The sequence below is a fragment of the Nicotiana tabacum genome, chromosome 6, assembly GCF_000715075.1.
Source record: "Nicotiana tabacum cultivar K326 chromosome 6, ASM71507v2, whole genome shotgun sequence".
In the NCBI taxonomy this organism is placed as follows: Eukaryota; Viridiplantae; Streptophyta; class Magnoliopsida; order Solanales; family Solanaceae; genus Nicotiana; species Nicotiana tabacum.
In genome coordinates, this window is record NC_134085.1 from 133,398,141 (window position 1) to 133,470,229 (window position 72,089).

Below are 72,089 nucleotides of genomic sequence, written 5' to 3' on the forward strand. Positions count from 1 at the left end.
AACTAGAGTTTTCAGAAAATAACTGAGATGAAGAGAATCGGTCAAAAAACTCATGGATTCATACTTAAAAGCAAGAGGAAATCCATACTTACAAACGAAAGTGGCCTAAGACAGGCCAGTAAATAACTTTTAGGCTAGAACAAGGTTGAATTTCCATGAGATTCTTCTAAGGACTCATGAAATCAAAGAGCCAGAGAGTATAGGAGACCAGTGGTGGTCGGAGAAGGCACGGAAACACCATAGAAGGGAGGTCTTCGCCGGTGACGGCGATTAGGGTTAGGGTGAGTTGAGAGAGAACTGGAAGGGTGAGGGAAATGGGTGACGACGGTCGAAGACAAATGAAGAGGAGGGGTTAGGCTTAGGTGAATTAAAATGGTAAGTTTAATTGTGGACCGTTGATCAAAGGGATTTACTGCCACGATTAAACGGGGTTATTGGGCCGGGTGTATAGAGATTGGGCTTAAGGGGTTTGGGCTGGTACATTCAAGGATTTGGGCTAATATTAAATGGGTTTGGGCCGGTATTAAAAGAGGTTAGGTCTGAAATAAAAAGGCTATTTGTTAAATACACATATAATTGAAAATAATAATTAACATATTATAAAAATAATTTTCATGCGTAGAAATATTTTTAAAATAATTACTCAATATTTTAAAATACAACAAGCTATTTTCTGGTAAAATAATGTAATAATGCATGCATGGGCCATAATTGTAAAGCCATTGCAATTGTAACCCAAAAATATAAATATGGCTATTTATGAAATAATTTAAGCTTTATACAAATATAAATAGCAATATTAAGCCATGAAATTGTTATAATGTCATTTGTGATGCAATTCGCAATTATTTATACAAATAAAATATTGGGATAAATTAATTAAAAATCCCTAAAAATATAGAAATTATGGAAAAATATCAATTGATACTAATGCATAGTTTTGAAGGTATATATGCACTTAAAAAGTATTATAGAGAAAAATTAGATATCAACATTAGGCTGTGGAAAGGAGTCTTTAGGGCATGCCTTGTTTAAATTCTTATAATCTACGCACATTCTAAGTTTGTTCCCCTTTTTAGGGACTACAACTACGTTGGCTAATCATTCGAGGTATTTTACCTCTCGAATAGACCCTATTTTAAGAAGTTTTGTTACCTCATTCTTTATGAATACATGCTTCACCTTGGACTGGGGTCTTATCTTTTGCTTTACCGGTTTGAATCTGGGGTTGAGGCTTAGCCGGTGTGTTGTTATTTCCAGTGGGATCCCTGTCATGTCTAAATGGAACCAAGCAAAACAATCCATGGTATCGATAAGAAATTTAATGAGTTTTTTCTTGAGTTCAGGGGTTAACCCCGTTCCCAGGTTTCTCTCGGGCATATACTCGATCAGTATGACCTGTTCCGGCTTCTCGACCGTTGACTTGGTTGCATCTGACTCTTCGGGAACAACGAAAGTTCGGGGAGTAAGGAAATCCTCTTTTTCTTCTTCGATTACTTGTTTCTCCGATTCAGTCAAGGCTGGTGACGGTGATTGCTGGTATCGGTGTCACCTCATCGATTGCAAATATTTTCTTTACAGCGTGTTGTTCCTCGTAAATTATTTTCACACCATCCACTATTGGGAATTTCATCATCTGGTGAAGGGTCGACGGTACTGCCCTCATGTTGTGGATCCATAGCCTCCCGAGTAGTGCATTATATCTCATGTCGCCTTCAATGATATGGAATTTTATATCTTGGATGGTCTCGGCCACGTGTACTTGTAGGATTATCTCCCCCTTCGTTGTTTCACTTTCCATGTTGAAGCCATTTAGGACCCAAGATGCACGCACAATTTGGTCTGTAGGCCGAGCTGCTTTACAACCCTTTATCTTATTATGTTTGCTGAGCTACCTAGATCCACTAGAACACATTTAACTTGAATTTTATTTAACAAAATAGAAATTACCAGGGCGTCATTGTGCGGCTGGGAAATGCCTTTCGTTTTCTCGTCATTGAACGATAGGATTCCCTCGGGGACATAACTCCGGTTCCGTTTTTCTCTGGTAATTGACACCTTGGTACATTTGAATATAGTCCTTGTGGAATATCGACACTGCCAACGATCATATGAATTACATGTTTCAGTTCTTCCTACTCATTTTTTCTGTTTGCGTCTTTTTCTCTGAAGTGATTTTTAGCTCGATCACTGAGAAACTCTTGAAGATGACCCTCGTTGAACAATCGAGCTACCTCTTCCCTTAGTGCCTGCAGTTTTCAGTCCTATGGCCATGTGTGCCATGGTATTTACACATCAAGTTTGGATTTCTTTGAGAATAATCGGTTTGTATATGTTTGGGCCACCTGGTGTCTTTGATCCTTCCAAAAGCCGATACGATCCCCGATGCATTGACACTGAAATAATACTCTGATAATCGAGGTTCTTCACGAGTTCGGTATGTTTATCAAAACCATTCGTATTCATAAGTCCTCGAGAATTCTATCCTTGATCGTTTCTTTGATCATTCCGAGAAGGATTGCGCCCCGAACCGTTGTTTCTTCGATCTGCGACATATGGCTGATATTGTTCCCTATTTGATCTTGGTTCCCTGTTTGTATCCCTCGGGGCCTTAACTGCCAGTCTATTTGGATGAACTGAACCCGAGGGGGCTCCCAACTAGTCGTCCTCGACCCTGATCTTTGATTGGTAACGATTATGTACATCTGCCCAAGTCACAGCTGGATACTCAATCAGATTTTGCTTCAACTGTCGTGACGCGATCGAACTCCCCTAGTTCAACCCCTGTGTAAAAGCTTGCATGGACCCAATCATCCGGTACTGGTGGTAATTCCATTCGCTCAATTTGAAATCGGGATACGAACTCCATAAGCATTTCATCACCCCTCTGTCTTATCTTGAAAAAGTCTGATTTCCTTGTCGCAACCTTTATAGCTCCGGCGTGTGCCTTTAAGAAGGCGTCTGCTAACATAGCAAACGAATCGATGGAGTTTGGTGGCAAATTATGATACCAAATCATCGCTCCTTTTGACAAAGTTTTCCCAAATTTTTCCAACAAAACCGACTCGATCTCATCATCATTTAAGTCGTTTCCTTTAATCCTGCAAGTGTACGAGGGTATGTGTTCATTAGGATCGCTCGTCCTGTTGTATTTAGGTATATCGGACATACGGAACTTTTTAGGAATGGGCTTCGAAGCCGCACTCTGAGGAAACGTCTTCTGTACGAACCTTTTGGCATCCAAACCTTTTAAAATCGGGGTGCCCCCGGTATTTGATCAACACGGGAGTTATAAATCTCCACTTTTTTGTCATTATTCTCAATCTTTTTCTCACCCGATTTGATTCTTTTGGTGAGCTCCTCGAGCATCCTCATAAACGTGAGATCAGTCCCGAGCCATTACCATTCGATCTTTCTGGCACCGGCTCAGTACGACGAATGATTTCTAGTTCGACCACGCTTGAAGTTTTATGTTGACTTTGAAGCTGAATGGTAGAAATCTGTTGAGCTTGTAGCATCTCGAATATTACTTGGAGGCTACTCCCCCATCTCCTATTCCATGTGTTCCTTGGCCACCAGATCGGACTTCCCTGTGTACACTTCCTCCGGGGTCTGCTCCTAAATCCGCATTCAAAGCAATGTGTGAACTAACATCGACTGGTTCCACATTTTGCACTTCCCAAAGGTTAATCGATGGTACACTAGCTCCCGGAGCAGCTATTGTTGTTTTCCCCATGAAATCTAAGACCATCATCGCCGTGTACGGGTGCGTTTTGTGAGTTTGACATGTTTTAACCTGAGAACAAAAATTCATGACAAGAAGAAGTATGAAAATAACGAGTGTAATCAGAATCAGTACTGAAACCACTATTATCTTTAGCCCCACGGTGGGCGCCAAACTGTTTACCTCAAAAATACGAGTAACAATTAAACTTGTTTGTGGTTTCAAAGATACGTGATTTAGTTTAATACCAATTAATAACCAAGAAAGCAAACGTATAAATTAAAGAAGTAAGTTGAATCAAATCAGTGCTTAACCAAGTCTTGATCTCGAGCTACGATGGCCTCGAGTTGGTCAACAAGAATAGTAAAGTAAAGACAATAAAGTTAAGAGAGAATTCTGATGAGTAATGAGCAAGAAAGTAAGAGAGTATATTTTTTTACCAATGATTAATGATGAATACAAATGATTGGTATCCCCTTTATCTAGTAAGGAAAACCTAAATAAGGTACGTTTCTATTTACAATAAAGAATCTTATTGGGACAGTTGTCTAACTGCCTTGTACAAATCCGTACTAATTCATACAAATCTATTCCGGAATTTACGCCATGATCTTGAGGACGATCGCGGGAATCTCGCTCTTTCTGTTACAAAACCATAACGGTATTATCTCGAGGTTGGCCATACTCTGCTCCTATGTTCCTCGAGCACTTAGATCTTCGAGTCTCGTATTCTGCCTTCGAACTCGAGCTCGGTCCATATTAAACTTGTTCTCGATGCGACTCCACGAACCTATAAAATCGGGGACACATTGTTCACTAGACATTGTTAGCGTACACAACTTAAGCTCTTCTAACTAATAGAAAATACAATCATAAAAGCATACCATTTCCCAATTAATGGTACTAATACAGCAGCGGAGTAAAAAGCTTGCGACGTAAAAGTCACTTGTTCTTTGTAGCTGAAGATTTCAGAGTCAATCGATGATACTCTCTCCGTTCACTTTTACTTTGCATATTTTGACTTTTCACGCTCCTTAAGAAATAATTAATAAAGTATATAATTTACTATGATTTGTATATTAATTGATGTATATTTTATTGAATTTGAAAAAATAATTTAAAATAAATAATAAATACTGCAGGTATAAATAAAAACAATTTGTCTTCTCTTATACGGGTAAAGCAACAAACAAAAATGAAGGCTAAGTAAAAGTGAACGGGAATACAAATAAGCGTCCTATATAAATGCCTCGTAATATGGACCGGCATTGTTCAATAAAGGATGTGTACTCAGCTTTGAGCCGCAATATTTTGTCTGGAGAATTTGACGACCAACTTCAAGTTTGACAAATCAAGAGAACAAATAATATCACATAATAACATGAATGCAATGATGCAATAAAAAAATTAATATCAAGGACTAGTATTTTTATCCGTAAAACCAGAAAGAAATATGTTAAATACACGTGTAAACTGGATAGTTAATTAAGTTGTCGATGTCATGGTCAATTGCCAGCCTTTGACTTTGGGGCTCATCAAACTTCTCCTTCTATAAATACCCATCCTTTCTCTCCTTAGTCCAACACTATTTTCCATTATTTTAGGAAACTATAACCCACCATATATATATATATATATATATATATATATATATATATACTTGAACAAATCTCCTTCCTATATACTGAGAGAAAGTGATCGAACGAGTGAATGGAGTTTAAACAGTTTTCTCAAGTTGATATCCTGCTAGGCATGGTTGTAGGCGGCCCTTCCGTAAAGCAAGTAAAGCAACCGCTTTAGACCTCATATTTGTAGAGACCCATTTTTTGTCACATCTAATAGAGTATTTATAAGTTTAAAAAAGAGTTCTGTAAAGTAAAAAAAAATTATTTCTTATAAATATAGAGAAGAAGGATTTGCAACTGCTATAATTTCTACCAAGGAAATTGCACTTGAAATGGATATCGAACCCGAATTTTATAAGAAATATATGATATACAGGAAGTAACAATTTGATGCGAATGTTGATAATGAAATTCCAAAATCTTTTGAAGAGTCCTTTAGAGTTGATTACTTTTATACATAATAGACAAGGCTATTTTTTCACGTCAAAATAAATTTGAACAATTCGAAGCATATGAAATTATTTTTGGTTTTCTATTTGGCAGTAAAAACTAAGATCACTAGATGTTGGAAATTTGAAAAAATATTGTTTTAATCTTGAATGTTCCTTAAAGCATAATAATCAATTTGATATTGATGGTTTAGATTTATTTTCTGAATTAAAAATATTAAGAAAAATAGTACAATTAAAAGATAATAGTTTAATTGATACACTTAATCAAATAAAAAGAATTAATTCTTTTCCAAATGCGTAAATTACTTATGGAATAATGTTCATAATTCAAGTTACCGTTGCTTCAGCGGAAAAAATTTTCAAACTTAAAATTGATAAAATCTTATCTAAGAACAACATTGTCACAAGAAATGTTAGGTGGATTCCCTATATTGTCAATTGAGAAATACTAAGAAAATTAAATAATTATGTATCTAAAATGCTAAAAAATAGACATCAATCAATTTAAAAAAATTAACCAATTAAGGTCCCTCGTAAAGTTTGACTTTAGGCCACAAAATTCATCGGGCCGCCCCTGATTGTCATTCTTATTTTCTTTGCATTATGTAAAATGTTATATTCTTGGTGGATTCTGCCCAAACTGAAACATCAGAAGCTTAAGGCAAATGGATTTGAGGGACCAGCACCAAGTTTCCCTCTTGGAAATATTAATGAAATGAAGAAGGAGCCGATGAACACAGCTTCTTCTGCTACTTCGTCAGCTTCTCTTTATGCCTTAAGCATTAGCCGTGATATCCATTCATTGGCATTTCCATACTTCGCTAGGTGGCAGAAATTGCATGGTATATTCAGCAGCTTATTTATATTCGCTTAAGAGTACGTACAATAGGTATATACTATTTTCTTGTTCGTTGAAGCATTAATTCCTTATATATATGCAGGAAAAGTATTTACATACTGGCTGGGAACAGAACCATTTGTTTACATAGCAGACCCTGAATTCATAAAGAAGATGTCTGCGGGAGTAATGGGCAAAAGTTGGGGGAAGCCAACAGTATTTAAAAGGGACAGAGGCAATGTTTGGGAAAGGGTTGATTATGGTGGACAGAGGTGGACCCAGGATTCGAGCATGACAGGGCACCACTCTATATGCTAATCGCCAGCGATAAAATTTGGCGTGCAATTCTTTGAAACTTAATGATTATGATGACTTATCATCCAAGTATTAACAAAAAGAAGTTCTAAAGAAAAAGAAAACACTAAACGGGGAGAGAGAAAGAGAATTCTTTGCAATAAGGTGTTCAAACGTAAAATTATAAAAGACTTACTAAAGAAATTAAGATTAAGAGTATGTTATTACTAAAAGAATTGAAGAAGAGTCTCAAACTCTTAGTTTTCATTGCCAATTCAAAGTGATTGTTAAAGAAGATTGTGGCAGAAGATTTGTATTTTTCTATTTGTGGAGCGATAAGTTGCAATTTGAGGCTTTCAATTCTGAGGAAGGAATTTACAAAAAAGAATAAAATTAATTAAGTTGATTATTTTGTATTAGTACTAAATTATAATTGAATATTAAAAAAAAGATTAAAGTAAAAATAAAATAATTTTCTATTAAATAAAAATTACATTGTATTCAAAGAACTAAAATTAAAAAAAAAAGGAGAAAAGACCGAGGAAAGCTTTGGGTGGTTTCAAACCCGCATCACCGCAGTATAGGAGAGAATTTAAGTGCTCAAAGCAACCACTTCTTCCATCCACCACTTTGTGTTTGGAGGCACCATTAAAATATTTAAAGGGTCTCGTTTATAAGTACACATATATATAATATGTATATATAAAATTTTTACCGAAGCTAACGGGGTCACGTGACCCTCAACTACCAACCTAGGTCCGCCCGTGATGGTGGAAGGAGATGAATGGGTGAGACACAGGCATCTTATCACTCCCGCTTTTACCCAAGCTAACGTCAAGGTATATATCTTTCTTCAAGCACATTTCATATGGTACTAGAAATCAGTTTTCATATGTCGCACCACATAAAGTAAAATGATTTTAAAACTCAAATTGGTGAATGCATGTGATGGGACTTATCCACAATTCGGGAAATAGTGAAAGTTAGATTGTTGTGTCCCTACAACGTTTTAGCAAACCATTGATCAGTATATTTTTACCTATCATATATTTTATTCTTTAAGTTACCAAATTAGAGTTATCATTAACAGTAACATGTTGTTCTAATTACACTTGGTTCCAGGGCATGGCAAGCTTAATGGCGGAGTCCGCAAAAAACATGCTACACCGTTGGGCTGCTCTCATCAACTCCGGGAACACAGAAATCGATGTCGAGAAGGAAATAATTAACACGGCGGGAGAAATCATAGCAAAGACAAGCTTCGGCATCAGCTACGAACATGCAGAAAAAGTATTTAACAAATTGAGAACCATGCAATTCACACTTTTCAAGTCTACTCGTTATGTCGGGGTACCATACGGTAACCTCATTAATTATGTGCCCGAAAGATACGAGTCCGGAACCAAAATGTGGTTCTTTTGGACAAGTAGTACCTTAATAGGTGTAAAAAAAAAAGATGACATTTTATATATAGCGCCCAAATACTGGGCGCTATACATTAACGTTAACTGTGTCGTTAATTTATAGCGCCCAGTATTTGGGTGCTATATATAAAGAGCTGACACTAACAGGTATAGCGCCCAAAAACTCGGCGCTATAAATAAAACTTTATGTATAGCGTCCAGTATTTGGGCGCTATATACCTTTTTCGTGGCCCCACCAATAATTCCTGACTTCAATAATTCAAAAGTGTATAGTGCCCACTTTTTGAGCGATATATAAAAAAAAATCACGGCTAGCCATTTCCTATATAAAGAGGTTAGGATTGTATAGAAATTCATTCAAAAGGTGTATAGCGTAGAAATTTCCCGACTAGCCATTTCCATACTCTTGTTGAAACGTTTATTATTGTTAAATTCTCCAGCATTTTTTCATTATGTCTGAAGAGCGTAGAATAAGAGTTTCATTATATTGGGGGTGAGGTCGTGATGGAGAATAACTCTGTGGGCTACAGTTTACCTGCTCAGTGTCATATTAAATTGCCACTCACAATGGAGTACGATAAATTGATATCGTTGTTATGCAAAAAAATGAGTGTGAGGAAACGTTCAGTGATACTTAAAGTAACCGGAAGATATTTGTATTCCGTCACTCCGCAAGGGGTTGTTTTTTACTCGGAGTTTAACATCGACGATGATGAAACTTTGAGTGATTTTCTGAGGATTCCAGATGAATGCCGGGAATTTCTTGTAATCACAATGTTGGAGATGTACGTGAAGGTCGAAGACGTTCCAAAAATGAGGTTGTGCGTAGTAGAGATAACCCCAGTCATCGGGTGGTTATTCTGGACTAGTTTTTGCCGGACAGGTTCCGGATGAAAGAGTTTTTCTTGATTTAAACTTATCACCGTCGGCGAATGAGCAGCGAGAAAATAATTTATACCCTGCTTTCCATAATTCACAAGACGAGTGGTAAACTTCAATTTTCATTTGTGTTAATTATGTATATTTTTGGTGTATTGAATTTATATTAACGCTCATATATTTAATAGGGGGTACCGGCCGAATATGAATTTTACAAGCGGCCCATCTGGTAGTCATCACCTAATTGAAAACGTCCATCATGGAATTTCATCACATTACGACTTGTAAGTGAAGTGATATAGCCATATGGAAAGCATTTATTAATTCAGTAGCTTATATTTTTGTTGGTTGTGCAGTGAAAATGAGCAAGTTGAACCACACGTACTCACTCAATTGCCCGAAAACGACGTATTACATCGGATCTGGCAGATGCACAAAGTGAGGAACAGAACAGTGATAACGATAACAATGTTGATGAATCCGGAGACGAGACACCCTTTCCTCGTGAGGATGGTGATGTGCAGGATGAGGAGGAAGGACCTGATTTGAAGAAAGACCCCCCCTAGACGAAGAGTGTACGACTCCGAAGTGTCGTTTCATTCAAGGGAGATTCCTTACATTGATAACTTGCCAACCGTGCCGGATATGGAAGCTTTCACAAGGGATTTTGATAAAATTCGGACAGCAATGTGGGATGAGTCTAGACCAACGGTGCTTACAAAGGGGATGCTTTTTCCTGATAAAGCACGCGTAAGCAGGGCTTGTAAAATGCACAACGTAAAAGAGTATTGTGAGATGCAGGTATGGGAGTCAAGTAACATAGTATACAAGGCTGTTTGCCGCAGGTGGTTTTGGCCATGTAATTGGATGTTGCGTGCGACCAAGAAGAAGATAGGTATGTGGAAAGTGGGTAAATACATTCCCACCCACACATGCGAAATGGACACATTCAACGGGAATCACTTCAACTTGGATATTGACTTGATTTCTCTTGTACTTATTCCGCACCTTGAAGCGTCCATAAGGTATAAAATCAAAGAGTGCATACATCAGTCCACCAAGAATATGGCCATACCATTACGAAAAGAAAGGCATTTCTCGGGCACAAACAAGCGTTTGAAATTGTCTACGGTAATTGGGATAAGTCATTTGCATCTCTGCCAAAGTACATGGCTGCACTGCAGCGCTTTAACACCGGGAAAGTTGTTGAATGGAAGCTTGAGCGGAGTCCGGGAACACCAGAATACATATTCAATTACGTGTTCTGGGCGTTTAAGCCAGCAATTGATGGTTTTTCGCGTTGTCGGCCCGTAATATCCATAGACGGAACTCATGACTATGGAAAGTACGATATCAAGCTATTGATAGCTGTGGCAGTGGATGCTAATGGACAGATATTTCCTCTAGCTTTTGCTATTTGTGCCAATGAAAGCACAAAGACGTGGACGCTGTTTTTGAACCACCTGAAAGAGCACGTTGTCAAACAGCGTTCAGGTATTTGTCTAATATTTGATCGACACAGTGGTATATTAAGTTCTGTGGAGAACTTGCTTGCATGGCAAGAACCTTATGCATACCATCGTTACTGCGTGAGGCAATTTAAGGCCAATTTTCAGAAGGCACATCCCAACAAGGATCTACATGATTTGATGTGGATGGCAGCAACAAACCACCAACAGCATAAATTCCGGAGGCATATGGATTCTATCAGGCAAGAAGAAGAGGCAGCCTATTGTTGGTTAATGTGACATCACCCGAAAAAGTAGACTTTGCATGTGGATGGTGGCAGACGATGGGGAATTCTTACTACAAACGTGTCAGAGTCCTTCAATGGGTTATTGAAGTCGGCAAGAGGATTGCCCGTCACAGCCATGGTGCGAATGTCGTTCAAGCAGATGGCGGAGAGGTTTGTTGAACGGTCTGCAGTTGCAACGGAATTGATGGAAAGGGGTGTTGAATTTATGCCAGTGCCGATGCAGAGATTTGAGAAATACAGATTGCAAGCACATTGGCATTCATTTTTGCAGTATGATAACGAAAGAGGTGTTTTTGAAGTTCGCATCGCTATCCATAATAATCGGGGTAATAATTTACATACTATAAATGAATCAGCAAGGTTATGCTCCTGTGGGAAATGGTCCATCTACCACATGCCTTGCTCACATGCCATCAAGTGTTTTCAACGTGTTGGTTATGCGGAGACCAACTATGTTGATCAACAATATAGTGTTTCCAAGTACCTAAACACATATAGTGGTTAGTTGCAGCCAGTGGGTGCTGAGCATTATTTGCCTCCGGAACTATTTAAAATGGTGTGTAACAAGTCCTATTTGCGTAAAATACAGGTGCAGAAGAGAACGCGTATACGAAACCAAATGGATGTTAGTGATATCGTTTATGCGTGAAAATGTGGTATATGCTCGCAAACAGGACACGACCGTCGTAAATGTCCTTCAACTGGTTTGGGTGGCAAAACTAATCAAGCTCGTGGTGGGTGTTCTTCTAGTGTACCTAACTACCCATGAGTTGATGTAGTAATAATTAGTTGTTATGTCTATGTTGCAAGATTTATGAAATAAAATTATGCTTGTTAATTATGATTTGTACTTTTCCATTTTACCTATATAAATAATAATTTAATAAAATTATCTGTATATTTAGTGCGGTTAAATATACAGTTTTGTGTGTGTTGTCTTGTCGAACTGAAAAAGCTGACCAGCTGACATAAAGTTGTCTTGTCAATATCATGATATTTAACACGCAAAATATAGCGCCATTAGATAGTACATTATGTATTTAGCGTGGTTGAACACTACGTTATGTGTGTGTTGTCTTGTCGAACTGAAAAAGCTGACCAACTGACATAAAGTTGTCTTGTCAACATCATGATATTTAACACGCAAAATATAGCGCCATTAGATAGTACGTTATGTATTTAGCGCGGTTGAACACTACGTTATGTGTGTGTTGTCTCGCCTATAAATAACGGGATCATTGTAGTTATTTTGTGTGCTCAAAATTTACTAAAAGCAAATATTTCATTAAAAGTAAGGTTTTTTTACTAAAAGCAAATATTTCACAAATGGCTCAACCTCTTCGTCCACCAAAGTGCAAGTGTGGAAAAGCATGCTTGATGCAAAATTGTTGGGACGGTGGTGAAGTTGGACGCCGCTACTGGCACTGTATGAACCAGTTTTACAAGGTTCCCAATGGCACCAAACTATCATTAATAATTATGTGTTTGTTTTATAATTTAAATTCATATTTTTTAATAACTTAATTGTACAAATTATATATATATACCTATGGGTTCCGGACTCGATATTTTGAGGCCCAGTGGCACCAAACTATCATTAATAATTATGTGTTTATTTTATAATTTAAATTCATATTTTTTAATAACTTAATTGTACAAATTATATATATATATATATATATATATATATATATATATATATATATATATATATATATATATATATATATATATATATATATATATATATACACACACACACACACACACACATTTTGAGGCCCAGTGACACCAAATTAACATTAATAATTATGTGTGTTGATACAATTATTAACTTAATTGTACAAAGTTTGCATTTTCAACTACCAATATAAGATACTTTAACAAAAAGAATTCTAAGCTAAAACAAACAAATTTATTTTACAAATTTATATTTTTTATAAAACACTAATATTAAATCCGGATAAATTGAACATACTAGTTTCGAAAAAAAACACAAACCGAAATAGAACACATACAAATCAAATAATATACATTATTATAAAAGTTTCAACTTAAAATAAAACGAAATACCTCGATTTAGAATTTTCGGAAAGCAAATATTTGACTCCGGAAGTGTGAATCAACAATAATACGAAGCTCAACTCGAATGTGGGACCTACGTTCTTCATCTTTTATGTGACGGGGGACCCAAAAAAAAATTAAATGGTGGGGCAGCGGCTATAGGAGTGTGGGACCAAGAAGAAGAATATGTAAAATATTGAGGAAGAAGAAGCAGAATCGTCGTTTTGAGGAAGACGGCTCGATTTTTAAGAAATATGTATAGCACCGGGTTTTTGGGCGCTATACCTGTTAGTGTCAGCTTTTTATATATAGCGCCCAAATACTAGGCGCTATACATTAACGGCACAGTTAACGTTAATGTATAACACCCACTATTTGGGCGCTATATATAAAAATATCATCTTTATTTTTACACTTATTAAGGTGACACTTGTCCAAAAGAACCACATTTTGGTTCCGGACTCCGAAAGATACTCTAAAAGCTCATAATCTAGGGAAGGAGATCGATTCTCTGCTCATGTCGATCATTGAAAATCGTAAAAAGATGAACAAAGATGATCGTACAAGCAGAGCACGATCTTCTTAGTCTTTTGGTGGCAGGGAACGGGAAGACATTGAGTACGAGGGAACTGGTGGATGAGTGTAAAACGTTCTTCTTTGGAGGACATGAGACCACTGCGCTGGCACTCACGTGGACTTTGTTGCTGCTCGCAGTTCACCCATAATGGCAAACTCAGCTCAGAGAGGAAATCAAACAAGTGATGGGTGATGCTGAAATTGATCCCACAAGACTTGTTTGTCTAAGAAAGGTAAGCTAATTAATTATTCTCTAGTTTCTGTTTGTCATATGAACCATCGCTATCATATACTATAACTAATTATCATTGGTCTACATACTTAACGTTATATTGATCTTCTCATTTAAGTTCTCTTTATACAACGAAAATATTAAGAAAGGGTAAAAGTTGGTAAAATTCTAAGTATAATACATGGCCACGTCATAATTCTAATATAAGCTTTACACAGCCTAATAGATGGTTTTGACCATCAGGATTGAAAATAAGATGATCACATGCACATGGTATATATACCAACATCGGTCCAACTTGTTAAGCAAAAGAGTCGCCGGCCACGGCCCAACCGTCAACAGTCAAGCCTACTCGCCTTCCATCTTATTGTCTTATCTTCACCCTTCTAACCCAAAAAAAAAAAATAATAATAATAAGAGACCACATGTAGCACATGTACCAACATTGGTACAATTTGTTAAAAGAATGAGTCGCCGGCCTCGGCACAATCGTCAATATAATAGTCAAGCCTACTCGCCTCAATCTTATTGTCTTATCTTCACCGTTCTAACCCAAAAAAAAAAAAGGACAAATAAATAAGAAGAGAAAGAGAGAATATTGTTCAGGATATTCATTTTTTCTAATGCATATATATTATATATATATATATTTGATTTGGCACTAGAACTAAAAATTTTGAAATGTGAATATGCAGATGGGATGGGTGATGAATGAAGTACTAAGACTATACTCACCGGCACCAAATGTACAAAGGCAAGCCAGAGAGGACATTCAAGTAGACAACCTAGTCATCCCCAAAGGAACAAATATATGGATTGATGTGGTGTCCATGCATCACGACAAGCAACTTTGGGGAGAAGACGTGAATGAATTCAAACCAGAAAGGTTTAAGGATGACATGATATATGGCGGATGTAAACACAAAATGGGATATTTGCCTTTTGGTTTTGGAGGAAGGATGTGCATTGGTAGGAATTTGACAATGATGGAGTACAAAGTTGTCTTGTCTTTAATATTGACAAACTTCTCCTTTTCCATTTCACCTAACTATAGACACTGCCCTTCTATCATGCTTTCTCTTAGGCCCACACAAGGATTGCCTCTTATATTCCAACCTCTTTAGAATTCTAGAATAATTGTTCTTTTTTAAATAACTCTCAGTTTTATGTTAATTTGTCGTCTCCTATTTCATCTCGGTGAGAAATTGTAAGGAGGGATGTCTTGTGAACTACACTTCTCTTTTGTATGTGTCAAACTCGTGTACTGATCATTTCACAAATAGTGAGATTTATTGAAAAGTAATGTATTCACTCTTCTCATTTTTTTTTTCCGGAATTAGATATTTTGAGATGTTACCGACACTTTTTTTTAATTGCTAGCAATAATTTTTTTTTAAATATAACCAAACGGTAACGTGGATTTCTCGATGCGGAAAAGCAATAGAACAAATCACATCATGACGGATTTTAGTCAAAAAGTTTCAAATAATAATTTGTTTCAAAATTATAGATTTGTTATGGCGACGGAATAACAACGAAACATTTGGCACGCTGCATAGTTTTTCTTGATGACAAAATCAACCAAATTAGATTGCAATTTTTTCATTAGCATTGAATGTTTTTCGTTTAAATTTATATAGAGAAAGAAAAGATCGACGGATTGAAGTCTAGCACTCTGGCTAATCTGTTTTAATTAGCAACGAATTTCTGTTGCCGCCAAAGGCAGTTCATTTTCTTTTTTCGTAGAGATCACCGTCTTCTGATTTTTCCTTTCTACACAAAGCAAGAACTAAGAGTTAGGGTTTTATTCCTGAAAGTATTTATCTATATTATATTAAAAGCACGAAGGCCGTTAGCGAAATGTCGTTCGCCTTTTTTACCCTTCAAAAATAGATTTCACACTAGGCAAAATAGTAATTTAATTATTACATATATTTAAGAGTTTGAAATCGACTAAAATATATGCTACTAAACATTTTCCTATTTTAACTATGTACGAGTCCTAATTTGTACTTACATTGTATCTTTGATTTATAAAAGCTTTATTATTATTTCCTTGTATTTATTAATTAACGTACGCACCTAAGTTCAAGATCAGGACTTGCAAGTTAAATTTACTTGATTTCCTATCTATTTTGCAAGTCACCAGCGCCAAATGTACAAACGCCAGCTAGAGAAAACATTCAAGTGGACGATCTAGTCATTCCTACTGGAACAAACATGTGGAATGATTTGATATCCGTGCATCACGACAAGCAACTTTGGGGCGAAGATGTGAATGAATTCAAACCAGAAAGGTTTAAGGATGACATGATAAATGGCGGATGTAAACACAAAATGGGATATTTACCCCTTGGATTTGGAGGGAGGATGCGCATTGGTAGGAATTTGACAATGATGGAGTACAAAATTGTCTTGTCTTTTCTTGACAAAGTTCTCCTTTTCCATTTCACCTAACTATAGATACTGCCCCTATCATGCTTTCTCTTGGGCCAACACAAGGATTGTCTCTTATACTCCAACCCCTTTAGATTTTCAGAATAATTTCATACTCAAATTTACAACAAAAGGCAATCAACCTTTCGTCATTTGTACACCTCCTTACGGTCTGAGAGGCAGCCACCTCAGTCTGAATTTTACTTTTGTCCTCTGCCTTCTCCTCTTGGTTTTTTTTCATACGGGAGATTGAGGAGGAATGTCTTATTAATTGTAAACCTCTTTTTATAATGTCGAACTCGCCTCTAAAGTGATTGCCTACTCATTGCAAGTGATATCATATTGCCACAACAAACGAATATTAAGCTGCAATCAAATGATTTACATGAAACTTGCGCAATGAACACGAGACAAGGCGAACTCCAGCAGAAACAACGAACTTACCAGCCTTGAGTTAACGAGGATTTACAAGTTTCGCTTTCAGTCTTGCCCGAAATTAAGACCCCTTTGTTCTGCCAATCCTAATGATGAATTCCCTCACAATCAAATAGAAAAGCGATACAAGGTCAGGTAGGGAGACTTCAACTGAACGAGCAGCACCATATGGCTCCCAAAACATGAGTAGCACTAGCATCTAAGGCCTATCTTTAGACCAAATAAATGGCATGAGAAATCTCAAGCTAGAAATCCGATTACATACCCGTATTCAGAATGTTGTTGAATGTACGAGAACCATAAACCGACAGGAACTTGCAAAATCAATTCAATAAAATATGCCAAGTTAACGGTTCAAATCCTCACATCATCTTCCACTTCTGTTAGCCAGTTCCAGCCATACACTCCTAGACGTTCCTGCCGCACTATTCAAATATATAGGATCCGCAGAAGTGTCAAGAATGCAGATATGCAATAGAAGTTATTTCCGATAGAGGCCGCGTGTTGTCAGAGCACCGCGATACACAATTTAGATTTTACAGTACTTGGTTTAGACTTTCGTTGAAGGTAGTATTGAACTGGAAAAAAAAATAGAAAAGAAAGAGATCTTTTATTCGACCGTGCATATTCCTGTTTTTCATGCAGAACTCCGTTCACATCTCTAGTCTCCCTATTCTACTCAATATGAATGTGTTACACAGAACAAGAACTAAAAAAGTGGTAGAGACGATGGAAATCGTACTTGCATCCACTGTTTCTCATATACCACCAAGTGGCTCCATCCTATCTGATCGAGCAGAGAGAGCTTTAGTTCATAAAGCTTCTTCTTAGGTGGATCAGCATCATCTTGTATCATGTCGATTAAAACCTGATGTAACAAGTCAGCAAACAATCTCAATTTTTTTTAACAACACCTCATAGTAGTTGTAATGACACAAGCGAACAAGTGTAGAGCAGCCAAGTGTTATAGAAATGCACGCATTCAAGTCCAATAAATACCGTTAAAGCGAGCAAGAATGACAGAGAATTCCCACCATCTCCCCAAGAAAAAAAAAATGAATACATAGTGCAAGAATTTAATATGACCATACAATATTAAACTTCGAATTGGTGTTTGAATGACATCCTGGTTAAGAATTACCATACAAAACAATATAACTCATGCATAATTTATAACCTGCTGCATTGACAAAATGCCCAGAAGTAGCAGTACCTTAAGTGCAGTTCCAAGTCTTCCATGATGCCTCTCACGGTAAACAGAAAGGACACCATATTTAGAAGACTTCACATCCACCCATTTCTTTAGCTCTTTGAAGTTCTCTTCAAACATATCGGAAGTAACATCAGATTCTGATGCAGCCTGGCTATCTGCCTTATCCACATTGTTGTCACCCTGCCACAAAAACCATTATCACCATTAGGCACTAAATAAATGAATACCCGAGCTCTTCATGCAGCAGTTGTCATGCATAATCAGTGATAACTGAATGCAGAAGAGGAAGACCAGTCGATGATACTACAAGGTAATCATCCCTTGTCAGACTAAGTAAATATGATAAACGTACTTGAAATCACAGAACTATCTACTAATCATACTCGGGCCCAGGAAAACAGAAATAAGAAAATTCAGCTTGCCATCCACTTGGTTTCTTATTCCTGAAATCATAGTTTTCATCCCACCAATGCTTATTCCTACATTTGTTCTATTTGGTAGAATCAAGTCAACTTTCCTATTTTCTTAAACATTTTAGGGCTCCTGGAGTAGCAGAGCCTTACAGAAATTCCTACAGTCATGGTCTAAACTCAGGCCGAAGAAGGGATTTGGAAATAATTTTAAACAAGCAATAGACGACACCTTTGTTAGAAGCTCACCTGCTGTGTAATTTTGCCACCACAAAGACAAACTAATGTTTAAACATATCGAATAAATCCATGTCAATCGACTCTAGCAGATAATGGTAGATATGAAATGTGCTAGTACGGGGCAGGAGCTATACAAAATGAACAAACCGATTCCGCCCGCTTATTCTTTTAGTATTTATTTCTCGTTTGTTTGGCCAAGTGTTTAATAGCCTACTTTTATTTTAAGTTCCAGAACATCTAAAAATTATACTTTTTAAACATAGGAAGTTTTCATTCCGAGGACAATCTCTATTGCTTATTGCCCTAGCAATCATCCCACTTGTCAGCATTAAAGAGCAGGATAGGATGTCCAGGGCTCCATTAAAAGAGTGTTTACCTTCAATGCTTCAATCTCTGCCAAAGCCAATCCCTTCTGGTAGAGTGCTTCAGTTAACTGGTCACGGGTTGTCTCCATCTTCTTCTTCATTTTCTGCCAAATGGAGTAAACTGTTGTGAAGACTAGTTTCTAGGGGTGAAAAACTGCTGTGCTGAGATTTAAGGACAAATCCAGGAGACCTATCTTTTTAGTTAGTCAAAGGAAAAAAAAAAAGGAAGCACAAACAATGTTAACTGATATGACTACCAGATATTTTTGTTTCAATTGAATATGTGCAAGTATAAACGCGAAAAGATAAACACTGACTTCTGCAGCCTCGTCTTCAGGATCACTTTTGAGGGCACAGTACTTGGCCAATTCATCTCTATCAATGCTAGTCACAACCTCGTCTGCTGCACTGATAATCTGAAGAAAACACAAGCCTTGGAATCATGAAATCCATGATAACATAGATTATATGGAAAGATAAAATTAATACATATTTGCTGCCCATCCAAGCAATATGATGCCACCGATTTGTTTAACCTACTTCTTTTTCTGTCATCCAAAAGAAACCGACTACTTTTCTCCCCAAATGAAAAGCACACTTCCCCAAAAAAGTTGATTCTATGGAGCTCGATTTTCAACTCTTTTCTTTACAGTCTTTTTAACCTTTCAAACACCTCCAATTATAGCACTTGCACCCCAGCAACATTATTGGACATCCGAAGTTTCTTATCTACTTATATACTCTTACCCGGCTCAAATAGAAGGTGAAGATGAAATCATATACAACCAAAGTGGTAGCAAGACCTTAACACCTTGTACGAGTATCAGTAATTACTCTTTTTTTGTTACCAACTCCGTTAATAGGGAAATCGTAGAGCCAGATCTCAACAGCGATTCACAGTTAAATTGTCGACCAGAAAGCAAATTCAGACTAAGCTCAATCGCTTCTTGTTTTTTTTTTCCTTGATTTTTTTGTGGGCAGGGAATTACAAGGTCCTTTTGAGCATATCCTGATCATAGCCATATAATGCAGATAACCAGACACTTTTATTACAGATGCGTATATATTAGTTGTAAGCTTAATTGTTCTTCCTATCTTTGAAACTTCTAGTGTCTCAAATGAACAAACTACAAGTAGTTTGTAAGAGGTTGATCATTCAAATTTCAAAGAAAAATAAGACCATAACAGGTGCAATGGATAACATTTTGCAGAAATTATTTTCCGGGAAACAAGTCATTTTGTTTCCTGGAAAATGCTATCCGGTGTTTAGCTGGTGAGTCTGAAAACAAGACAGTCCGGAAAAAAGGCCTTCTGTCTACATGCTTTCGGGAATAGAATAGACAAGATGGTTGTGATTGACAAAGCAGTGGGAGGTGTCTTGTCTCCAGAAAGCTGATTATAGTAGGGGGTAGAGGGCTGTGTATATCTATTCCATTCGAGGTGATAGCTCGACTCGGCAAATGGGAGACGTGATGAAAAAATTTCCGAAAAAACGGAAAAAGAATACTCATCAAAGATTGATAAAAGATGTCAGCAAATCAGAAAGTATTTTGATGAAATTTTAAATATTAAAGATTACAATAATTTTTAATTATTGGTTGGAGCAATGATAACAAGTTAGTGATTGAAATAATCATGAAGGAAAATGACTTCAGCTCAAAAGGGAAGACGTTTTTCCCCTTCCGGTTGAAAATATTTTGCTTGGAAAATATTGTTTTAGCAATCAAACACCATAAAATAACTAATTTTCCGGAACAATTTACTGGAAAATATTATCCTCCGTACCAAATGGAAAATCAGGAACAAGCGAGGCTACACACTCAAAGGATCAAGTAACCATTTATATTAAATAGATTTATATTGGCTAACCAGCCACATGGCCCAAGAAAGAGCAAGTTGAGGTGTACAGTTTAACACTATGTTTACCTCTGTGTAATGATGGATTTTGTCTTCAACATTGTTCCGAGAAAGCAAGCCTTCCAATATTTTAGCAAGCAAAGTAGTGTATTTGGGGTACTCTGACTGCAAATTAATTGATACCAGAAAAAGGAAAATAATGTAATACCTGGTGAGCATGTAAATAAATGAAGCAAGAAGTAAAGATCAGAGCGAAGGAATGGTAATAGGGAATCTACAGAAGTCTTAAAATAAGACCAAAGGTCGAACTGTCACATGTCAACAGCAAACACCCTTTTTATTATTGGAGATATAAAGCTAAGAGATTCCCATTAAATAATAGGAAGAGGCAGCCCAAAGATGGTACAAGAGAAAATATGTAACCTAAAATCAGATGTCTGACACAAGAGGAAAAGGCCAAACCAACATGAAAGTTGGCAGAGATCTGGCTGTGAACCTCATCAACCCCTTTTGCACACTGTTGCTTGCACCAGAAGAGCAGGGGCCTGAGACTTCCTCAAGTAGAATCATCTCAATCTCAAAGCATCTAACATAGTCCTTTTTTGTCCAATGTGAAATAATGCAGAGTTTTTAGTTCTAGAAACTTCAGAACAGTGCAAGTCAAAAGCTCAGAAGCTTTCAGTGGGTAGAGATGGGCTTTGCATAACCTACTCTGAGTTAGTAATTCAATTGTCAAATGATTCATTCCATATCAAGTTTACAAGTTCACTTATTCTCACCTTGTTAGAACAATTGAACAATTACCTTAAGCAACAGAGATAACTTCTTCCATTCTGCACGTTCCTCATCAGAGTCTTGATTCAAGCTAGCAAGAACCTTTATTTTAGCATCGCGGACCTGATTGGCCAAAGGAGAGCTACTTTAAGGCATGTCAAAGTACTAGAGAAAGTAAATGATCGAAACTAGAGAGAGATTTTTTAAAAGCAACCACCCAGGAAACAAACAGTTGTAAAGCTGAAGCAGCTGGTACACCCTAACTCAAGTTAGATATCAGAACAACCTCTGTTTCCCCTCCCAGTATGGTGGTGTAATATTTATCTTTCTAGAGAGAAGAAAAAAGGCTATATAACAACTCAGTAGATGAAATATCTGACCAGATATTGCATGCATCTGAATTTGTGTATAACTCCATGAAAAAGGAAAAACAATAGATGAAACAAGAACTGGCAAAACATAAACAGAGATGACTTCACTCAATGAGAAGTGTTCAGCAGAATGACCCAATATATGAACACTTAAACAATCAACTTGCAACAATTTGACAATCCACGTATGAATACCTGTTCTTCTAGTCTTTCTGAGACGGTCTTGGGGTCAGTCGAACTTTTTCCTTTGTTTTCATCGAGCTGTAATAAAAATATGGTTCAGTAAATCAAGAAGGACCAAACACAGAATCTGATATGGAAAGAGATTACATGTGCATTACAGAAGGGGAAATCCAAACTGGAGGATACAAGGGAAAACCTTAATTGGTGGCACAAGATAAGATATTTGATACGATGCAGGATTTTTTCCCTCTTCACTATCTTTATACACAAGCTTTCCATATGAAATTCGGCCAAACAATACAGATCCTTCAGGGGAATTCTGCAAGTAGATGGTATAAATCATACAATGACAAGGACACACAAGATTACAGTTCAAACATCAAAGCCTTGTTTTAAGCAACAGAACAGAAATGTGGTAGGACAAACCTTTGGGAGCTTGTCCTTCACCGGAGGACCCACATAAAATGCTTCTTTCACACTACAACATATTAAGATGGTAAATAATACACATAATGATATAACAGCGAGAAAAAAAAAATAACCATACATCAAACTGAGCATACCCTGGAACTAGATCTGAAGACTTGAAGGAACCATCACCCGTGAGTGGGCCATCAGGTTGAGAATAGAAGTTCAACCGAACAATCTCCTGCACACATACGCATCAACAAACAAACATCTTAAAAGAGTGTTAAACAGTATAGGCATGACTCATGAGTTAGTTATAGGTAACAAACAATAAAGCTGCACCTTTCATAAGCACAACTCAAATTATGCCAAATACAAACATTGTGTATCAAGTAATTAGTTAGGTGTTACATCTCAAGGTTTAATAAAGAAACCAAGTAATGAATCTCCTACTCCCAATTTCCTATTATTGGAAAACTGAAGGAAATAGATAACCACACCCACCTAAATCTCAAACTAGTCGGATTCAGCATATTGGGTCCATTTCATTCCCATACTTAATTTTTTCGGTGGAACTGTGGTACCTTAAGTTAGGAATTATCCACTTTTGCCTACACTGATAGTCTCTCCTGTCATACATCGACTTAATATAAGTACCAATAATGACAAAACTTTGATCTCAAACATTTGGTATTGATACAAGGATAAGTTCTATTCTCCTCTGAGCTCTCGTGGGTTACACGAGACAATAAGTCTTTTGAGACAACTTTCACTACCTAGTCATCTTTTAACATCTTCAATCATCATAGTTATACCTACACCTACAGACTGGTGCACTTTTGGGTCCATTAGAATTTAAAAGACCATCTTAAGCAACTTTCTCTCATGTCTATGTACTACTTGCACCTTCTGTTAAAACGCAATTACTTCTAATCTTGTTTAATCGTGTCTAACCAGATAAGAATGGACTTAGAGGCTTAGCGTTCACTCTGTATACTCCCGCCATTTCAATTTATGTGAAGCTATTTAACTAGGCACGAAGTTTGAAACTTGTGGTCTTAGACATGTCATAACATGATAACATTTGTGTAACCACAAAAACTTGCTATTAAGGGTAAAATAGGAAGTATAAGTTAAATTGTTCCAAAATCTAGAAAGAGATTATTCTTTTTGGAACAGACTACAAAGGAAATAAGATAAAATAAACTAGAATAGAGGGAGTAACATTTTTGGTCTAAAAACCGTCCTATAGAACTTGCATTTCATTTCAGTACATATATGCCTATCGCATTACACTCCCATAGCACTCCTCCATTTCAGTCAACATATTTTAATTATATGTGTTACATTTTCATCTGTCATGTTTGAGCTTTGATATTTGAATTGTCTGCATTTGGATACTGTGCTTAAATCAAAATCCCATTAATCTCACCTCAAGTGCATTCTTCTTATAACGGTTAATGCAGTGCATATATTCCATCTTACTTCTACTTATCCTAAAGCTCTTACTCATTAAAGTGATTCTATGTTGTTCAAGCTTTTGGTAGATTTCTCGCTTGCTTTGTCAATTAACAATGTAGTCGGCAAAATGCACACACCATATCCTGTATATTATTGGTTAACTTATCTTAACTAGATAAACAAGTACAAGCTCGAATACAGACTCGGGGCAAGGCAAATCTTTGATGTAAACCCATAGTTATGAGAAAACTATAAATGAAGTGAAAAGAAAAGGTGAAACCAAATAATTCAGACAAAAATCATTAAAGTATGTTTGCTTCGAAAAAGCTCTAGTTATAAATATTGTCCAACTCTAGAGAAACATACCTTTGGGGAGGAGGAGAGGGGAGGGGGGAATATTATGTCTTCTAAATTCATATCAAGCCCAAACTACTGATAGTGCTCGACATTTCAGATTTGAACAAATTAATCTGAACTTAATCGATTATTTCACTCAAAAATATGTGGCTGGCCTAGTTATTCATAGTATCAACATTATTAATGACAGATTTATGAATAGACAGAAACAACAATTTGGAATAGGTTCAAGCTAATCTGTATAAACTTATGAAATGGTGGGGAAGCTAGATGCAGTTGTGGGCCGACCTACACCTTAAGACGAGCAAAGACTGCTTCTTGCTTTTCGTCTGCCCCGAATGACCCCTATTTTATCCTCTTTTTTATTTGGTAAATATAATTTTATTTAACCAAACTGGAAGTACTACAGCAGGAAGAAAACAGCCTAATGCAGTTGGACAAACAAGCCAGACCTACAGTATCACCATATCCTTCCCAAAACCAAACAAGACCTGAAATCAACAAACTGGACAAGGTAAAAGTTCAGGCTTCTAAGCTTCCCAGCTAGCCTAGGCTTTAAAATTCTTCTGGCAAAGACCTCTTGGATGAGACTTTATGATCTTCTCTGGAGTTCTGCTCTTCCCTTGGAAAAATCTCTGATTCCTCTTCAAGCCAAATATGATAGAAAGTCCCAGACAGACTCATTCTACAAACTTCTGCAGCATCAGACTTGCCCTTTTGGAGGCCTACAGCCCAATTCAATTCCTCATGCAGACGTACAGCTCCTCTCTTAGCCCTAGCCACTGCAACATCTTGTTCCCTTATTATCCCCATGCCAGGTGTCTACTTTTTTTTCTTTGATTGGAGATAGCTAGAAATGACAGCATGTCAGGTACTTTCCCTTGAGAGCTGCCCGAGCTCACAACACAGCTATAATTGAAATACATGAATCATACCTACTACCCTATAAGGTTAGCAATCAGTCGTCTCAAATTCATCAGAACTAATTCCTAATTATCTTTCTGCCGCTTGAACGGCCTAAACAATAGAAGATAATGAGATAATTATTACTACTGCAATTGCTGGTAAAAGCTCAAAGAAAGACCAAGAAACATTCTTCTGCATTTACTTTTCGTAAACCTAGTTTTCTATCCCTGTAACTTAATAATTATATTTTTCTTCATGAAGCTAACGTGATAAAAATTTTGGTACGTAAGTGTTGCTTATTGGTGGAGGAAATATGATCTTGGGTAATCCTCACCTCATGAGCTACCTTTTGGGATCGAGTTACACAAAGTAGAGCCATTTGATCATGTGAATTGGGACTTCTTGACAAACATGTTGAAGAAGATGGGTTTTGGTACAAAGTGGATTAACTGGATCAGATTTTGCATAAGCACAGCAAGATTTTCAGTGTTGGTTAACGGGAGTCCAGAAGGTTTCTTTCCATCATACAGGGGTCTAAGACAGGGGGATCCGTTATCTCCTTTACTATTTATTATTGCTATGGAAGGGCTGAATAATATGCTTCAAACAGCCCAACATAACAACTGGATCAGGGGATTCAAGGTTAGCAACAGACAAGGGGGAAGTGTGGAGATCACTCATCTCCTTTATGCAGACGACGCAATCATTCTTTGTGATGCTGAGACAGATCAGATAAGGATGTTAAGAAGACTGGTCTTGACAATTTTTGAAGGGATATCAGGACTCCACATAAACTGGAGGAAAAGTTTAATATATCCAGTTAATGAACCTCAACAAATTCAGCAGTTCGCTGAGATTCTTGGAGGTGAAATACGTACCCTCCCAACTGTTTATCTGGGAATGCCTCTGGGGGCAAAAAGTAAATCCATTGATATATGGAGTGGAGTTCTGGAAAAATGTGAGAAGAGGCTTGCTAGGTGGAAAAGCCAATACCTCTCATTAGGAGGTAGATTAGTGCTTATAAACAGTGTGTTAGATGCTCTCCCTACATATATGATGTCATTGTTTCCTATCCCGGCAAAGATAGAAAAAAGAATAGATTTTTTAAGGAGAAACTTTCTATGGCAAGGCAACAAAGTTAGAAGACGGTTCAATTTAGTTAAATGGAACTGACCTTAAGCAAAAAACAGGGTGGCATGGGAGTTAAAAATTTAAAGAAACAAAATCAAAGCCTTCTCATGAAATGGCTCTGGAGATATACAAATGAAGAACACTCATTATGGAGGAGGGTAATCACAGACAAATATGGTGAGGAAGGACACTGGAAAACTAAGGCAGTGAACAATGTCTATGGACTAAGTGTTTGGAAGACCATCAGAAATTTGTGGCAGATTTTTAGCAATAAAATCAATCATAGAGTGGGAAATGGGCAAAAAATCTTCATCTGGGAAGATAATTGGATGGGGCAGCAACCTTTGAAGACAATGTATCCAGACATTTTCATTATAAACCAGCAACAGAAGGCCACCATCAATGAAGTTTGGTCTGTCCAAGGGTGGAATCTCACCTTTAGGAGATTATTGAATGATTGGGAAATCATTAGAATTGCAGACTTCTTCAACACAATCAATCAATTCACAGGTGTCACTCGGAATGATGACAAGGTTTGGTGGCTGGGACACAAGTCAGGTAGTTTCTCTGTTAGATCTTCTTATCAAGCAATCAATCAAACTAACGTTATAACTGAGTTTTGGCCTTGGAAGCATATTTGGAAAGTAAAGATTCCTTATAAAGTGGCATGTTTTGTTTGGCTGGTAGCTAGAAAGGCCTGTTTAACAGAGGATAACCTGATGAAAAGGGGTCTACCACTCTGTTCCAGATGTCATCTATGTGGAAGGGAGGCAGAAACTATTAATCACCTTTTCTTACATTGTTCAGTGACAGTACAAGTTTGGAATATATTTCTAGCACTAGCAGGGGTACACTGGGTCATGCCAAACAACACAAAGGAAATGTTGTCATGTTGGAATAAAGGGAGTAGTCCCTTAGCTCAGAAGAACAGATGGGATTTAATTCCTGCTTGCATATGGTGGTCTATTTGGAAAGAAAGGAACTCAAGGTGTTTTGAAGACAAGGGCAGCTCAATTCAGAAGATAAAAATGGACTCTTTGTTGTTGTTTTATTTTTGGTGTAAGCAGGATTATACAGAGGATCCAGAAGCTATAATAGATGTTCTAGGATCCCTGTAGTAGGATAGAAATTTTAGATGTATAATTTGGTACAACCTCCTGTAATTATGGCCAGCACAGCCTTTGTGCCTTTTGAATATATAAAACTGTTATCATCTCAAAAAAAAAAAAAAAAATTATTCCTGTTCTTGGTTTACCCAATGTTGAGCCTGTTGAATATGTCAATATCCCACATATCGGTTGGGAAGTAAATTGGGTTGGTACTTCACCCTATAAAAGAAGGCCTAATGTTTAGGATTTATACACACCTCTCATTTGCCTTCTTATCTTCTTAAGGCATTTGTATCTTCTCTCTTTAGTATTATTTCACTTGTATTTTGGAGTGGAATAAAATATTGGTTGTGTCCGAGGAAGTAGGCAAAATTGGCCGAACCTCGTAAATTCTGGTGTTTCTCTTTATTGTTGCTTTATTGTCTTATTTATTATTTGGTGGTTGTCATAATTTTTGGTATAGTAGTTGTGACTCATTCACACTATATACATTTGGCTTCCGCAACAATTGGTATCAGAGCCAAGGTACTGTCTAAGTATGCTCTGTGGTTGCAGCATAGTCTGATTTTCCACATCAGAAAAGATTTATCTTGGTAACTGAGCTAAGGTTCTGTCTGGGTATGCTCTGTGGTTGCAGCTTAGTCTGATCTTCCACACCAAAAAGAAAATAATCTTGATTTGTGTCGTCAGCTATTAAATAATATTTGTGTCAAAGATGGAAGACAATAAACAAGAAGAATCTACATCAAGTGTCAACAATACGTCATCATTGGCATCTTCGCTTATGACAAGAATTGTGTCAAATGCAAAATTTGTGGTAAAAATTTTTGACAGGTCAGGACATTTTGGGATGTGGCAAGGCGAGGTTCTAGATGTCCTTTTTCAACAAGGGCTAGATCTTGTCATTGAAGAAAAAAAAACAGATGTTATTGGAGAAGAAGATTGGAGAATTATCAACCGTGTTGCTTGTGGTACCATTCGATCCTACCTTGCTAAAGAGCAGAAATATCCATACACAAAGGAAACTTCTGCAAGTAAACTATGGAAAGCCCTAGAGGATAATTTTTTTAAGAAAAACAGTCAAAATAAATTGTACATGAAGAAGAGACTGTTTCGCTTCACCTATGTTCCTGGTAACACGATGAATGAACATATCACCAGTTTCAATAAGTTGGTCACAGATTTGCAAAATATGGATGCAACTTTTGATGATGGTGACTTGGCTTTGATGTTGTTGGGGTCACTTCCTGATGAGTAGGAGCACCTTAAAATTACTCTACTCCATGGAAATGACGAAATTTCTCTCAAAGAAGTTTGTTCGGCTTTGTACAGCTATGAACAAAGAAAGGGAGAAAAACAGAAGGGCGGAGAAGGAGAAGCACTGGTTATGAGGGGTCATCCTCAAAATCAAACGAGGACAAAGAAAGGAAGATCCAAGTCAAGATCTAGACCCAGCAAAGATGAATGTGCCTTTTGTCGAGAAAAGGGGCACTGGATGAAAGACTGTCCGAAGTTGAAGAATAAGGCCAAACATAACAATGGAAAGGTCATTATGGATTCAAATGTAGCTGATGGTGATGATTCAGACTTCTCACTAGTTACAACAGAGCCATCAACATTATCAGACATATGGTTGATGGACTCGGCTTGTAGCTATCATGTGTCCCAACAGGGACTGGTTCGTGGATTTTCAAGAAGGAGAATATGGAGTCGTCCACACAGCGGATAACAGCCTTCTTACCTCATATGGCATTGGTTCAATACGATTAAGTAACCATAACGGAATGATCAGAACATTAATAGATGTTCGATATGTACCGGGTTTGAAGAAAAATCTCATCTCTGTGGGAGCCCTGGAATTAAAAGGGTTCAAAATCATTGCAGAAAATAGAGTGATCAGAGTATGCTCCGGTGCACTAGTGGTAATGAAGGCCAATCAGAAGAACAATAACATGTACCGTTATCGCGGTAGTACAGTTATTGGGACAACGACAGTAACATCCAGTGACGAAAAAAAGGCAGAAGCAACCAGGCTATGGCACATGCGCTTGGGACATGCCGGAGGAAAATCCTTGAAAACTCTATCAGATAAAGGATTGTTAAAGGGAGCAAAGATTTGCAACTAGGAGTTTTGCGAGCATTGTGTCAAAGAGAAACAGACAAGGGTTAAATTTGGTACAGTGATCCATAATACTAAAGGCATTTTGGATTATGTACACTCTGATGTTTGGGGTCCTTCCAAAACACTTTCATTAGGTGGGAAGCACTATTTTGTAACCTTTGTTGATGATTTTTCCCGAAAAGTGGGGGTGTATACAATGAAGAGCAAAGATGAAGTGTTGGGAATTTTTCTCAAATGGAAGACGATGATGGAGAATCAAACAGGCAGGAGGATCAAGTGTATTCACACAGACAATGGAGGTGAATCCAAAAATGATCATATCAATAAGGTTTGCGAAAATGATGGCATCGTCCGACACTTCACTGTCAGACATACACCACAATAGAATGGAGTGGCTGAACGTATGAACCGGACCTTGCTGGAGAAGGTACGGTGTATGTTGTCCAATGCTGGCTTGGGCAAAGAATTTTGGGCTGAGGCAATTACATATGCATGTCACCTCATTAATCGCTTACCATCTGTTGCTATTGATGGCAAGACACCATTTGAAAAATGGTACGGAAAGCCTGTTGTAGATTATGACTCTTTGCACGTGTTTGGCTCAACTGCATATTATCATGTGACAGAGTCAAAATTGGATCCAAGGGCAAAGAAGGCTATTTTTATGGGGATTACTTATAGAGTCAAAGGATACCGCTCATGGTGTCCTATGACAAAGAAAGTAATATTTAGCATGGATGTTACCTTTGATGAATCCGCTATGGTAAATAAGGTAACAGAAGATACCAAACAAAATGAGGGTGCTTCTAATTAGGTGGAGTTTGAGGGAAAATTTATTTTTCCTACACAAGAAGCAGAGGAGGAAACAAATGAAGATTATCATCTGGAAGAAGAGACAGTAGAGAGGGAGATTCCAACTCAGGAACCTCAACAACAACTTGAATCAATTGCAACTAGCAGGCCAAAAAGGACAATAACAAAACTTGTTCAGTCTTATAGAGACGGTTGCTTGTGCCGCCTCATTTGTAGCTGATGATGTTCCTACCACTTATAAAGACGCAGTCCAAAGTTCAGAAGAAGATACGTGGAGGATTGCCATGAATGATGAAATACAATCCCTTCATCAGAATCATACATAAAGATTGGCCAATCTCCCGGAGGGAAAGAAAGCAATTGGGTGCAAATGGGTATTTGCAAAGAAAGAAGGATTTCCTAACCAAGAAGATGTTCGCTACAAAGCAAGATTGGTAGCCAAAGGATATGCTCAAAAGGAGGGAATTGATTACAATGAAGTGTTATCTCCAGTTGTAAAACATTCCTCCATTAGAATTATGTTGGCTTTGGTAGCACAGTTGGATTTGGAACTAGTTCAAATGGATGTAAAAACTACGCTTTTACATGGAATCTTGGAGGAGGAAATCTACATGACTCAGCCAGAAGGAATCAAAGTTGCTGGAAAGGAAAATATGGTGTGCAAACTTGAAAAATCGTTGTATGGATTGAAACAATCTTCTAAACAATGGTACAAACGATTTGACAAGTTTATGTTGCGGCAAGGGTACAAGAGAAGCAAGTACGATCATTGTGTGTATTTGCGCAAGCTTAAAGATGGTTCCTTTATATATCTTCTCCTATATGTTGATGATATGTTGATAGCTTCCAAGAATTCGGAAGAAATTGATAAGTTGAAGATTCAACTGAAGAAGGAGTTCGAGATGAAGGATCTGGGTGAGGCAAAGAAAATTCTTGGCATGGAGATAATAAGAGATAGACGTTCAAAGAAACTCTGTTTATCTCAGAAAGAATATTTGAAAAGAGTACTACAACGTTTTGGCATAGATGAAAAGACTAAGTCAGTTAGTACTCCATTTGCTCCCCATTTTAAGCTAAGTACTACTATGTCGCCAAAAGATGAAGTTGAACGAGAGTATATGTCAAAGGCAGCAAATGTTGTTGGTAGCTTGATGTATGCAATGGTCTGTACGAGACCTGACATTTCACAAGCTGTTGGAGTTATTAGCAGTGCATAATCCAGGAAAGGAGCATTGGCAAGCTGTGAAGTGGATTCTACGGTATATTCATAATACTGTAGATGTTGGGTTAGTTTTTGAGCAGAAATGCAATCAATCTGTAGTTGGATATTGTGACTCTGATTTTGCGGGTGACCTGAACAAACGAAGATCAATTACTGGTTATGTGTTTACTTTTGCAAAGGCACCAATTAGTTGGAAGTCTACCTTACAGTCAACAGTTGCTTTGTCTACAACAAAGGCAGAGTACATGGCTATTACAGAGGCTGTGAAGGAGGCAATTTGGCTTCAGGGGTTGCTAAAGGAGCTTGGTATTGGACAAAAAAGTATCACAATTTTTTGTGATAGTCAAAGTGTTATTCAATTAGCGAAGAACCAAGTTTATCATGCAAGGACGAAGCACATTGATGTTCGGTATCATTTCGTACGAGAAATCATAGAAGAAGGTGGAGTCACGGTAAAGAAAATTTATATTAAGGAAAATCCTGCTGATATGCTGACAAAAGTGGTGACTGCGGTCAAGTTTCAACATTGTTTGGATTTGATCAACATTGTTGAACACTGAAGATTGAAGATGAAGACACAACCAAAATTTGTTATTGAGAGAGAATTGAAGATGTGGAATTTTGCCAAGGTGGAGATTTGTTGAATATGCTAATATCCCACATCGGTTGGGAAATAAATTGGGTTGGTACTTCACCCTATAAAAGAAGGCCTAATGTTTAGGATTTATACACACCTCTCATTTGCCTTCTTATCTTCTCAAGGCATTTGTGTCTTCTCTCTTTAGTATTATTTCACTGGTATTTTGGAGTGGAATAAAATATTGGTTGTGTCCGAGGAAGTAGGCAAAATTGGCCGAACCTCGTAAATTCTGATGTTCCTTTTATTGTTGCTTTATTGTCTTATTTATTATTTGGTGGCTGTCATAATTTTTGGTATAGTAGTTGTGACTCATTCACACTATATACATTTGGCTTCCGCAACAGAGCCCTCGTGTCATATTGTTCACGCTCCAAATGTCCAATTCTGGGCGGGTAGGGGTGGCGGGGAGATGTCTAAGTGTCCCACAATGGTGGAGGAAAGGGGTTATTGTCTCCTTATGTGGTCTTGAGTAATCCTCACCTCACGACCTAACTTTTGGGCTTGAGTTACACTCAAAGTCTACTTAAAAAGGTATATATATATATATATATACCTCATTATTTTCTCACCCTCAATACTGTCTTATTGGTAAACGCGTAGCGTGTGACGTGTGGGTTACAAGGTTACACACACGTCATATTTCAAAACCTACCGCAGACAATAGCTTGGTATTCAAGTGGAAATGATTAGAGGGCCGAGCTCAGTATGCACCGAGTTCCGAACTGTGCGCCACTGACCCTCGGAGATTTCTTAGTTACCAAACTACTCCTCTCTCATTTTAAGTGTCGTTTTAGCCCAATAAGAATATTTCAAATTATCTGTCGCTTCTGAAAACAAGACAAAAAAATGTTCTCTACCAATTTTGCCCTTCCTATTAAAGAGGTTAAGTGATTAATAGTACTCGCTTTCCAATTCATAAAATTATACGCTGTACTTGGATGTTTAAAATGGGCAGAGTATATACGCGCACACACATATATATACATATGTATGTATATATATATATATATACACCTAATCGTTAAGCAGTATAAATGGTATTAAATGTAATAAGAAAATACACGTAAATGTACAGTAGCAGGTTTCCAGATTGCATCAGAAACCCTAGTAGAAGCACCGTGAACCCTTTTATTCTAAATTCATTCCAAAACCCTACAAGATTCACGAGTAACCCATTTGGTTAAAACAGATTGGAAATAGCCACTCCACAACAATCCATTGGCATAGTTAACGCGAGTGTTAAGAGAGCATTAGAACAGTAGAAAGTTAAGATGTACGTTGGCTGGTTTTCCAACTTGACTATTGCGAGGAAACACGATAACTTTCAAAAGCAAGTCAAACCTCATGACTTTAGACATGAAAATCTTGACCATGTAAAGAAGGAAACAGCAATTACATTAACTGAAAGAACCAATGCATCAACTAAAAGAAGATGTCTGCCTGCATTTCTCAACTATTGAAGCCATTCAGACTAAACAAATTTCGGCAGTAAGAGTACAGCAGCATACCTTTTCCTCCAATTTTCTTTCAGTGAATAACACCAATTGCTTCATCTTCTCTAGATACTGTACATTGTCATGCCTGAACCACAGACATCACGAGCTAGTAAGAAGGATAATCTGTGCTTATATACATGCTAGCCTACTGACACGCGCAATCTGGTTGCATCACACAAATAGCAACAAAAAAGAAACATTGATCGATGTCACATTACAATGTAATAATTGGTAATTATCTCGAAGAAAATTATAAATCTTAAAATTTGTTTACGTTTCTCAATATTGCGTCCAAATTTGGTGTTGGAAGAGTCACAGGCAAAAAATAAATCGCATTTACCATATGCGACTTGTGCAGAAGGCGAGACAATCCAATTAAAAAACAAGCATTAATAATTTCCTTGACAAATTTGTTTGCGATGGATGTACATTTTAGACAACTTTGGCAACAAAATAAAACAGCATATACCTTTGACAAATTGAAATATTGGGCAGATTCTGATAATGGAAGGAATTTGCAACCCATAACAAAAGCTTGAAGTTGCAAGACTTCCATTGTTCTAATAACTATACCTACTATATACTAATCACAACTCTTGGAAACCCAGAACACGGCCATGGAACTGCAGAAGTGAATGTCGCAGCAGATTTATCAGCACTTAACATTCTTATATGTGCTTACAAAAGCAACAAAGACAATACCAGATAAGACATGGTCTGCAAGGAGACATGTCTATTTAATTGAGATAGTGCTGGACAACCTTGTTATTGTTGCAACTGAGGTAGAAGTCAAACGACCTAGATTTACTTTATAAACCATTTACAATAAGAGAGATTGGAAAACACTCCTATTAGAGTGCCAAGTGTTAGTGTAGAATGTTAGAGCTTTGAGAGTAAGAAGAGTTGAGCTCTTTGGATCTTGTCCCACACTGGACAAACATTTTATTTTACAGCAATACTGCTATATTTTATCATCAGGTCATCAGTATTTTTTCTTCTCTTCTCTGATCTTTCTTATCTCACAACCTCTATGATCCTGGTACAGAGTCAAGTAACTTTTGCCTGCTGGTGGACAACCATATGAGAAAATAAGAGAACAAAGAGATATTCTGAAGATAAGCTGCTGCCACGGATACAAGGAACACCTATTTATAGGAGTTAGACACAACACACGTGATATTTGCCCAATGTGTGACAAAACATCTTAATTCTTCTAACACACTGATTTTAGGATTATAACGCTGACACTTAACTTTCTAACATAGCCATGGGTAATAAAGACAAAAGAAAAGTTGGAAACCAAATCCAAGCCACCTCATCCAAGCCACCTCATCAAATGCCTATGCTTTATTTACTAGTATAGACATGGAGTTTTTAAGATCTCAAAACATAAGCCCCGACAACCTCATTCCCAGGGCCAAAAAGGGGAAAGAGCCTTCAATAGGCAATGAGTTACAGTAAGCCACGAGATGCATGAGAAAATTATCTGCATGCTCTTGCAGCACATCAAATAAATAAATGTTGGAGAACTATACCTCAAATATAGCTGTATAGTGTATTCACCCTTTGGAAGCTTTGCGGAATCTGGATAAACATCACCCATAGCATGCACTCGCTACAGTATAGAAGGAGAGGATAGCAAGCAAGTATGGTCAAGATTACATGTATCTAATCCAATATGATAACAAACTTAACTATACTACCTGCACAGAAAACAAGTGAAATAATCCAATATTATTAATCTTTGCAGTAGATTGAAATTTGCAATTCCACTTCTTGAGTTAAACAATATTAATGCACAATGCCTTACGGTTGTGGTCCTAAATTCTTGACTAATATTTTGCACACTAAAAAACTTTTTAACTATTATGCAAATGTAGTAGATTATGCTCTTTGAATATGTAACTTCGCTTTATGAAGAAAGGGAATTAAGGCTGTGATGAGCTAGGTGCTATGACAGAAGTACTCCCTTTCTTTAGAACTGGCTCAATTTTACACCTAGCTTTCTTGCCATCCTCCATCAATGACGTTTCTAGCTTTCTTAGACTATCTGGGCCAGTTGGTTCAGTTATTTCCAGTTTTCACATCACAGAAGCTTAGCTTTATTATGTAGCTACATTCAATATTGCAAGGAGATTTTCTTTCTTCTTTTGATGAGTTCCTGCTGAATATATCAGCTAGTGTTGCTCGTGCATTAGCAAAACAATGTGACGGACACCCCTCATTATAAGCTCTGTTACACAAAATAGTAACACAAGATTACTCCCAGCATTCATTTACTTTTTAAGAAGACCTCCTTAACTAAGCATTCTTATCTTCCACTCCGACGGCCATTACCTCTTGTTAATCCTGCTACAGCCCACATAATTTTCAAAACACGAAAAGAAGTATGGAATCCACTTTTCGTTTTTTCTTCAACGTACTCCTCAATCTTTATTTTATTTTACTTCATTTTTCTTTTTTTGGTTTGGGGGGGGGGGGGGGGGTTGGTTAAGAAGCAAACCTCAAGGCTAATCTATGGAATGCTTTCACATGTAAAAGGTGGAAAAGTCTATACCTTATTCACATCCGATATCATATAAAACTGAGACTCAAACTTGTTATCATAGATCCGGTTGTTAAGCAAGGGAATCTGCGGCTTTAGTTCTGCACCATCCTCCAGTTTGAGCTTGTAACTGTAGACAGAAGTTGGAAATGGTTATTATCCAAATTGTAATTAAGCAAAGTGTAACTAGTTCCAAGAGATCAAACCCACGTTAATGTAAGAGCCAGAATTTGTTTTCCTGAGGGTAATTTGTCCCGATCTGCTGACAGTGCATGCAGTTTGGCATCAATAGGACGATATGGAACTCTTATCTGAAGGAAATTTCAAACAGAAAAAAGAGGTCATGTAAATGTTTTACCCTCCTAAGGAAGCATACCACTTGGAGTGGCTGACATCCAAAAGTTAAAGAAACAACTCACCTTGTCGAGCACTGCAGAAGGGACAAGTCTTTCAGCTGCCAGAAGAGCCTCAGCATCAATCCTTACGGGTGCTTCACTTCCATCAAGAATTACTTCCTCTTTGCTGATGTTTATACCACGGAATGCGATCTGAGAATTTTCACCAAGGACCAAGCAAAGGCATTACTGTCTTATTTGTATCCAATTATCCATATATTTTGGGCAGCAAAGCATAAAATTCTTCCGAGCACCCGTTCACTTCCAATAACTCCAGTGGATTCAGTTGTCCAGGAAGGGGTGGGAAATTTTACTCGCAAAAAGATAACTAACATGTAGACACACAGCAAACCCGGTTAGAAGCATCATGTGCAGAGTACTCGGTGAAAGGAGTAAAATACCATGAATCTCTATATAATAGAAGGAAAGATATTCAATCAACTACACCTCAACCGCAACCTAGAGGGTGTTCCTATATGAATCCTCTATATCTGTTCCACTCTATTCAGGCCCATTTCGTTACTAAACAATTTTGTTTTTTAATGATAAAAGAATATTTTGTTTGAATTGCATCGGTAGAATATGGACCTTGATCCCAGTTCAACCCCAAAAGATATCTCATGTGGTGAGGATCCTCTAAGATCATACAAGGAGATAACATTACAATCCCTCAACCAAACACCTCTTTGCTCGACCAAGACTGGACATATGATGTCTGGACAATATAAAATGAGGCCCAACTTTGGACAAATCAGGAATAGGAAGGGGTCTGGCTATAATAACATGACATGAAAATGGATCTAGGCAGCAACTAAACCCCAAAATCGAGCTCATGGGGTGAAAAATATCCAAGATCATATAAGGTCAGCACCAACAAGTAAGAATTCAGCCTTTTGGATAATAGAAGAAAGATTGAATTGCTAACTTAATTATTTCCTCTTCTGCTTTGCGATGAACAACTGTAGCACTTCCAAAGCTTCTCATCTTAAGAGTGGTAGTGTTTGGTTCAGAAAAAAAAGAAAGGAATAAAGAGCTTAAAGCAAAAAAGAAAAAAGAAAAAAAAAAACAAGAGCATGCCTCTTATTAAGATCATTTGCTCATCATAATTTAACCATCCAGAACAACAACAACAACATACCCAGTATTATCCCACACCTTGGAGTCTGGGGAGGATGGGTGTGTACGCAGATCTTACCCCTACCTTGTGAGGATAGAGGGTAGTTAACCACCCAGAACAGAAATAGAAATTAAACAGTCAGTTTCAGTTATATTTTACTGAAAAATTAACTACCTCAAAATCGACAATTGTTATTTCGTGACTGCCTATGCCGCTGGACCAAAATTGGGCAACTGCTAGTTCCATTGTCCGACCACCCTCCACTCGAAAGGCAAAGCTTTTGGATGAAGGTGATGAAAATGTGGCCACGCTTTCCCATTTAATGGGCCTTTGCAATGGGGATAGCTGTAGATCACAAGCAGATGAATACCAATAACAGTACGATAGGACAATAGAATAAATCAGAACATATTTTACCTGAACAGTGTCTATGAAGAATCTTCTAGCTGTATCAAATCCATATGTCCTCATGGTGGCCTCAACCCAGGTAGCACCAAATGGTACCTCAATAAATCTCCTTTCAATTTGGCCTAACACAGGTGTACATGCAGAAAATTGACAAAGTAGTAAAAGGAAGAACATGCAATATCGACCTGAAAACAATTTTAAGAAAATAAAGTGAAAGTATTTTCTTAATAATTCAATTTTCTGGCTTTATCCTATAGCCCATTTTGCCAGGATCCATACCGTGCTCAAGTTTCTGTCACAACTTTCTCCAAGTGTTTCCTTTGGGTTCTTACCCTAAAATCCATCTGTTTACAACACATCATTGCAGCCGATTTCATGGTATATATTCTCGCTGAACATCTGATCCAGATCATACTAACACTATATAATCAGATTTTTATATTCTCTGTAACAAAGTGCTCGAAATTATAGATCCCTTGTTTGCTATGTTTGCAGATAAAGAATTCAGTAGCTTAGATAGTTTTTTTTTTGAGAAGGTAACATCCGTAGCTTAGATAGTTTTATGAAGTGATTTTTTCTGAACTTCATTAGTTCACTTGTCATACTTCAAAAGATGCACATTTTCTGAGGAAAAGAACTCTAGAAAGCTAGCAAGACTATTTCTCAATGCGACTAACAAGGAGATCGTCTATCAGCACTAAACGATCAAACATAAGAGATCATATTGCTATGCCCATACTTTCAAGAAACATTGTCAACAGTTTTAACTTTGGTAGCAACACTAGAAGGAGACTTCTCTCCCTCCCCCCCCCCAACCCCCTCCCTTCTCTCTCTTTCTCTCTCACCCACACACACACTATAAAATACAATGCCATGCCCCAAAATATCATTACTTCTTGACCACAAAGACGCAAGGAAGATAGTTTTTCTCCTACAATTAAACCTACACATCCATAACCACATACAACAAGAAGAGCCACACGACACTTAACCTTCCTTTCTCTTCCCAAAAATAGTATCTACTAGTTTTACCTATACAACGACAATAGCATAACCAGTGTAATCCCACATGGTAGGGTCTGGGGAGGGTAGTGTGTACGCAGACCTTACCCCTATCCTTGTGGAGGTAGAGGAAAGGGTAGCCCGATGCACAAAGCATCCCACATTTACGGCTTTACACGGGGTGGGGAGAAGGGCCGCACCCCAAGGGATGTGATGTAGGCAGCCTACCCTAATGCAAGCATCAGTGGCTGATGCAAATCCTATATATCGTTTTTACATCTGGACACATAAACAAACAGGATGTAACAAAGCAAAATGATCTATAAGGCCCGCCAGACACTACTTTACTGATAATCCTGACACAGTTAAGTAATCTGGCAGTATGCAATCATTGAAGAGATTAAATGCATGCATAGCTTAGTAATATGATACTCACCTGGTACAAATGAAATGCCTTGGAAGGAAATTAGAGGGGGTCGGATCTTTACAGCAGTCGGCTTTGTTATAGTAACTGGAATTCTGAAAAGCGGTCCACGCCACGGTGATTTGCTGTCTATGCCATATACTTCATAATAATGCAAGCCATCATTTAGATTGGTGGGGTCCACCACTATGCTGGAAAAATGAACAGAAAGAATATGTAATTTTTTCCATAATGTACACCAATCTAGTTGTCTCATGATCTTTTTCTTGGTGTATTCCCAGTTATCTCATGATTTAAAAGATCATTTTAACATTATATACTATGTGCAAAGAGAAATTAGAGCAGTAGTAAAGGCGTAATGGCAATAGCCATGATTTAATAGAAGAATTCCTTGACCACATAACACTCACTTCACTTCCTAAAGTGTCGAACAAACTAGCATTATAGAATGATGGTTCTGTATCCACCTTCCAAGTAAGAGACTAACATAGCTGGTTCTAATCACGTCATTACATATTAACGGGCAAAAAATAAGATGTCTGTGCCACAATAAGCTCTACAAGCATGTGGAAGAGAATAAAAGACGTGTCAGCTCTTCACAAAGTATATGACCAATTGCTGAAGCTGGTTCCCCAAAATGATGCAGCCAAAAACTTTGGTGATGATAAGAATTTGCTTGTGTGAGATTAAGAAGAAAAAGAAGATTTTTGGAGGAAGAAGGAAATAGTCTTCTTTTTTTTTTAATTAAAATAGAGAAAGTGAGGTAACTTTCTTTACGCAGAAAAAGAAATAAAGGGAGAAGCATCAGAAGAGGGAGAGAAAGAATTTCCAGAGTAAGGACTAAGAATTTTCAGAGTAGGACTCAAAAATTCTGTTGCTAGTGTTAGTTGCTTTATTTTCACTGTTCCTTGAGCCGAGGGTCTATCGGAAAGAACCTATCTACCGTCACAGGGTAGGCCTGCTTACACATTAGCCTCCCGAGACCCCACTCGTGGGATTACACTAGGTTTATTGTTGTTGTTGACTCAAACCCTTGGTTCTAGTAACAGAATTTTTAGAGTATGGATAAAGAATTTTAAGAGTAGGGACTCAAACCCTTGGCTCTAATAGAAATAAGATCAGATGAGGGCATCGGTCATGTAGAAAGTAGCAGCGCCAGTCACCTAAGATATAGTGGCACCAGAACAGTCGCCACAGAGATGAATAATGCTTGAAGGTAGAGAGGAGCAGCGGGTGCTGGAGAAGGAGCAGTCTTGGACATCGAAAGGAAGAAGAAAAGAAGAAAATCATTGGTCAGACGGGGAGCACACACTGGTGTAGCAGAAGCTATTTAAAACTCTACCAAGATCTTAGAGGCTCTGAGATACCATGTTGAACTGTGTGACCATCGCATCTATGATCTAACAGCTTAAGTTTTTGGATGAGACGGACACACAATTCAATATGTATCAGAGTAGGAAGAAGTCATGGGTTCGAGTCACCACCACCCATTATCAAAAAGAATCTTCACGTGCTTGACTCATGAAAAAAGAATAAAGCCTGCAAGTGTTGGGGCATATTGAAGACATAATTAATTAAGTAAAAGTGTGCTCTTTTGGGGCATATTGAAGACATAATTAATTAAGTAAAAGTGTGCTCTTTCTAACAGCTTAAGCTTTTAGATGAGATGGTCACACGCTTCAATAGGTGAAGCTCAGAGTTCATATCCAATTTAAGGTGTGTAGATCATTGTTGTCTCTTCATCAACAAAGATTAACAGATACCAGAAAATGTGAGAAGTGCGTCAGGAACCACAATCTCTTGACTGAAATGGTCATAAGAAGATGGATTTTACTGTCAAAGTAGGGGAAGGAAAAGATGGTCTAGGCAAGAGAGTCATTTGATGGCTGCGTTGGCACTGACCGTAAAATCCAGTGTGCCAGGGGCAATACAACCAGGCCAAACAAGCTATGTTGTTGGCTTGTTGCCACAAAATTCTCATCCAGACAATCCCAAAGACGGCTTTACGATGACATAAATCCGGTCCCATATATCCAAAGCTCCATAAGAGAAAACTAGCACGACATAAAAATCGAACATAAGAAAAGGAGTTCCAAGCTATGGCCTTGTGACTTAATTCTGCAGGCATATATGTTCGGAGCCATCCTTTAAAAGGCATGTTCAGACTAATCCTATAGCTCTCCTTGAAGCAAACGAAACCAACAAATCTACAGTTTGTATTTTGTGACGTAAATCTTTTGCCTTAGGCAAGAACAGAATCTTGAGTCTATGCCTAGTAGAATTTCCCATGGCAGGGATATTCAGAAAAGAACAGGGTAAACATCATTAACAAGACTACTTCGTCTAAGATATGGCTTTATCTCTCGAAAGACAGCAAAAAAGACGACATTTTTCCACTGTTGAAATGCCATAAAAAGATTGCTTCGCTGCAACTATAGTATAATACCTCATCTTATAAACGTTGTCTTTTAACCTCTCAACAGGAACTAGAACACGTTTTGGGCGTGAGTTGGTTATCATGATATTACAGATTAAGGCAAGAAGCCAAACTCAGAATAAGCAACAGGTATAAGTAACAAACTATTCATAAACATAATGATTAGAAATCATTGAGGTTGGACACAATTAAGGCTATCATATTAGGCTAAACATTTAGCATTCTGCAATTCAAAGTATTTATGAAATAGCACACATTCTGAGTGCTCTAAATTGGAGAAACTGGAGATAAGAAGATTTCGTTGTTCAAATTAATCATCAAATTAGAACAGTCGCAAAAAACAGTGAGAGAAGATGAGTAACCTGAAGCTGCGTCCATTATGGGTGAGAAGGAGGTACTCAGGAGCTTTCACTACCGCATCTCCAGTAGAAAACAACTGAATGCACTCTTCAAAAGGAACCAATTGATCTAAATTATTTGCGTCTTCATGGAACTTCGGTTCAACTTCCACTGTCCACTGAGAGAAGAACATTAACAGCCTTGAGGGGAAACAGAATCATCAAAAATTGTGTGACCAATTAAATCACATTTACACCAAATGTCCATTCAGCTTGCTTTGTATCAAATGAATCTAAGCAGCTTTTTTCCCTTGCAATCAATTTACATAACCTTGTTTCACTTATACAGAGGTGAAACTTATGTAATTAATCCAGTGATTCATTTGACAAGTCCCATCTTAAATTGATCTAGTTACTATCAAGACAACTGCAGATACAGCACTCTGAATCCCATGTAACATGATATTCTATCAGTTCAAGCCACATTTTATGGAACTCTTCACTTGAACGTGCAACTTCCTATGACTCTGAGCTTATAAACCAGTATTTGTAGAAAAGAAACCTAAGTTGATCTGCTCTTTAACCATGCCAACAAGGTAAGCAAATTGAACTGGAAAAGCTCCAGATCCACTATGCCCCAAGATACTGGTCCATTAGATCCAGCTGTCACATTATTATTATGTATATATATATCCAGGTACCAGTCTAATGTGCACACGGTCTGCCGAGCACAGTGGTCTGGAACACTCGATGGAATAGCATTTGGAAGGTACAGTGAAGTACAAAACATTGTCAAGGATTTCAAGTGTTCCTCTGAAATCAACAGGATCACTATGTCGGATTCTAAATTTCTTCATCTCCCACAACATGGTTGTATTCTGAAACTCGTACATTCGAAAGTTTGCAGAGACTCACAGCCAGATGACGATTTATATACCAACACGGAACCATACGAATGCATCAAAGAGGACTGACATGACATTAGAAAAGAATATTTTCAATAGGGACCCTATTCTCCAGTTTTGCCTCACTCCACCTGAAACATCAAAGATCTAAACTCTATCCGAAAAACCGAGATCAACTAAACCAACTTCAGACCTTTCATCCAGTCTATTGATCTTTTAAAGCTTACGGCATACATAAGTGCCTCCAGAGAGGTCCTCTATTTCTTTTTCTATGCTATAGGTCACGGGCTCACGGCTATGTGGTCGCACTGTTGTTGAGTATTAATGATGGCAGCTTAGGACAAGGGATTTCTAGCTGGCTGTAAAAGAATTCGGGTGCTGGCAACAGAAGGAAGAAGGAATCATAAATCTGTTTTTTTCCTGTTAAGTGATGCTGAAGAGGATAACCTGGATAGAGTTATATCAACTTGCATTGGTGGAATGGAAAAGGGGAAATGCCAGCAATAGGCTCGAGTCTCTGTGGAAAACTTTTTTAAGGATTACGAACAAAGATTTGGTGGAGCAAGGCATTTGTGAAGCATGAGCCGGAGCGTGAAGCTTAGGCACATGAAAGGGAAGCAAAAGAGTTTTGGACGCCAACTGTCAAATCCACATTTATGGAGTTCTAAGCAGGATTCCTGTAATTAAGGGTTCTTTTACAACCAAATGTCAGCCTGAAATGATCCAATAAAAAAGGCGACGATGGTCAGCTGGGGGCAACTCTAGCCATCAAGGATGTAGTGATTGAGACATGAGAGTAACAATTCAGATATCCCAGGTTCATCCCGAGCAACAACACGGCATGTGCTCAGCAGGATTACCTTGGCAACCTTGCTCGTGAGCTAGACAAGATGCCTAGTGGATTAGAGAAGGTGCACACAAATTGGCACAGACCATTGACATTAATTTATTTATTTTTAGGAAACACTCTAAATAGCATGGACGTGTATTTGATTTGTTGGATCTTCTAACAGTTTGTGTTCTTTAGGATTTTCCTTTATACAATTTTACATTTATCTATCAAAAAAGAAAGGAACATAAAAGGGTGCCATTATAACATTAAATCATAACTAATCTAGCTTGCCCCTGGGTACTCAGAGAGACGAAAGATGCCAAATAAATATTGTTAAATCTTCATAGTAGAACACTGCCACGCCATAATTTTTTTAGCACGCATACGACATTACACCTCGATCTGAACTAGTTGGGGTCAGCTATATGAATTCTTAGCATGCATGAGAAATAAAATTTGAAGGACTAATCTCACCTCCGTAGACTGGTGACAATAATTAGGATCCCTAAGGTAGATGCCTCGTGATGCAAGAGCTGCAACCAAAGCAAGCATTTCAGATCAGAACAAACACATCCTTTGATCAGGCAAAAAATAGCGGCGACAAGAAAAACTTTTCAAATTAAAGAGACTGCTATGATTACCCCCGTAGAAACAAAGATAACAGTTACTCCCTCCATTCCAAGGAGAAGGCAATATTTACTTATTAGCCCCCTTTCCAAAAAGAATGGCAGAATTCTAAACTTGGAAACAATGTAACTTGAACTTCCCATTTTACCCTTAATGGCAAGCTTTTATATCTACACAAATGTTATGGCAAGTTTAAGATCACAAGTTTCAAAAGTCTTCCTTTTTTTCTTACACTCCATGGCCAGCCAAACTACGCCATATAAATAGAAACGGAGGGAGTATTCATTTTTGATAAACCTCCCTTTTGTTTGAATAAGTTCGTCTTTGTTAAAACCATAGGGAAAATGGTCAGCAGCACCATGGAGCACATAACGAAAAACAAGAGCACACAAAACACAAACATGAGCACACACACACATACACGGAGTTGGTTTACTTGTTTTGCCAGCCTGCTTGATCTTTACTTGATACCATACACATGGAACATTTTGCACTTTTTGGATGTACTCATAGGCCCTGAGATGACATTCAAGATATGAATCAAAAAGGTATCAATGGCCATGCGAAAGATCAAAAGCCACAAGGAAGAGTGAACCTAACTTGTCAACTTGCATGAGTCCCTGTCCAGCGGATAATTTTTCTTCTAGTAAAGCACTCACGGGTACAGATGTATTCTCAAGAGCCTTCCGTACACTGTATGGACTAACAGGAATACCTTCTGCCTGCAGGTCGCATACTTCAGTCAAAAGGAAAACAAGAGAAACCGTGTAAAATGGCCATAACATAGGAATTACCTTCATAGCACTGACAAGTAACGCCACCCCGCCACAGGCACATGGAGATGCCATTGATGTTCCATTCATTAACATGCGTCTTTGAAGGGTCCATGTGGGAACAGGAGCCACAGCACCACCAGGGGCACTTATGCAGACACCAAGATCACCATCCACAGTAGGTCCCCGACTAGACCTGCATTCTCTTGGAGCTCAGCTTTGTAGCTTAAATTCTAATAAAGAGACTGGCACAAAAGTATCCTAAAAAAAGTTCCAAGCACTCGAATTGGAAAAGGGTTGCAAACATTAAATAAGGTCCATACCAAGTGTATTCAAGGCCTTCAGTAGGTGGCTCAACTAATAAGTGAGTACCAGCAGCCATAGCTGGGGAGACATATGCTCCCACTCCAATTATGCTTGACGAAGTGCCACCAGGTGCACCCACAGTAGTCAAAGCCGGCCCGCTATTGCCGGCACTGCTGACAAATATTAAACGATGTTTGTTGACCACCTGAACTTTTCACCAAATGGTTCACCAATCAACAGATTTCTCATACACTGAACTGCCAGCAAGTGAAAATATAAAGGCAATAAAACATTACCTCATTGACAAGGTCAACAAAGCGGCCATAATCTGGCAGCAGTGTAGGTTCCCCATAACTCATATTGATGACATCACATTTATGCTGTCCATAGAACAAGAATGCACATCTCAGAATTGATCAAAAATCAATGTAGTAACTATCTGTGAAGGAGCTTTAAATTGGCACTACACATATAGACAAAGCGCTTAACCACTTGACAAAAAACGAGAACCTCATTGGTAAGCTAGGGTCACATGACACTTAATAAGGTTGTCAGACGTGATAGAGTAAGATATTATAGGACTCACACCAACTTGAATGTGTATGCCACGCAATACTGGCACTTTAGGCCAAAAGTACCAGCCTTACAGCAAGACTTGGAATTTAGCAATTAGCATCTTAAAAGCTATGCCAAAAGGAATAGTGCCATCGTAGAAAAACCTTTACAATAAACCAGGCATCGGCTGGGTTGACTGACTTAACTCACCCACATATTCCACAGTTTGAGGCCAGGGACCTAGTTCAACCACTGTAGCTGGTGTGGACTGGTTCAATGGTAGCCAACCCATAAGCCATTCCAGCAAAGGTCCAGATCAAAACTGGACTGGTCCGTACCAGGGAGAAAAAATTGTGCATCCAACGCTCATCTGACCATTTAGAAAGATTACCGTTGAAGCGGTCAATTCGATTGTTTGTCTCACTCCCCCTTACCTCTTCAAAAATATTAGCTTGTTTAGAATTATTTCCTATCGCCGAAAAAATAATAAAACTGACCATCTCAATTCATCTATTCTCACAAAAAACTTTCAATCTCAATTCTCTCTTAACTCTCTTACATTCTCAAGCTTCTCTCCTTCAAACTCCAATTTACAATGCTATCAATAGATGATTTGGAATAAGATCTGAGAGACCTAAAAGGTGCTTAATATACCGTAACTGAGAATTGGATATGGAGAGAATAAGATCTCAGAGACCTAAAGGTGCTTAACATACCATCTAAAATTGGATGCAGATATCCGGAATGAAGAGCTGCATAATAGGAAACAAACAAGGAGTGGGAAGGAGAGAGTAGAAAACTAAAAAATCACTCGCCTCTAGAGACTGCATTATGAAGGGAGACCTTTCGCAAAGCAGAATGCTTTAAAAGGTTTACAAAAAATTTTGCCCATCTCTAAACTGAAAGACATTGGTGAGGATGTAGCAAAATGGGACGCAGATTCTTTGGGACATACAGTTTAGAAGGGCATTGCATGATGGGAGAAAGAGCTGGAGTTGATGACTTTGCTGCACTCACACGCTTATGAAAGCTTATGAAAAAACTGACAAGAATGGAGTGCTAATCATGATCATATCAGGAAAACACCCTCAGGAGTTCCCTGTCAAATGATTTGAAAGGAAGACAAATTTCCTGCGTCTACAGTATGGCCACCTAAACTGAAATTTTCGGTCTTAGCAGTGGGTTAGGGAGCTATTTTGGTTGCCGAATAATCAACTTCATCTAATAAAAGCATACATGCCATTTTGGTGCTTTTATGTAAAGACCATTGCTATTAAAAGTCAACGCTCCGACACTTTGTGAAGCCAGAGGCTACTGCTTCATGGATGAGACCATACACGTTGGAGAAATCTGTTCTTCAACCATTACAATAACGTGCAAAGTGATGCCAATGAGAAAAGGCCATTTCATTGAATAATGCTGAGCAATTGCTTAATATCGACATTATCGTATATTGGTTGTTAAAATTAGTTAATTTTAATTGTAATTTGACTATTAAAGTGCTAAGTTCATATACATTTGGTATTTTTGAAATTTTCCATAAATCGTGTGTTCCACTTCGAAGAAGAGCGTGCTTCACTTCAAGCTCCGTGGACCTTGTTGCTTTTCGCGCTTTTTGCTTTTAAAGACACTGGAACAGAGATCAGAAAAGGATGCAAATCACCTCTTAATCAATTGTAAAGTAACCTATAAACTGTGGCAGTTGATGCTAGATCTGTTTGCGAGGAAACAGACTATGAAAATTGTACCATGCGTAAAACTATGGAAAGACTTACTATGGTGCTGGCTAATAAGAGACAAAGGAAACAGAGCATTGTATTTCAGTCCACAAGCTGTTGATATGACAAAGATGATGATCGAGTTTCTACAGAAATTAACACCCAGACACAGAATTTAAAGCAGGAATCGCTGGAGATTTAAGAACTACCATTGCAGGAAGAAGAGATTCAAGAAAGGGAAAAGCACATTTGGCATGGGAGAGATCATGACTTAGCAGTAAAAGGATATACCGGTGAACAGGTCCTACCTCTACAGCTGCAATCAAGGCCCTAGTCAAACCAGTTCCTGTTTCCATAGATCCCAACCGTGAATCTCCAATTTTACAAGACACAATTTGTGCTCCAGGTGCAACTCCATTTAGCAAAGGTTCCTTCACAAAGACCACTCCACCGTCAAACAAGCATTAAGCGAGTTGAATCTAGTGCCAGATAAGCATCAGTATAATGAAATTGTTGCCAATAGAAATGCTATCTTACCTCCGGGTGGAAGGCGGCGGCAATACCAGCAACATGTGTGGCATGTGGTGAGCTATCTGTTACAATACTTAAAATGTTTCCTCCATTGTAGACATTTAGCACACACGTACAGGCATCCAATTTACTAAAAACTCCATGTTTTTGTTCAAGCCTACAAGGTTAGTGGTATAAATTATGAAACTCCAAAAGGTAAAGCAGTAGACACTAATATCGCAGTGTTCCTGTTCAAGTTGCATAAACCTCCCCAGTTACATCCCCCTTTTCCGAGAAAACAAAGATACACACATATTCCCCACACAGACAATAAGACAAACAGCTCGCTCATAAGCAGCTTTCCGTATCTTCTTTTCCTCAGGCATGGCTCCATCAATGACACACTAGCATATAAGATCCTACCTACAGCATTAGACCATCCCATCCCTCCTTGAAGTTCATTAAACCATGTCTAAGCCAATGTATTTATTTTTCCCTGAACAGATGAACCTTTAACTTTTTATTGGACCACAGGATGTCATCTTAATGCGACAAAGTCGGATCTTAAATCTTTTCTGGAGCAAACTCCACATACTTCCTTTGAGACTTTGGCAAGCCCAACGATAAAAGCACATTTAATCAACTTCTAAAATTCTATGAAAGCAAATAAACTGTACCTTTGATTCAGTACACATACAAAAATTACTACTATTTCTAGCAGCCATGTCATACCTGTAATTAGTTAAAGGAACAAAATCCGCAAGCTTCCCACATCCTGGATCATTCTCAAGACTCTGTGTGTCCAAAGCAGCTCTCCAAAGTTCTCCGTCGTGCCATACAACAGCATCAATAACTGGCCCCTTATCATCGTAGCTCTACAACAGATATTAGATTTAGCAATGGAAACAGAAAAATACAATTTATTGGTGAAGGACTTGGGAAATGGATCAGTATAAAAAGGTACGGACATCAGCTTGCTTGCGCAGGAGATCAACTCTGTTCTGGAGATCTTCACGACCCCTTTTCAAGTGCACACCTTCAACTTTTGTGTGTTTCTGCAGAATTGGTAAAATTATGCTCAGTAAAACAAAATTAAAGTAAAATTAGATAACTAGAACAACGAGATTGAGAAAATAAGAGCATGTCCCTGCACAATATCAAGCAATAAATGAGTTGGAACATCTTACATAAAGTCATGAACTTTCCACCAATATTTTCAAATAGAGTTTGTGTGCTTACTAGACGCACGAGTCAAGTGAATTAATGATAAATTGAATTCACGATAACTCAAATTAGATACAATCAATAGCACGATATTTACTTTTTACAAAATAAAAAATAATGAGTAAAGCACTCATAATAAGCGGGTAGCGAGAATGCCAGACAGAACTTTAAAGCAATGCAACATCCTTTTTCCTTGCTTGATTATTATATTATACTTATACTTCAGAAATTTTAACAAAGTAATCCAACTGCAAATCTCAGCCTCATCTCATCTGTATGAGCAATATACATCAGTTGTCAATTTAGTCAAGTTGCTCCTGTTTCAACCAGTTAAGCTCTAAGCCATCATGGAATAACATAGTCAACTTCACATTAGGCCTCGACTAAGCAGAATCAAGAAAGCACTAGGCTAGGCTGCCACCATTTGTAAGGAGGCTGAATTCAGTATCTCAGCAAATTAAGATTAGCTTTTGATTTGCTTAACTTGGTTTTGTTTCAAACTTTTCTAGAAGTCATGTCGATGGTTCTAGCAGCTTTTGACAAACTTGGTGGCCAAGTACATGACCATTGGCATGCACCCCTAAGTCACATGGTTTATTTTCTTTCTTAAGAGACTAAGGAATGTCTCTAGAGAGTACTCTTCAAGATTTTACCTTCATAAGTTACAATAGATAAGTAGCTAACTTTTCTCTGTATTTCTTTCTGATTCGTGAGTTGAAACTGCAAGACAGTTGTGTTACGAGAATGTGTTATCTCTATCATTAATTGGTTGACATTCCACATGCTCAATCATAAAAGACAAGCCAACCCACTCATCTGGTGGTTTAATATGTAATTAAGATAACAAACCTTTCCTTACTCTCTGCTATGTAGAGCTTACTCTTTTGATAAAATAAAGCCACCTAATTTGACATACTCAGAATTCCAAATCTTTGGTTTCTTTCCATGTAATATCCTTCTTCTTTTTTCAGAAAGTTCTTTCCATGTAATATCCTGTTTTTCTCTTACTTTATAATGCTGCTTAAATGTCACAGCTCTTTAAAGAATTTACAAGTTTCTTCGTCCTTTTAATTATCTCTTAGAATGATCATTGCGAATAAGTTAATCACCTCAACATTTTCGTTTTATCAAAATACGAGTTAATTGAACAAAATAGTCATACAGATGGTGGAGAACCTTATCAAATTCATCAAGTTGCTTTACAGCCTCTGCTATTGCTTCCTGATTTTTCTCATCCCACCTTTTCTTTCGTTCTTTCTGCAATTGAAAAGAGCTTTTAGAAACAGAGAACTTTAAGACCCTACAAGAAAGAAATCAAGTTGAATTTTTAAAAAAAAATAAAGAAAGAAAAGAAAAGAATTGAATTGTGAACACTTATATAAAGCATATAATCCAGAATATAAGGAGAATGGCAACTAGATTCACCTTTACTCGAGAAGTCAGTGTATCAGTAAAGAGCTCATACACCAATTTGCAGCCAACATGCCACTCACCAGATGGATTCTTCCATGAAGAATTTATGACAAGAGAAGCCCCTACAAGAAAATTAATATATAAAGCATTAATGCTGTATATAAATTACTCAGGGGTAGGTGGATCCATAGCACCTTCTCCGTACTTTAAACATAGCAAGTACAGGAGTGCAGGAGAAATGAAAATGTAACGGGACCTATTATAATTTTTTCGAAAATTTAGGAGCGATGCAATTAACAAAAGCCATGTATAGAAGGATGCGCGAGCATAGTGTAGTTCCCTATCAAAAGCATAACCAAAATGTCTCAAACACATTAGCAATCAAAAGAGTTAAACACATTCCGGAATCTCAATAAATCTGACATCATCAGAAATGATAAAGGTCTACAGCATACATCATTCTAAACAGCAATGGAAGATACAATTCATTCTGGAAACACTTCTTACATATATTGAAGGAAGACTAGCAACATTGTACACCTCAATTAGTATATCTCCCATATTGAGGATGGATAAACGTGTCATTTGGGACACCCAAGATGTAGACTAGTGCTCAATCAGCGTTATCAAAGGCGAAAAGCCCAAAAAAACCTCTAAGGTCTATTGGGGCTTTAAGCGCAAAACGCAAATAAAGCGTGGGCTTTAATGAAGAAAAGCGCAAATGGAGAAAAACGACAAATATGTATGTGTAGTGCAAGACTAAAATCTATAAGCATGAATACCAAATATATGGACAAAGAAATTGAAGAAAATTTATGACGGAGTGAAATATCAATTGTTTAGTGACGCCTTTTCAGGATTACGCTTATTGGCAAGGAAAAGTATGTCTTAGAGTCTTGATGACAATACTGAATTCTGAAGCGCCCGCCAAGCGATACGAAGCGCTCAACATATTTTCAGCATCGCTTCAAGGCTTAAGCGCGCTTTAAGCGTGCCTTTGATAACACTGTGCTCAATGAAATGGATAGAGAATCATGGGATTTCAGGTTCATATCCTAATGGAGACAAAACCACTAGGTTATTTCTTCCTATCTGTCTAAGACTCGAAGTCTTGGTGTACAGAGTTAACAATACTCGTGCTGATAGGAGGCAGCATATAACTGGTGGACTTAGTCAAGGTACGCACAATATGGCCCGGACACCACCGTCATAAAAGAAAATAAATGTGCCATTTGGGCTATTCAGAGGTTAAAATCCAAGTAGAGGCAAAAATAATAGGTGATTCTAACGCTTGGACACAGTTATCTGGTATATGTGCTAGTGGAATGTAGTTGATACCCTGTGGAATTAGTAAAAAGAAATTAGAGTGACTAGTTGGCATGGCGATATAAAGATTTAGACTGACTGGGGAAGTTTCAGTCATTCCATTAGTCAGCAGATGATTGAAGATTGTATTGGTCTATACTAGATGTAAATAAAAAATAAAAGTTGCAACATGATCAAACTATATCTTAAGGAGACAAGTGAAAGATTCTTATACAAAATTGCAAATTTATTTCTAAATTCAACGCACCAGAAGCCCCAAGAATACAACCATCATTATCAGCCTTCACCACTGTAGACGTATCAACATCTCCGCTCCCGGTACTGCAAATAAAATTATCATTACTCGTCCAAATACTAAATTATCCTTAACAGTTGTAGTGCGTGAAAATTTAGTATCTTTTTTAATACTAAAAAATTAGTATTATATCGACTAGAAATAAAAGTCAAGTCAAACTTCAGATTGTCAAGCTCACCAATCTATAACATCTATGACCTTCGGCTTTCCATCAGAAGTAACTCGTAATCCAGCCGCAGCGGGATCAACACCAGAATCTGATACACTTAATTTCATAAGCAACAGTATAGAATACAAATTGGACGCTTAATTGCTTCATCTTCTATTTCTTTTAGTAACAATACGATTCTAGATATTATGGTAATGAAAAAAAGGAATGAAGAATTTTGAAGTTGAGAAAAGCACCGAAAACGGCAATGACGACGCCGCGACCGTCGTACTCAGGGTGAGCTTCGATGAATCGATCAGCGGCAATCTCTTTCTTCGGCATTTGAGCAGCAAGGAAAGTGGATTCCTTAAGCTTGAAACTACGCACAGCTCCGTTACCGTCACTGGGTTTCACTAGCGAAGTACAAGGCATGGCCCTAGTTATTCTACCACTCTTATTAAACCTACTATCGCTCTTTCCAGTTAGCCTTTTGGGCACAATGATGGGGGAAGAACGAGAAAGTAATGAGTGTGAATATGATTGAGGTGTCGAGAGTGGAAGTGATTTAAATAATGGGCTTTGCATTGCAGTTGCAGGGGTGTTTTAGTAAGTTTGTTTTTCAAGGGTGTTTTAGTAATTTGAGTAGGAAGACGGCGGATTCCGGCCGTAGCGTAGAAGGAGAGATTGCCACCTGCCGGAAATTAAGGGGCTTGTGTCGTTGGGTTTAGATGGGTGTCCTGTGAGTTGAGTTTGAGTGTCAAATTACCTTATCCATCCTTGCTCCACATAATAGCCAAATATATGTTGGGAAGAATTATCTAATTAGTATTAAACTACAGCTAAAAGTTATTCTATAAATAGAAACTTTTCCTGACGAAATAATTTGGTACTTCCACGTTGAACATGTGAAGCCCGGCACATCTCTTTTCCTAGGAGAATGCTTCATTTGGATTCTAGTAATGTTGAGGGAAAATTCAGTTCCCATATCAACTATTTCTTGTTACATAGTTATAGAGGAGAAAGAGAATTCAACTCCTAAGACTGCTATAAAATTGTTATCATTTGATTATCGGACTATTCCTCATGGACACATGTGAATCAAACTATTTGTCCTAAAATGTTGTCACCACCATAGTTGCCAATGTCTATACTGCCAACTATTTCTTCTTTTCTTATTATTGATTGATGAAATCTCCAAACATGTCTCACGACTCATATTTGGAACAGTATTGATGTTTTGTAGAGACTAGTATTTGTACAGCAAGCTATTTAACTTGTACACTTCTAGAAGTAGTTAGAATAGCTAATTAGCACATGTGTAAATTGTTAATTAGTTAGTTAAGTGTATTAGTATAAATACATAGTCACTGTACATACGCTTAAGTCAAGAAATGAGAATCTTCCGCTTATTCTCTCTCTAGATTCTTCTTCTTCTTCTTCACTAACACCTTGGAGCTCTCTAATGGCTTCCTTGTGGATAGTCTTGACATGGTATCAGAGCATGGTGCTCAGCGATTCTGATTGAGAGACTCCGATCTTCAAAGTTTCTCCTCTTCTTCTTCTTCGATTCCTCTCAGACTTATCTCCCAAACTCAATTTTTTCTTCTTCAATCTCACTTAGATCTGCATCTCAAGCTCAAATTTGAGCCCTAAAAGTTCGAAGATTGTCTTCAATGGCGAATGATACAGTAGAAAACACAGTTGGAACATCACATGCAAACAATCAAAACATCGATTGTAATGATCCTTTGTATGTACATCCCTCAGACACACCTGGCTTGCAGATTGTTCCACAATTGCTCATAGGAACTGAGAATTACTCGGAATGGAGTAGATCTATGAAGATGTTACTCCTTGGGACAAATTGGGGTTTATTGATGGAACATGTACCAGAGATTTGTACACCAACAATGCCTTTCAATTGCGTCAGTGGGATCGATGCAACGCAATTGTTCAATCGTGGATAATGAGTTCAGTGGCAAAGGAACTTAGAAAAGGTATTGTATTCTCCTCAAATGCACAGAAAGTCTGGATTGTGTTGAAAACTAGATTTGATAAGGTAAATGCAACAAAAATTTATCATATGAACATGGAGATAAGCTCGTTGGTACAGAGAGTTTCTAGTGTATCAGTATGTTTCTCAAACCTAAATGATTTGTGGGATGAATTTGAGTCCTTGATTCTGGAACCTTGTGATTGTGATAAGTCAGAGCCATTTGTTGAATTTTTACGCCAACAGAAACTCATGAAATTTTTGATGGGATTAAATTGTTACACCCCAAGTTTTCATACGTGAGAGTACGTTGTAAGTCATTGATGTAAGCTCGGAAATGAGATTATATTTGGAAGAAAATAAAGTAAGGTAATCATGTTACCTTGGAGGTTACAAATATTTAAGATCATGAATAACGAGTACCAAGAGGGTTAGAAATCTTAGAAGCAAAACCAATTGAAGAAAAATAAGTTTCGTCAAAAGTCGACAAGTTTGGAATGTTATAACATGTACTTTGGGGTGAGACTAGGGTTCTTAATATGATAAGGAGGTTATTCTATGAGTTATTTTAGTCGTATGATATTCATTTTCTACATTTTGAAGGCAAGCAAGTTGTGGGACAAGAGTTGGCAAAGGTCATCACAAGTTACATTCATAAATTTGCTGAAATTTAGGTCAAATGTATCTAAGAATTTATCCAAATATAATTGGAATCATGGGGTGTTCTACCTACCACATTTAAGGTCTACGAGTCTACTTTATAACTCATTAAACTGTTTGTCAATACGACATCGGAGTAGAGAGATATTCGTATTTTTGCGAGACCGCGCAAGCAGCTCCCAATGGGACTCACTTAGGCGGTGGTTGACCTACTTCAATTTATAAACGATTTGGACGCCTATTTTTCCTCATTTTTTAACTAAAATTCGTCTCCAAACTTCTCTTAACCCTCCTAAACATATACCACAAGGGTTTGAAGTGATTCCAAAGTGATTACACCATATTTCAACATCAAAACTTAGTTCTAGTAAAGAACAACACCTCTTTGAGGTTGTGTTGTCATTGAGGATTGTTGTGGGCTGTATTTGGATGAAATTCCAAGTTGTTGCTGCTGTATAAGGTGAGTATAACATCCTACTAATTGTGCTTAAGCTTTCTTGTATGTTGGTTAAGTTGTTAGGATGATAAATTACAAGATAATACTTGGATTAGCTTAAGTCACTTCTATGGTGTTGTATTGCTATTAAGGGTTGTTGTAAACTGAATATAACTTGGATTTTGACTTGAAGTTACTGTAGGAGGTATGTATATTGTGTTCTTACTTGTGCCTAAGGTTATCTTGATTTTGATTAAGTTAAATGGATGGGCTTGACATGAACTAGTGAATAAAGTTGCTAGTTGGGGATAGTTGAAGTTGTGGATTATTTTCGTTGTTATAAATATATGGTATAAGGCTGGAATCATTGATTAATGACTTATTATCATATTAATGATACTTTTATGTTGAAGTAAGAAGTCTATAAGGATTGATAAGTGGTATACGGATTCCAATCGGAGCTTGTCGTTCGTCGTAATGTAGTTGTGACTTGTTGTTGTTATATGGTATCTTGATATTGATAATTATGTATTGATGGATTGCTCTGGTCATTGTTGTTGGTATATGGTATTGGAGGAGGCCCTTGTTACAAGGGAGATGCTGCCCAAATTTACGTAAACGAGCTACTAGCTTAAGTTATAGACTTAGCCTTTGCTCAGCACTTATTTTGAATCTCCTTATACTATGATAGATTGAGTTGACTTGTTTGAAGAGTTGCTTGGAAGGGATTGAGGACTCAACGGGTTTAAGGTATGTTAAGGCACTTTCTTCTTTCTTTTGGCATGATCTAAAATGAAATGAACGTAAACGATACGCTATTTCATAATGACTCTACTCCTAGCAACTAAGGTTGTCCATGTTGCTCTTTCCTTATAAAATTATTCTAAACAAGTGTGTATGATCCTTAAATCCTACTAAGGTTCATATTGATGGTAGGGATGTCCATAATGTTCTTAAGTCACTCCAAAAGGTTTAGAATGTGATTCCATTAGTCGAGCATGCATTATGTATATGTATCTATTTTACTCTACCGAGCCGCGCTATAGTCGGCCGGGTACGGCACATATTGTGCAACCACTGATCAGTTGGATTTTATCGAGCTCCACGTGGCCGGGTACTATTCTACCGAACCTTATGATGGTCAGGTACGCTTTTACCGAGTCCTCTTTGAGGCCGGGTACGATATGATGATGATGATGCCCACAGAGGCGAATGTTTTAAAAAGTTTATGTATATATATGTATTATGCATTTCATATCAGTAACCCCCAGAGGCACTCAGATGTTACAGGTTGTATCTCCTCTATCTCTCTCTTTACATTACTGTTCTTGTTTATGCTTTCCTGCCTAACATACTCGGTACTTTATTCGTACTGACGTCCCTTTTGCCTGGGGACGCTGCGTTTCATTCCCGCAGGTCCCGATTGATAGGTTGACAGTCCTCCTAGTAGGCTATCAGCTCAGCGAAGGTGTTGGTGCACTCCACTTGCTCCGGAGTTGCCTATTTGGTCAGTATGCTTTGGATATGTATTGATTGGTATGGCGGGGCCCTGTCCTGACCTTTATGATTTTATGTACTCTTAGAGGCTTGTAGACAGATATCAGGTGTATGGATACTTGTATGGCCTTGTCGGCCTATGTTTCGAGTTTACTAATGGTCATGTCGGCCTTATAGGCCCGTATGTCACATATATAAGTTTGTATATCATGTTGGGTCTTCATATGTTGAGTATGCCCTTATGTTTTATTCTTGTTATCTCATGACGGGTTTTCTGGCTCATTTACTCATGATAATATGATAAGAAAGATATGTTGCGTTGGTACTCGGTTGAGTAAGGCACCGGGTGCCAGTCGCGGCTTTCGGTTTGGGTCGTGACAGAAGTGGTATCAGAGTAGTTCTGTCCTATGGAGTCTACAAGCCGTGTCTAATAGAGTCTTGTTTATGGGTGTGTTGTGCACCACACTTATAAGCAGGAGGCTACAGGGCATTTAGGTCTGTCACTCTTTCTTCTTACTCTAGATCGTGCAGTAGAGCTCAGTTGTAAGAATTCAAACTCTTAAATTCGACTTTAGTCGTAATACAACGATACCTACATCCACAAAGACAATTGGTAAGAGATTGCATGTGGATGTCGAAGAGTTGAGTCAGAGGAACTCGATTTCACATCATGCTTATGATGAGTAAATATGAGGTCTTCAACAGATCATGTGTGTACTAAGATGTGTATGCTTCTTAATAAGGAGCCTTAAGGAAAGGATATCTATTCACGAATATGGTGAAAATCTATGAGGGATTCAGAATCTAGATACAAGTTTCAACAAGTAAAAGAAGTAAGGTGAAGAGGGGTACGAGGCACCCAGATAATGAAGATTATCAATATTTTCAAATCGGGCAGAGAAATATAAGCATTTTGGTACCTTCATCAATGACAGAGGTAAGTACAATTGGCCATACCCATCTCAGTTATATTCTATGAGAGCTAACAGATATTATTTAAGAGAAATATGGGATATCAGGATCCGGTTGGAGTTAGAGTAACCCAAAAATTGTGGATGGGTTGTTATCATTAACTAACGTTTCCGAAAGATGGTGCAAATGTGGTAATAGATCTCCTTCTAAGACACCCAGATGGTGAACTCTAGAGTAGTACAATCAGATATGAATACTGGAATATTCAAAAATTTCAGAAGATAGGCAGTGGGATCCTAGAAGGGACAAATATTTACCTTAGTATGACTCTAGCCCCGAGTAAAAAAAAAGTTAGGCATTCCAAAGAGTCAGTGAAATGAAGCTAGGGGAGCTTAAAGGGAAATAACTTTTTGTTGAAGTTTTCAGAATAAAGTGATAGACAAAAAAATATTATCCGAAGAATAAGAAGAAAATAAATGAAGCATCTTGAGTAAGATGTGATATATGGGTGATAACAATAAATCAAAATATGACACGATGACAGAGTCTATAGTCAAGTGAAGGAAAATACAAGAGGTGACAAGCCTTAAGGCAATAAAAGAGTATAAGCCATAAAGTCATATCCTTATTTCGAGAAATGAGTTGGTGACTTCAACGTGATTACCAGGAGGAAAGGTTAGACCCAAAGTAATAAAAATCAGTATGGGCTGGTGAACAAGATAAAATCGAACATGAATTAGGGATCGGAGGATTTGATAATTGTCGACATCGTGAGAATTTCAAAGATCGTGCTCCAACAATAATAGAATAGACAACAGACGAATAACCTTTAAAGGCCATTTAGGAAGTCGCTTACCTAAAGCAAGCACTCTGAGCAGAGTTAATCTTAAGGGACTAAGTGTGCCAGTTACAGTATGTGTCACCTTCATGCGTAAGAAATTTAGTTATCCCTGGTACAGAAGGTTACCATAAGGTGATTAAGGTTCATTGATAATGTGAAAAGACGCTAAAGATGAAGAGGTAAAACAACTATAGGTAGATCGTCGTAGTACTAAATCTTAGTACTACCCTAAAGGGGGGAATATGGTGTGATATAGTATTAAGTCGGAGTTAAGCGGTTCAGTTAACTATCGGTTCAGTTAACTATGGAATGGTAAAGGAAGAATGTGGTAAAAAGGAGAAAGGGATGATGTTGCATTTATTCAGTTCCTGCAGATATGTTGCGACTCCAGAACATTATACAAGCACGATACCGGGGAGAGGCAGTAAAAGTTTTCGGCCAGGATGTTATTGATAAATAAGTGTGAATGGACCAACGAGTAATTAGTAGTTGATTCAGGAAGAGCCCAGTTATGGCTAGACAAGAGGTCACAGATAAATCAATAGATCATGCAAGATAAATGTAGTGAAGCGCAGCATAGTGAATTCAGTCTCGCAGATACGAGATCACAATCATTTGAAAAAAATTTCAGATAAGAGTTGAGGCAATTAAAGGTACCATTTTTAAGGTTTATAAAAATAAGAGAGAGTGCCACTAAGGAGACAATAAATATTTGAGATTAGAAGTAACCCTACGAGCACAAAGGCATAAATTTATGTAACAAAGGATTATTATAGGCGAGTAAGAATAACGAAAATTACCTTCGGGTGTACGATATATCAAGATCGCAACTTTACAAGAGCCAGAAGGTCTCCCTAAGTACTACAATGGAAGACTAGTTGAGGAAATAAGGAAGAAGGTTTCCACCTAAGCATAGTGAGCTAAAAAGTAAATGATCCTGTAACAACAGTCTCACTACAATATTGTATACACTTCATAAGAAAGTGGCACCTATCATGGTTAATGAATGGTAAAAAAAAAGACATCAAAGGTGATGTTTGAGATCATATGAGGTACAGGAAATTATAGTATTCGTGGGCAAAATGACAAGCCAAGTATTCATGCAACAAGTGATAGAATGACCAATAAAAGTTTTGCTTACATTTAAGGACAACTGAGAAGGCACGAAAGGAAATTTATGGTGCTAGCAAGTTAAAGGAAGGTTGTGAGTAGTATAAATAGATCGGTGTAGGTCCTAAGGTAAAGTATTGTAGAGCAACAAGGTTTTAGGTTGATAGCAGTAAGGATATGAAAAGGTGAGTGAGAAGGTGACGAGAATATGTATGTCCTCGGGATTAAACCCATCAAAACAAGGGAGCTGATGATTTCCATATGTAATAAAAAGCTCGGTACAGCCTGAATGAACACAGAGGAGTCTGAGACTAGGTGCATTTAGAAGAGATAGAATGCTGCCCTGGCAGTAGAATAAGGGTGTAATGTGATAGATAAGAGGATGATGCTTAGGCATTTGATTGAGCAATGATTTAACGAGAAAGGGATTTCATTAATTGCATGGGATTAGAATACCCCCATAAGATGAATCGCGTTGGGATGCAATGAAATACGGTTATTGAAGTATAGTATTATCCCTAGGTGGATCAGGAAAATCACTTCATATGTTCCCCGATAAGATGTGAGCCCTAGTGACAATGTATTACGTAAGAGGTTGCAAGTTATCAGTGATAGATTATAGATCAACATTAAGGTGAATAAACAATAGATGGATACAAGTTCCAAAGTACGAGATGAGATTTGTTTGTTATTCTTAGATGAATAATAATGAGGAAGCACTAAAGGACTTAGATTTATACATATAGGATAAACAGCGAGAAAGTAACCTGGAGTTGGGTAGCAAACCTCGGTAATAATAAACCGAAGTAAGTTTTATGGTATAGTATAACCTACCTAGATGTAGTAAATCCATAAGGATAGATATACAAGTCTATGAAATAAGAGATAGAAATAGTCTTAAGTTCGATAAAGTACCAAGCGAAAGACATCAGTACACCTATAGATGCCTAGATGGACAGCTTGTCATAATTCTGTATATGTTCATAAAGTGAGGCTTAGAGGTTGGCTAAAAGATGGAGGAAAAAGAGAAGACGAGTCGCTAGGCGCTCATACAAAGACACAGTCGTACATACTGCATGACATAAGGTATCAAATGTTACGATGTTGGAAGAATTCCAACCATATGTCATGGTGTGACAAAGAGGCCTAAAAGGGGAGAATGCCCAAGCGTTTAGATTTATTCACAAAACAGTTGCTTAGATGGAAAGATGAGCATTAAAGTATTCGTAAGAGCCATAGTTTATGAAACTGATAAGCGCATCAGTCAACATTCGAGGACGAATGTTCCAAAGGGGGGAATGATGTTACACCCCAAGTGTTCATACGTGAGAGTACGTTGTAAGTCATTGATGTAAGCTCGGAAATGAGATTATATTTGGAAAAAAATAAAGTAAGTTAATCATGTTACCTTGGAGGTTACAAATATTTAAGATCATGAATAACGAGTACCAAGAGGGTTGGAAATCTTAGAAGCTAAACCAATTGAAGAAAATAAGTTTCGTCAAAAGTCGACAAGTTTGGAATGTTATAACATGTACTTTGGGGTGAGACTAGGGTTCTTAACATGATAAGGAGGTTATTCTATGAGTTATTTTAGTCGTATGATATTCATTTTCTACATTTTGAAGGCAAGCAAGTTGTGGAACAAGAGTTGGCAAAGGTCATCACAAGTTACATTCATAAATTTGCTGAAATTTAGGTCAAATGTATCTAAGAATTTATCCAAATATACTTAGAATCATGGGGTGTTCTACCTACCAAATTGAAGGTCTACGAGCCTACTTTCTAACGCATTAAACCGTTCATCAATACGACATCGGAGTAGAGAGATATTCATGTTTTTACGAGACCGCGCAAGCAGCTCCCAATGGGACCCACTTAGGCGGTGGTTGACCTACTTCAAATTATAAACGATTTGGACGCCTATTTTTGCTCATTTTTCAACTAAAATTAGTCTCCAAACTTCTATTAACCCTCCTAAACATATACCACAAGGGTTTGAAGTGATTCCAAAGTGATTACATCATATTTCAACATCAAAACTTAGTTCTAGTGAAGAACAACACCTCTTTGAGGTTGTGTTGTCATTGAGGATTGTTGTGGGCTGTATTTGGATGAAATTCCAAGTTGTTGCTGCTTTCTAAGGTGAGTATAACATCCTACTAATTGTGCTTAAGCTTTCTTGTATGTTGGTTAAGTTGTTAGGATGATAAACTACAAGATAATACTTGGATTAGCTTAAGTCACTTCTATGGTGTTGTATTGCTATTAAGGGTTATTGTAAACTGAATATAACTTGGATTTTGACTTGAAGTTACTGTAGGAGGTATGTATATTGTGTTCTTGCTTGTGCCTAAGGTTATCTTGATGTTGATTAAGTTAAATGGATGGGCTAGACATGAACTAGTGAATAAAGTTTCTTGTTGGGGATAGTTGAAGTTGTGGATTATTTTGGTTGTTATAAATATATGGTATAAGGCTGGAATCATTGATTAATGACTTCATTATCATGTTAATGATACTTTTATGTTGAAGTAAGAAGTCTATAAGGATTGATAAGTGGTATACGGATTCCAATCGGAGCTTGCCATTCGTCGTAATGTAGTTGTGACTTTTTGTTGTTATATGGTGTCTTGATATTGATAATTATGTATTGATGGATTGCTCTGGTCATTGTTGTTGGTATATGGTATTGGAGGAGGCCCTTGTTACAAGGGAGATGCTGCCCAAATTTACGTAAACGAGCTACTAGCTTAAGTTATAGACTTAGCCTTTGCTCAGCACTTATTTTGAATCTCCTTATACTATGATAGATTGAGTTGACTTGTTTGAAGAGTTGCTTGGAAGGGATTGAGGACTCAACGGGTTTAAGGTATGTTAAGGCACCTTCTTCTTTCTTTTGGCATGATCTAAAATGAAATGAACGTAAACGATACGCTATTTCATAATGACTCTACTCCTAACAACTAAGGTTGTCCATGTTGTTCTTTCCTTATAAAATTATTCTAAACAAGTGTGTATGATCCTTAAATCCTACTAAGGTTCATATTGAGGGTAGGGATGTCCATAATGTTCTTAAGTCACCCCAAAAGGTTTAGAATGTGATTCCATTAGTCGAGCATGCATTATGTATATGTATCTATTTTACTCTACCGAGCCGCGCTATAGTCGGCTGGGTACGACACATATTGTGCAACCACTGATCAGTTGGGTTTTATCGAGCTCCACGTGGCCGGGTACTATTCTACCGAACCTTATGATGGTCGGGTACACTTTTACCGAGTCCTCTTTGAGGCCGGGTACGATATGATGATGATGATGTCCATAGAGGCGAATGTTTTAAAAAGTTTATGTATATATATGTATTATGCATTTCATATCAGTAACCCCCAGAGGCACTCAGATGTTACAGGTTGTATCTCCTCTATCTCTCTCTTTACATTACTGTTCTTGTTTATGCTTTCCTGCCTAACATACTCGGTACTTTATTCGTACTAACGTCCCTTTTGCCTGGGGACGCTGCGTTTCATGCCCGCAGGTCCCGATTGATAGGTTGACAGTCCTCCTAGTAGGCTATCAGCTCAGCGAAGGTGTTGGTGCACTCCACTTTCTCCGGAGTTGCCTATTTGGTCAGTATGCTTTGGATATGTATTGATTGGTATGGCGGGGCCCTATCCCAACCTTTATGATTTTATGTACTCTTAGAGGCTTGTAGACAGATATCAAGTGTATGGATACTTGTATGACCTTGTCGGCCTATGTTTCGAGTTTACTAATGGTCATGTCGGCCTTATAGGCCCGTATGTCACATATATAAGTTTGTATATCATGTTGGGTCTTCATATATTGAGTATGCCCTTATGTTTTATTTTTGTTATCTCATGACGGGTTTTCTGGCTCATTTACTCATGATAATATGATAAGAAATATATGTTGCGTTGGTACTCCGTTGAGTAAGGCACCGGGTGCCCGTCGCGACCTTCGGTTTGGGTCGTGACATAAATGATACTTATGCACTACAAAGTAGCCAGATTCTCATGATGCATCCAACTCTCTCTCTTGATCAAGCCTACTCCATGATTATTCAGGAGGAAAGCCAGAGGAAGAACAATGGTTTAACAATACAAAATGGTATATTAGGAAATGCTCCTATAGATGTTGACCATGCTGCACTAACTTCTACTAATGCTTTCAATGTTAAAACTAAAAGAAATGCTGAGATGTACTGTGGTTACTGCAAAATGAGGGGTCATACAAAGGAAGGTTGCTACAAGTTGATTGGATATCCTCTTGGATTCAAGTTCAACAACAGAAAAAGGACCATATGAACAGTCAACAGGTGCAGCACATAATGTGATTGTTGGAGAAGAGATTAACACTGGGCTTCATAGGAATGCTGTACCAATTGTCCAACCTTTCACTGCTGAACAATATCAACAAATTATCAATCTGCTAAACAAGGAGAAGGGGCATACAGACTCAGCCAATATGGCAGGTAATTCTACTACTGACCAAGATCCTTGGATTATAGATACTGGGGCTTCTAATCACATAGTTTCTGCCTTGCATCTATTATCATCAGTATACCCTGTACCTGAACTTAAATCACCTACTGTACAATTGCCAAATGGAAATAATACTAAAGTTACCCATATTGGACCATGTACCTTGCCCAATTCAGAAATTCTTTATGATGTCCTCTATGTTCCTGAATTTCATTTTAATCTACTCTTTATTTCTAGATATACAAAAGAGTTAAAGAGCTCAGTTCATTTCTACCCTGATTTTTGTGTCTTTCAGGACCTCTTCAGTGGCATGGTGAAGGGGATTGGTAGACTCAAAGGTGGTCTTTACATCCTCAATCCCTCAACACTTGTTACTACTTCTGCTTCTAATCATGTGTCTGCTTCAGTTCAATCAAATTCCAGTGTATTGTGGCACCAAAGATTGGGTCATGCTCCTATTGCAATGTTGAAAAAAATCCCTGATCTGAATAAACAGCTATCTTGTATCTCTACTTGTCATTGTCCTGTATGCCCACTAGCTAAACAAACTAGGTTACCTTTTCCTATTAGTACTTCCAATCTAACTGTGTTTTTCAACTTGTACATATGGATGTGTGGGGTCCATATAGAGTCTGTACTTACAACGGTTTCAAGTACTTTCTTACCCTTGTTGATGACTATTCAAGAATGACTTGGACTTTTCTATTGAGATTAAAGAGTGATGTGTATGTCATTTTGACTGAATTTCTGCATCTTGTTGAAAATCAATTCTCAACCTCTGTTAAAGCTTTTAGGTCAGATAATGGCCATGAGTTCCTTAACACCCTCTGCTCTAATCTTTTCAAAGCCAAAGGTATTATTCATCAGAGTAGTTGTGTTCACACTCCACAATAAAATGGTATTGTGGAGAGGAAACACAGACATATCCTAGAAGTAGGAAAGGCCTTAAGATTTCAGGCCAACATACCTTTGAAATTCTGGGGGGATTGCATTCTTACTGCCACTTACATCATCAATAGGCTACCAAGTGTTGTGCTGCATGGAAAATCACCTTATGAGATTTTTCATGGTAAACCTCATGTTTTCTCTCACATTAGAACCTTAGGATGCCTATGTTATGCCACCAAACGTGATTTTCATGACAAATTTACTCCTAAATCTATTCCTGGTGTCTTCATGGGCTATGCTACTACTCAAAAGGGATACAGAATATATGATATTGAAGCACAAAAGTTCATAGTCAGTAGGGATGTTGTATTTCATGAAGATCAATACCCATTCAAACATCCCAGAACCAAATTTCTTGCTACTTCTGATCCATCTTCTATTTCTTCTTCTCTCTTTCCTAATTCTGATCCTACACCACTTCCAGAATCCAACTATACTCCTATTCCTGATAACAACATTGTTCTTCCTGATGGCAATGCTCTATCCAATAATCCATCTATTCCTTCTCCTGATTTCCCTACTAATGATTCACTTGCTACTTCCCTGCCATCTAATAATCCTTCTAATCCTCCTAATGATTCCTTACTACCCAGAAAGTCTGGCAGAACCCTTAAACCATCTATTTGGTTGACTGACTACATTCACCCTCCTCTACCTTCCACTTCTAATGCTTGTCTCTATCCTATCAATCACTTTGTTTCTTACTCTCATCTTCCTGCTCACTTCCAGTCTTTTCTTACATCCTTTTCAGCTGATATTGAACCTACCTCTTACTCACAAGCTATTAAGGATGATAGATGGATTAAGGCAATGAATCTTGAGATTGATGCCTTAGAACATAATCATACTTGGGATGTAGTTGACTTACCTCCTAGTAAGGTCCCCATAGGTTGTAAATGGGTATATAAAATCAAGTATAATGCTGATGGTTCTGTAGAAAGGTTTAAAGCTAGGCTAGTTGCTAAGGGATACACCCAACATGAAGGAATTGACTTTCATGATACTTTTTCTCCTGTGGCTAAGATGACCACTATGAGGGCTGTTATAGCAGTTGTTGCCCTTAGACATTGTCCTGTGTACCAAATGGATGTGCATAATGCTTTTCTCAATGGAAATCTTACTGAGGAAGTGTATATGTCTCTACCTCAAGGATTTAGTAGTCAGGGGGAGTATAAGGTGTGCAGACTACTCAAATCCTTATATGGCTTAAAACAAGCCTCTAGACAATGGAATGTGAAGCTACACATGCTTTATTGTCTTTAGGCTTTCAGCAGAGCAAACATGATTATTCCCTGTTCACTAGGATCACTAATAACAAATTTGTGCGTATCCTTGTGTATGTAGATGACTTGCTTGTCACAGGTAATGACTTGGAAGAAATACATCAAACTAAAACTGCCCTTCATAAAAGGTTCAAATTGAAGGATCTTGGAGAACTTAGGTATTTTTTGGGAATGGAGTTTGCCAGATCTGAAGAAGGCATTCTAATGTCCCAAAGGAAATATGCTCTGGAGATGATATCAGAAGCAGGGCTGTCAGGAGCAAAGCCTAAAGACACACCTATGGAGCAAAACTTGAAGCTAACAAGCACAGAGTATGATGAATGTGTGCAAAAAGTTGATGCAGATGAACCATTGCAAGACAGAAATACCTTTGAGAGACTCATTGGCAAATTGTTGTACTTAACCATCACTAGGCCAGATATTGCATATGCAGTACAATGTCTAAGCCAATTCATGCATGCACCAAAGATATCACACTATGAGGCTGCTTTGCACATAGTGAGATATGTTAAGAAACAACCAGGCCTTGGGCTACTAATGTCAAGCAAAGGTGAAGAGAAGATAGAAGCATTTTGTGACTCTGATTGGGCCTCTTGTCCAATGTCCAGAAAGTCAATAACAGGCTTTTGTGTCAAGCTAGGATCCTCATTGATCTCATGGAAGGCAACGAAGCAGAGTACTATTTCTAGAAGTTCAGCTGAAGCAGAATACAGAAGCATGGCACATACTGTAGCTGAGCTAACATGGCTGGATGGATTACTGAAAGAATTGGGAGTTAGTGTGAAACTACCCATGGACCTCTATTGTGATAATAAAGCAGCTTTACAGATTGCTGCTAACCCCATATATCATGAAAGAACAAAGCATATTGACATTGACTGTCATTTCATTAGAGAAAAGATACAGGAAGGGCTAATAAGGACAGCACATATAGCCACCCAAGAACAGCCAGCTGATATTTTGACAAAGGCATTGGGACATCGCCAACATGCATTTTTGGTTTCCAAGTTGGGAATGAAAAACATTTTTTCATTATCAACTTGAGGGGGAGTGTAGAGACTAGTGTTTGTACAGCAAGCTATTTAACTTGTACACTTCTAGAAGTAGTTAGAATAGCTAATTAGCACATGTGTAAATTGTTAATTAGTTAGTTAAATGTATTAGTATAAATACATAGTCACTGTACATACGCTCAAGTCAAGAAATGAGAATCTTCCGTTTATTCTCTCTAGATTCTTCTTCTTCACTAACACCTTGGAGCTCTCTAATGGCTTCCCTGTGGATAGTCTTGACATGTTTGCTTTCTGATTTCTCCCACAATGGCTTTGCTTATATAGTTCGTTAGTTTTAGGCCATTCTCATTTCTATTCTGTTACAGTTATATTTTCTTTTCCCATGACACCAGAATGGAGAAAGAAAATGACATGTTACACCATATAGGCAAGACTTTTTATCAGTCCCATGGGCTATGGACCTGCAAAGGATTTGTATTACCGTGGGATTATCTATTCCACTTTCAAAAGAAATGACAAAAATGGCAAAACAAACAAGTCCCGACAACAACCGCATCAAATGCCAGATGACAAAAAAGGGCAGCCCGGTGCACTAAGCTCCCATTATGCACAGGGTCCGGGGAAGGGTCGGACCACAAGGGTTTATTGTACGCAGTTTTGCCCTGCATTTCTGCAAGAAGCTGTTTCCACGGCTCGAACCGGTGACCATGACAACAATTTTACCCGTTATGCCAAGGCTCCCCTTCGAAATGCCAGAAGACAAAGACCAATGAAATTATTTAGTTGATTAACAGAGCAATAGTGATTAGTGAATATATTTCTTTGGCCTGATATATGAACATAAAAGTTCAGATTCAGTTGTATTGTATGGAATCCTTATCATATTCTTTGCTAAAAGTGATATACATATTTGTTCTATGTGACTAATCAGCATCTCCAACATCTCTCCTCTCAGAATATAAGAAAACTGCTTTTTACTCTGCAATATATTATAAAATCTTACAACAAAAAAAAACACCTACTCCTTTCTGCATCCCACTTCTAAAAGAATCAATCTGCAGTATATAACCAGTATTGTCTGTATGGTTGTGTATAGCTGAGTTTCCGGGTTCCAATTACCCTTTAAAAATCAGCATGTATGAGATCTCTGTATCAAATCATGTTGTGACAAGTTGTGTCACAAGGATATGCACAATCAATCTCCTTGCTCACATTTCTGCTAAAGTACCAATCACCAACTGCCTCTGCAATTGTCTGAAAAACGAATGTTTCAAAATTAGTAGACACAAAATCGAAAAGAAATTAACTTTTGTGCTTGATAGGTTGTCAGTTGCATCAAGATCGTATATTGACTTGTACATATCATGTGCAATTCACAACACCACTCTTTCTATAAACACAGAATCATTTACTACTTTGTAGATTTTAGCAGAAAACGAATAAGAATCTTAGATTCCAAGATTGTGAATGACAGTATGATGTGATAAAAATCTTGCATAGTAGTAATTAACAAACACAGAAGATTTTAGAAGAAACTGAAAGGGACTGGAATTACTTCACACACTAAAACATTGTTCTTTGCCATTTTAGCGTTAAGATTGCATTTCAAGTAAGTATTGTGCCACAGCCAAAGATGTGAAAAATTTATTTGACCAACCTTGTTGTTTATTCGAGGAGAGTCAACTGCAAACCAGGTATCTTGTGTCTCACTTTGACAATGAGTGAAGCAAGAGTTTATGTACATCCCACCTCTTCTTGAATATTCATAGAAAACTCTCAGAGCTTCAAGCATATCTTTCCGGAACCCTGAAAATAGTCAGCAATGAAGTAACCATGGTTACTGCCATCAATAACAACAGAAATTACAAATTCTGAGAAAGGTACATATAAAAATAAAACTAACAAATGTACCGTGATAAGAGTAGCATAGCATAGTATGTTACCTAAGATTGCTATAATCTGGTTGCCGAATATTTGAACACTTCGTGAATTCAATTGATATTTCTTTCTATCAGACCTTACAAGATTCAACTCTTTTTGCCAAATCAACCCCTCCCAACCTTTTAACTGCCTAAGGACCTACATTAATGACATGTTGAATTGCGTGATATCATGTTAAGAAATGGACTTTGGGCCTAATTCAATCTCAAAAGTTAGCTTATTAGGTGAGGATTGCCCAAAATTGATGTGGGAGTTTTAACAATCCCGTACACTCAGGATTGGACATCTAGAGTGTGTACAATATAACATGAATGCTCCAAATTGGATAACCAAGAATCGAGATGGTCTGGCTCTGAAATCATGTTTGATTGTGTGACCATCTCATCTATAAGCTTAAGTTGTTAGAGAGCGCACTTTTATTTATTTAATTATATCTTCAACATATTCAAAGATAATCATATAATAATCTTTGTCAACCTTGCAAAATATTTAGTTGACTTGGATTGCATGCCGCAACGTTAAGCTCGCAATGATACCAGTGCCTTTGAGGATCAGAAGAAGGCGGAACCAATATGTGATGGAACTGCAAAAGCATATGGTCAGATAACTGGCACCGTGCATCACAAACATTACTCTGAAGTATGCCTAGTTTATAACAAATTGCAGAATGATCTTACTTGGTACACGTCATATGCTGAATTTAAGATGAAGAATGGCGTTCTGATGTATGGTAATGCATACTGTGGGAAGAAGCACTGCATGAACATCTCAACAATTCTTAGAAGATTGATCAGTTTCATCACCAGCTCATGAACTAAATACGAGGAGAGTGCTTAGATCATACCAGGTGTGGATAGTAGAGAGTAGAAGTGCAATTTTGATTGAGATTTGGTTCTACCCCCTTCAGAAAACCACATTTGTCAGAACAAGATAGCGCAGTATAAACATTCCTGAATCTAGCCATGATAAGAGCATACCTGTAGGGAAATAAGATCTTCATAGAAAGATCTGATAGTGTGGTTCAGACTTATATCTCTCCTGCGAAAACAAATGCAAACATCCCATTAAGTGTAAGACGGAGAGGAAATCACATTTGCCTGTTCAGTTGGCAGAAACATACTCATCTAAAAAGAATCCAGCATCACTCAAGCATTTCACACTAGCATTCTTTGGTAGATAACTGGTGAAGTTGTCACAATGCAAAAAGGTCGCCAAGCCCCCAGCAGAGCAGCCAGAAAGCAAAGCCTAGAAAGAAATGCCATCAGTATAGTTTTAAGCAGAAAGTATCTTTTAGTAAGGGAGTAAGACTATGAAGTTAAAATATTTGTATTACATGTCTTTTGGGAAAAAAAAAATTTAATCAACAAAAAGATTATCATGTTATGTACTTAAAGTTACAGAGTTTGAATATAAACATACTGAAAGATCCCAAGCAGTTTTGTATAATATTTGGCAGTTGTCTATTTGTTTACTGATACAAAAAATGACTATTTAACTCAGAAAGGCAAGACCATCTAATTACCCTCTCTATGTCCTCACAAGAGACTAATATTTCTGTATTGGGTAGGATGGGGAGGGGGCAGTGTGTTGTGAAGGAACCAAATGCTGTTTATCATATTGCTACCCCAAGTATAATTATCGAGCTGTATTTGTGATTCGAAGCCTTGACGGTCATCATCACATGCTGTTTAAGTGCAAAGGAGTCATTACCTTCTTCGCTCGCCCGAGCCCTTTTGGGAGAAGATCAAGAATAATTGCTTGCCAAATTCTTTGTCCTCTGAAATAAAGCAATGTGCTCCCATTTCGCTCGCCGCTGCTACGGGAATATGTCTGTGCTTC

General features: G+C 37.7%; 2 protein-coding genes and 1 pseudogene across 2 annotated transcripts in view; 1 reads left to right on the forward strand and 2 right to left on the reverse strand.

Annotated features, from left to right (window-relative positions):
* The first annotated feature begins 6,411 nt into the window (after nucleotides 1-6,411).
* On the forward strand, nucleotides 6,412-15,177 carry LOC107829161 (cytokinin hydroxylase-like; annotated as a pseudogene).
* A 2,028-nt stretch (nucleotides 15,178-17,205) lies between these two features.
* On the reverse strand, nucleotides 17,206-53,941 carry LOC107798947 (tripeptidyl-peptidase 2). The gene is made up of 34 exons (XM_075255378.1): nucleotides 53,369-53,941; nucleotides 53,142-53,220; nucleotides 52,916-52,989; nucleotides 51,355-51,464; nucleotides 51,106-51,186; nucleotides 49,674-49,760; nucleotides 49,438-49,580; nucleotides 48,733-48,883; nucleotides 48,504-48,626; nucleotides 46,219-46,302; nucleotides 45,940-46,127; nucleotides 45,638-45,812; nucleotides 45,444-45,565; nucleotides 45,265-45,359; nucleotides 44,691-44,749; nucleotides 42,504-42,658; nucleotides 39,717-39,895; nucleotides 38,288-38,400; nucleotides 38,045-38,215; nucleotides 36,778-36,906; nucleotides 36,569-36,669; nucleotides 36,371-36,488; nucleotides 35,349-35,428; nucleotides 33,826-33,898; nucleotides 22,712-22,797; nucleotides 22,575-22,626; nucleotides 22,345-22,467; nucleotides 22,161-22,226; nucleotides 21,625-21,717; nucleotides 20,890-20,985; nucleotides 19,281-19,379; nucleotides 18,975-19,067; nucleotides 17,949-18,128; nucleotides 17,206-17,603 (listed from the first exon to the last, which is right to left on the reverse strand). Exons 1-34 carry the CDS (start codon nucleotides 53,694-53,696, stop codon nucleotides 17,445-17,447), a joined length of 4,065 nt encoding a protein of 1,354 aa, XP_075111479.1. The 5' UTR covers nucleotides 53,697-53,941; the 3' UTR covers nucleotides 17,206-17,444.
* Nucleotides 53,942-69,172: 15,231 nt separating this feature from the next.
* The window catches only part of LOC107798948 (pectin acetylesterase 9), a 9,229-nt gene continuing 6,312 nt past the window's right edge, over nucleotides 69,173-72,089 (reverse strand). The window contains exons 5-12 of the mRNA XM_016621978.2: nucleotides 71,961-72,080; nucleotides 71,371-71,495; nucleotides 71,228-71,288; nucleotides 71,095-71,151; nucleotides 70,928-71,005; nucleotides 70,728-70,833; nucleotides 69,967-70,115; nucleotides 69,173-69,563 (exon numbers count right to left, since the gene is read on the reverse strand). Coding sequence (XP_016477464.2) covers nucleotides 69,462-69,563; nucleotides 69,967-70,115; nucleotides 70,728-70,833; nucleotides 70,928-71,005; nucleotides 71,095-71,151; nucleotides 71,228-71,288; nucleotides 71,371-71,495; nucleotides 71,961-72,080 — 798 coding nt within the window. The 3' untranslated portion in view covers nucleotides 69,173-69,461. The remainder of the gene's footprint in view (nucleotides 69,564-69,966; nucleotides 70,116-70,727; nucleotides 70,834-70,927; nucleotides 71,006-71,094; nucleotides 71,152-71,227; nucleotides 71,289-71,370; nucleotides 71,496-71,960; nucleotides 72,081-72,089) is intronic.

Bases quoted from the DNA above. Each gene is read 5' to 3' on its own strand.
- LOC107798947 (XM_075255378.1), bottom strand. From the start codon at position 53,696: ATGCAAAGCCCATTATTTAAATCACTTCCACTCTCGACACCTCAATCA. The intron at 45,566-45,637 runs GTAATTCCTATG...TGCGACCTGCAG, and splicing joins TACTTGTCAGTGCTATGAAG to GCAGAAGGTATTCCTGTTAG. The intron at 22,627-22,711 runs GTATGCTCAGTT...AATATGTTGTAG, and splicing joins TCTTCAGATCTAGTTCCAGG to TGTGAAAGAAGCATTTTATG.